Source organism: Sorex fumeus, unplaced genomic scaffold, assembly GCF_029834395.1.
Source record: "Sorex fumeus unplaced genomic scaffold, SorFum_2.1 ptg000054l, whole genome shotgun sequence".
Lineage (NCBI taxonomy): Eukaryota > Metazoa > Chordata > Mammalia > Eulipotyphla > Soricidae > Sorex > Sorex fumeus.
In genome coordinates, this window is record NW_026606111.1 from 2838212 (window position 1) to 2903783 (window position 65572).

Sequence of the window (65572 nt, forward strand, 5' to 3'; positions counted from 1 at the left end):
GCCCTGTCACCAGAGTTGCATCTTTCTGCCTTGATACACTTCTCCCTCCACCCCGAACCCAAACTCAGCTGAACCCTCTCCGGGTGTCTCAGCCCAGAGCACGTCCAAACTGACAGCTGTCACCCCCATCCCGGGCTGAGAGTTCCTCTCTGCTCATGGCCCCTTGCGGTAAGAGCTCCGCAAAGTGCTGGCGAGTGGCTCCCTGAGCTGGTCGTCAGGACCCGGGACAGCCGCCCCTGCACAGTGCGGGTATGAGGCATCGTCAGCTCTGGGCCAGGATGAGCTGAGCTGGGTGCCTGGCTGCTGGGCTGCACGGATTGGGGCACGGAGCCAGGAAGTGGGTTCTGGGTCTGAGAGCTGTCCACTGGGGTCTGTTGGCCCTGTCCCACCTGGCCCGTGTCCTGGAGTGGCCGGCTGAGTCCTGGACAGAAGCCAGGAAAGAGGTCTGGCCTGCGCCTGCCCAGGAAGGAGAGTGATGGCCCCGTGTGCAGGCTCCACATTCCCTACTGACAGGCTGTCTTTGTCGAGGGCAGTGGCTTCCCATGAACCTTCGAGAACAGCCCCACCTCACCAGGTGGGCTCTGGGCCTGCAGGAGCAGGTGCAGCCCCTCTGGGGTGGCCAGCGCCGCCATCCTTTGTCCTGCCCTGCCCTGCTCTCTCTGCCCTCCTATACACTGATCTCTGGTGCCATCACCAGGATGTGGAGCAGATGTGGCAGCTTCAAGGTGGCCTGTTGCCAGCCCTCCCCCTATCCCACCTCAGCCACATGTCCCGCAGGTGCCCAGCATGGCCCTGGGGAGTCTGTTCTCCACACCCTAGGGTGGGGTGCTATTGTACCTCTGCCCTTGAGAGTCCGGAACTGTGCACGCAGGCCTGAGTCCCTGAGTGTGGCGCAGCGACCTCTGCAGTGAGTTCTGCATGTGTTGAGCTATCGCTGCCCTCAAGGACAAGTTCCTTCTTCAGCTGTTGCCTGGTCAGGCCCCGGCGGCAAAGTGACACAGAGAGGAGAGGTTGGCAAAGGATGACTTGCACAAGCTCAGAGAAGCGGGGGGACATGACTGCCCCCCCCAGGGAAGGCCATCCACATCAGGTGCCTCGTCTGGAATAAAGCAGCTGAACCGCAGCCCACCCCACGGAGGGACCCCGCATTCAGGTCGCCACTTCCACAGCTGGATCTGAAAATGGGCAGTGGAGGCGCAATGGCCAGAGATGGGCAGGAAAGAGGCTAAAAGAGTTGAATCCACAGGGTCCCCACTCCAAATCCAGGGGCACTCCTGGGCATGGCCCCAAAACAAAAAAACAAAAAAAGCAAAGGGGCCCAGCAGAGAAAGGCCCAGATGCCCACTCAGCCCCTCTGAGGGTCAGAGTTCCCTTTCCATACCTGCTTCCATCTGCCCTGTGGGCAAGGGGGTGCTTCGAGCTTCTGGCCGCGGGCAGTAGAAAGCTCAGCTCCATCGGTGATCAGAGATTGTGGCTTCACTGCACACGGTGGTTGTCAGATACCGCTGGGCTCTCGTCAGCTCCTCTGCCACATTTCCGAGTCCAGGAGTGCTGGGCTGGCTGCCACCGGGACCCCTGAAGGCAAGCTGTGTACCAGGCCACACCCCAAACAGGGCAGGGCAGGGGCAGAGAGGAGGCAGGGATGAGGGTGTCTCGGGACCTCTGCCCAAGGGAGGGGGCAGGGAGGCCACTCCCACTCTCCAGCCCCCCACTGACAAAGCCCCTCTGGGCTTTCCATCTTTGGGCTGACATCCCTGGAACCGGTGGTGCCTGGAGGCACGGGCGGGGGGGGGGGGGGGCCTGCCACAGACCCCTCAGTCCCTCAGTTTACAGCACTGGCTTCTCACACAGTGGGTTGCTGGGCCTGGAGGCTTTGCAGCTCCTAAACATGATCACTTGGACCGCTGGCCGCCCTCAGCGGTGACTGCTCCGAGCCCTTGGCCGGATGCAGACCAGATACTGGCTGGCAGCTCCACTGCAGCAGGAATCTCTGGGGACAGCAGCAGAGGCCTCCCACCAGGGCAGTGACCCAGCAGTACCCAGAGCGAAGTGTCCAGAATGTGCCCCAGCAGGCTGGCACCAGACTGAGGCGGGATTCCTGCTGGAGGTGTCCAGGGCAGGCAGGCCTGCTCCCTCTCCGGCATGTGACACTGGCCAGGAGTCCCTGATGGTGCTTCCCGGGGATGGGTCAGGTCCTTCATTCATTCCGGGGAGTTTTCTTCTCTTTTCGGTGCACCCGGAGCCTCATCAGCGTGCCACATCCTGCCCCTGCACTGTCCTCCGTAACCCCTCAGTCTGCGTCTGACGCGCATTCTTGTGACATTGTCCTGGTATTGCTTCCCTGCCACCCCGCTCAGCTTCACCTTTGCTGACCTTCTCTGCCGGCCAAGAACATGCCCTCTCCGGCCACCCCCAGGCTGCTGTCCTGTTCTCCTGGATTTGGGGGCACATGGGTGGGACTCCTGCAGGCCTGGCGCTGATGCTTTGGTTTGCCAGCACACCTGGCTGTCATCAGGGACCGCTGCTCCTGGCCGGACTTGGGGGCCGTATGTGGTGCCAGGGACCGCTCTGTGTGTATGTGACTATCGGGGGTGTGCGCCAGTCAGCCTGGACAACCTTGGGGGTGGTCTCCAGTCACCACCATCAGCCCGGATTAGAGAAAGGGCCAGTGAGGCCAGAGGCTCAGGGCCAGGCGCTCCTACAGGTGCTCCCTCGGCCTGAGCAGTCCCTGGGCTCCCGGGAGGGGCCCCCCTCTACCTGCCGGGTCTCTGCCAGTTTGCGGGGTGCCAGGAGAGGAGCGGTGCAACCTGTAAGGCTGGGATCAAGCGGCCCTGCCACCGCATGGCCGGGTGCAGGAGCCGCCTCGCTTCTCCGCAGGACCCACCCGGGAGGACCAGGCGGCCACGGTGCTGCAGTGCGCGGTCCGCCGACACCTGGCACGGAAGGAGGCGGCACGGCGGCGGCTGGAGCGCGAGGCCTACCTGGAGCAGATGGAGAGGCTGCAGCGGGAGGTGGGCGCGGCACGGATGCGAAGCAGGGGAGAGGCCGCGGCGGACAGTGACGGCTCTAGCCCCCCGACCCCGGCCCCAGGCTTACCTGGAGATGGTGCGGCGCGAGCAGGCGGCGGCGCGGCGGCGGCGCGAGGAGGAGGAGGAGGCCGAGCGGCGGCGGCGGGAGGAGCAGCGGCGGCGCGTGCGTCTGCGCGAGGCGGCCTTCGACGGGAACCTGGCTGAGATCGACGCCGTGCTGCAGGAGGTGCGGGCGGGGTGAGGGGCGCGGGGTCGCACGGGGCGCGGGTGACGCGGGGCTCGGGGGGGTCGCGCGGGGCGGGGCTTGGGTGACGCGGGGCTTGGGTGACGCGGGCGCGGGGCTCGGAGGTCGCGCCGGGCGCGGGTGACTGGGGGCGCGGGGTTCGCGGGGTCGCGCGGTGCGTGGGTGACGAGGGGCGCAGGTGACGCGGGCGCGGGGCTCGGGGGTCGCGGGGGTCACGAGGGGCAGGGGTGACGCGGGGCGCGGTTGAAGCGGGCGCGGGCTCGGAGGTCGCGCGGGGCACGGGTGACGCGGGGTGCGGGTGGCGCGGGGTCGCGGGAGGTGGGGCGCGGCGCGGGTGACACGGCGTCCGCAGGTGGAGGTGGAGATGAGCCGCGAAGGCGTGGGCCGCGACGAGGCGGGCGCGGAGCGGCGACGGCAGCGGCGCGTGGCCACGGTGGAGAGCGAGGACGGCTACGGGAACACGCCGCTGTCCGAGGCGGCCGCGGGCGGGCAGCCACAGGCCATCCGGCTGCTGGCCGAGCTGGGCGCGAACCCCAACAGCAAGGTGGGCCGGGGACAGGCCCGTGGGGGCGCGGCGGGGCGCGGCGTGGGGAGGAGGGGCGCGAAACGCGGGGGCCAGGGGCGTGTCAGGGGCGCGGCGTGGGGGAGGGTGGGGCAGGGTCGTGGCGCGGGGGCGGGGTGCAGGGGCGTGTCGGGACGCGGCAGGGGCGGCGGCTGCGAGAGTCCGGCCTCCGCAGGGCGCGTTCGGGCGCACCCCGCTGTACCGCGCTGCCTTTGGCGGACACCTGGAGGCCGTGGAGGTGCTGCTGCAGCTGGGCGCTGACCCCCGCGTGTACGCCGAGGACGGGAACACGCCGGCCCAGGTGTGGGGTCGCGAGGGGCCGAGCCCGGGGCCTTCCCGCTAGTCTCCCTTCCCGGGTCGCAAGTCCTTCTCCCACCCTCCTCCACCCCGTGAGTGGGGTAACTGAGGAGGCAGCAGGTGCTTCCTGGGCCTCAGATAAGGAGCTCTGCAGGGTATCGGACCCCCTCCCCGCACAGCTCCCTCAGTTCCAGCCGCAGGGCCCTCCCTGTCCTGCTAGACGAACTCCCTGTGGTGGGCGGAGGGAGACGCGGGCGCCGGGGACATAGCTAGGACACCTGCGAACCCTCACAGGCACCCAGAGCATCCCCTGCGGTAAAGTGGGTGCTCGAGTCCCGCTTCCACACCCCCTGGTGATTCTGGGCTCTTCCTCCTTCAGTTAGGAAGACAGCCCCCTGCTCCCACCTGCTCTCCCAGGCTGTGGGTGCCAGGGAGGGGGTGGGGTGCAGGTGGCTCTTTAGGGGCGTTGATCTGGTGGTCCTGGGGCTGAGTCTCACCCTTCAGGCTGTCTGAAATGGGTGACAAGTCTCCAAGCACCCCGGGGTGGGGGAGAATGAACGAGACAATCTGGTGAGACCCTCCGAGTGAAACAGACTGAAATAGCCAGCCTGAGACTGAGTCTGGAAACTGGGTTGGGTGAACAGCCAACAGAAGAGAAGCAGAGTGTGGAAGGCTTAGGGGTTTGCAGGAGCCCAGCAGCCAGACAACTGGAGTTCCCACCGGGGAGAGAGAGGGGACAGGCTCCCCCAGGCCTGAGGTCAAGCCTGCCCGAGTCCCTGTGGGTCCAGGAGGATCAGGAAGGCTCCGTGGGTGGGCCCGGGGATGCAAGTGCTACAGGTGGCAGAGTGCCTCTCGGGAGGGGCCGCACACACCACACCGCCCCTGGCTAGAGTTCTGTCCCCTCAGGTGGCCTCTCTGGATGCCGTGGTCCACGTGCTGCAGTCGTGGGACCTGAGCCTCACGGATGCCATGCTTGAGAACATGGAGGCGGAGAGGCAGCGCCGCGCCCAGGAGGCCCAGCAGCACAAGGAGGCCGAGACCCAGCGGTGTGGCCAGCGGGAAGCAGGTGGGCGGGCGGGCCGTGGCAAGGAGGCTCCCTGACCCGTGTTTCCTCGCACCCAGCCTGACCAACAAGGTGCAGCAGCTGGCCAAGGGGCAGCAGCAGTGCCACAAGGAGGTGAGCCCTGCCGTGGGGTACCTGGGAGGAGGATAGTGAGGGGACCTGGTCTGGAGGCTAGTGAGTGTCCCCAGCTGCAGCAGGCCTACTGCGAACTGTACCGGAGGGTCACAGAGCACGACAAATGTGAGCAGCGGCACCAGGGCTTGTCCCAGATCACACTGCAGGTGGGCCCCACCCCGTCGGGCCCCGGGGGCAGGTGCTCTTCCCCCCCTCACCCCTGCTTCCCCCCCCCCCCCCGCAGGGAGGCTGTCAGGTGCTAAGGGGGATGTGGTGCCTCCTCCAGGCCATCAAGGACGCCGAGGACCGAGTGGACAGGCTCCGGCAGGAGGCCCAGAAGGCTGAGGAGACGCTGGCCCTGGCGAGGCTGGAACTGCGGGAGCAGACCCCGGAGGGTGGGTGGGCTCGCCAGGGCGGCAGGGTAGGAGTGTGCCAGTGGGGGACCCTGGCTGACACCAACCTCCCGTCCCTGCAGAGGAGGAGTTCCCCGGGCTGAAGTGCCAAGTCACCGAGCTGCATGACGTCCTAATGAAGGACGTGGGCGACCGCATCTATATGGATGGCCGGTCAGTGGCCAGGGCTGGGGACAATGGAAGAGGGACATCCGAGGCTTCTGGCCCACCCTTTTGACTTGTGCTGCCACAGGTGGCCCCTCGTAATCGACCCTTCGGGGCAGGCGGCCACCTTCCTGCGCTACCAGGACACCAACTACGTGGACACAGTGAACCCAGACCACATGAGGCCAGAGACCATTCGCCTGGCTTTGCTGGGGGCGCTCAGGTACGCAGGCCACGCAGCCCCAGGTCAGACACCCAACGCCCGGCCCCAGCCCCAGCCCCAGCCCCACTGCCTGGTCAAGTCCCATCAGCCCCGCCCCCTCCTCACTGCCTGGTCCAGCCCCATGGGCCCACCCCACCCCACCCCGCCCAGGTTCGGGAAACCGCTGGTGTTCGACCTGCGCGAGGTGGACCTGTTCCCCGTGGTGCAGCGGCAGCTGGACGCGGTGCAGCCGGGCCTGGCGCAGGAGCTGCTGGACCGCGCCCTGCTGGAGCAGGACCGGTACCTGTCACTGCTGCGAGCAGGCGACGGGCCCGAGTACAGCGCCAGCCAGTTCCAGGAGGCACGGCTGGGCCACTTCCGGCTCTTCTTCGTCACTAGGCTGCGGTGGCCTCCGGCCGAGCAGCTGCAGGTCCTGCTCCCGGTACGCGTGGAGCCGCCGCGGGGCCCCTAGGCCCCAACCCCGTGACGGTGTGCGGGGAGGGGGCAGCGCAACCCAAGGCCCGAGTAAAACGTAGTCAATTTTATTCTCCTTAAACCACAAAATAGAGTCTTTGGTTGTACAAACATCACTAGTTACAGTCTTGCCGAGAGGTCCTGGAGGGGAGGGGCAGTTAGTGGCTCCTGAGGGGTCTTTATTCCAAACGCTAACACCCATGTTAGAGGACTCTGGGGGAGGCACTGCCGCCGCCGGCTGCTCTGCCCCAGGCCAGGGAGGCTCTAGGAGGGCACTGGGCCCAGGCCGCGGCGCCCTGGCCGCACGGGCCGGCGGCTGCTGCACAGGGCCACCTCCTCAGAGGGCCTGCCCAGAAGCACCATGGCCACTTCTCCATCCTCCGGCTGCAGGCCTGTGGGCGGGGGGTGGGTCACAGTGAGCAGCGGGCCTGGGCACGGGAACTCCCTGGGGCCGGGCTGCCCACTCACCGGGACTGGGAGATGGTTCCAAGGACCTCATGTCCTCTGTCAGACCTGGGGACTGAGGACAGGGATGTTCCATCAGGATCTGCCCCGCCCCAGCCCTGCCCACCCCAAGCCAGAGGGAGCTGGAGGAGACAGGCCGGGCACTGCAGGCAGGTACCTGGATGCCACAGAGAGGCCTGGAGGAAGGGAGGGCGGCAAAGACCCTGTAGTCAAACCTCCTCCCAGACAAGGCCTGGGCAGGACGGCATGGAGGAGAGAGGCAGAGTGAGCGAACGAGCAGAGCAGAGCAGCCCCCCGACAGCCAGCCCCCCCAAGGCCCTTACCAGTCGGCCTGGGGAGCTGCTGGTCTGAGAGCTGAGATCTGGGGGACAAACAGGGCGTGGCTGTGGGGAGGGGTCCCTGCTGCGGGCTGAGCCCCGCCTCCCCCTAGACAAACGCACCTTCCAAGGGAGTGGGTGACGGGGTGGGCGCAGGGGAGGGGGACTCCGCCAGACGCTCCAGGGGCCCACGCTTGCCCCTGCCGTCCTGGGACTTGCTGAGGACCATCTGGGCGCGGAGCGCGTCCTGCTCCAGGGACTTCATCCTTCGGGAGGGGAGTGGGCAGCTGGAGGCGCAGTTCTGAGTGTGGGGCGACCCTGCCCCACCCGAGCCGGCCCTCACCTGGCCGCCCTCCACAGGGCCCGCTTCTCGGCCTCCAGGGCACGGCGCTCCGCCGGGGACAGAGCCCGCTCAGGCTCCGGGGGTGCTGGAGGTTCTGGGCTCTGCACGCGCAGCCGTTCCTGGTGGCGGCGCTCGGCTTTGGCGGTCCTGACAGGAGCGCTGCCTCCGGGCAGGGGAGGGGACCCGGGGCCAGGCCTGCGTGAGGGAGAAAGAGGCTGAGAGGGCTGGCCTAGGCCGCAGGCGCGGGGGGGCTTGAGGGGGACGACGGGGCGGGTCTCACCCTGCAGGGAGGCCTGGGCCGGCCCAGGGGGGCTCCTCGGGTTCGAGCTCTCCGTTGTCATCGGGGTCCGGCGTGCGCCCCACCTGGGCTGCATCCCGCAGCATCTGCGCCCTCTTCTGCTGCAGCTTGCGGGCTGGCAGAGGCAGCAGACAGCTCTGAGTCCCTCCTCCCTCCCAGCCACCGGCTGCCGGCCCGCATGCCTGCCCCCTGCTCACCTTCCTCCTCCTGCATCTTCCGCAGGTCATCGGCGCCCACCAGGGACACACGCTTGGGGGGCCCCTCCGCCGGAGGTGCCCGGACCTCCAGCTCAAAGTACTTCTGCCGCTCGCGGAAGGACAGCTGCTCTGGGGGGGCTGCAGGCCCTGGCGTGAGGGGCTGAGAGGGGAGTCCACAGACTGAGCAGGGGCTCAGTCGGGGTTTAGCAGCCCGGGAGAGGGCAAGTCCACCCGCCAGTACCTGGACAAGGTCATCCTGGGGCAGGGCTGGGCCGGGCACGGCAGCAAACGTCCTGTACGCTTGCTTGACGCTGGCAGGCAGCTCATCCGGGGAGGGTGGGGAGGGGAGCTGCGGGCGGGTGATCCAGGCTGGGATGCACCCCCAGAGGTGGCACCCAGTGCCTTCAGCTCCGGCTAAAAGCCAGAGGGGAATACCCCACCCTCCTGTCTGCAAAGGGCTGAGGCCAGGGGCTCAGAGGTGGGGGACCGCGAGGGAGGGGCTGACGGGGTGCTCACCGGAGGCTGGCCAGGCAGGCAGGGGGCTTCGGCAGTCTTCCCAGATGGAGCGAGCTGGGGGAGGGGGGCGGCAGGGTGAGGGGCAGGCGGGCCACGTGAAGCCTGCCCCAGCCCACGTCTCTGCTGGCACCCCTCCGGGTGCCCCCCAGTCTGGGACCGAGCAGGGACAGGTCACAGTGCACAGGGCACTTGAGAGGGGGGGCAGCCGGGGGACTGGCTGCTCCCTCAGGCTGTGCTTCTGAGTGCCCCACTCACCACAGTGTCCAGCCCCCACGGCGGGGGCGTCTGCAATGGCAGATCGTCCTGTGGGGGAAACACAGGCCTCAGGAGGGCGGTCCCTGTCCCGCTGCCCCCTAAGCCTCAGGAGAACAGTCCCCGCCCCGCTGCTCCCCACTGCCCCCCCCAAGTCTCAGGACAGTTCCCTCCCTGCTGCCCTGGCCCCACCTTGCCCTCTGGGCTCGTCTCGCGGTCCACAGAAGACAGGCTCTCCAAGCTGTGCCGGCGGCTCAGGCTGGCCACCAAGGGGTTGGCGATGGTGCCCGGGGACACCTGGGGAGGGAAAGGGCCGCGCTCAGGACGGAGCAGAGGAGAACTTCGGGAACTTGCGGGAGTCCGGGGCAGAGCCAGCCCACGTACCTCGGGAGGGCCGGGGGTGCTGGCGTCGAAGCCGTCGCAGACCAGCACCGTGAGGCTGTCAGCCACGCTGCGTAGCAGCTGCACAGCCTCCGCATGCGTCAGGCCCAGCAGGCTCTGCTGGTTCACCTCCAGCAGCCGCTGCCCCACGCGCAGGCGTCCATCGCGGCCAGCCGCTCCCGTGGGGCTGACCTAGGGAGGGTGAGGCGGGCTCAGACCCGGCCCCACGGCGCCCTGGGCCCGGCCTGTGCCCGGCAGCCCACCTTGGAGATGAAGATGCCCTCGTCGGTGGGGTCCCAGGGGTTGCCTGCGTGGCCCTTGGCCCCCCCGCGGATGCTGATGCCCAGCTTCTCCCCGGGCGCCTTGTGGATGCGGAGCTCGCGCATGCCGGGCGGCGGCGGGTCCCTGCGCACCAGCAGCACCAGCTCCAGGCACGGCCGCAGCAGCGCGCCCACCGCCTCCTGGTGCGTGGCCCCACGCACATCCTGCCCGTTCACCGCCAGGATGCGGTCCCCCACTCGCAGGCCGCTGCGCGCCGCCAGGCCCCGCGGCAGCACCTGCGGAGGCCAGAGGTCAGCGTGGCTCCGGGCAGGACCCTGGGCCCGGGGCTGGCCCTGGCCTACCTTGGAGATGAACACTCCTGGCTCCTGCACCCCAAAGGGGTGGCTCGAGTGGTCGGAGCCCCCCACGATGCTGAGCCCCAGCGGGCCCCCGGCTCTCGGCAGGCAGATCTCCTGGGGACAGGGGCCCGGCTTGAGAATGGTTTCCGAGGGACAGGTGCCCTCCCCGCCCGGGGACCGCGGGAGCCCAGGGCACTCACCTCCACCGGGTACGGGCCCTCCAGGGCCACAGCCAGCAGGCTGGGGGTGAGGCGCAGGGGCCCGCACTCAGCAGGGCTGGCAGTGAGCGCGGGCGTGGCAGCAGCGGTGTGGGGGGAGGGGGGCTGTGGAGGGGGGCTGGGGGGCGGGGAGCCCCCCGCCTCCCGCTCCAGCAGCAGCGCAATGGTGGGGGTGGCAGCGGTCAGCAGGGACACGGCGTGCTCGTGCCTGGCCTCCGTCATGTCCACGCCGTTGATCTGCAGGAGCGCCAGGGTCAGGGGCGGGGGTGCGAGGGGGGCGGGGCTGGCAGGCAGCGAGTGTGTGCGTGGCACTCACCGAGAGGACTCGGTCTCCAACCTGCAGGGTGCCCGCCCGGTGGGCGGCGCCGCCCTCCGCGATGCGCGAGATGAAGATGCCCTGCGGGGGAGGGTCGTGGGTGGCGTCCAGACACCCGGCCCCGCTGCCCCCCTGCCTGCCACCCCCCGCCCTGGCCTTACCCCATCTCCTGCCCGGTATGGCGTGGAACCCTTCCCGCCCGCGATGCTGAAGCCCAGGCCCCGCTCGCTGCGTGCCAGGCAGGCCACGTGGCGGTGCCGGGGGGGCTCGGCTGGCAGCAGGGGCAGGCGCAGGCCGGCCGGCCGCCGCTCCCGTGGGCTGGAGTCGTCCTCAGGCCGCAGGGGCGTGACGGTGACGGCGTTCTCAGGCTCCACCATGCGCTCCCTCCACAACCGCATCTGCACCGTGGTGCCGGCCCCCCGCAGCGCGTCCACGGCCTGGTGGTGCTCCGCATCATGCAGATCCACGCCGTTCACCTGTGGCCGGCCGAGAGCGGGCTCAGGCCAGCTGGCCCCGCCCCACCCCCGCCAGGCCTTGTCCCTGCCAGGCCCCGCCCCCACTCACCTCCAGGAGTTTGTCCCCGACTCGGACACCAGCGCGGGCAGCAGGCCCCTCCTCGGACACGCGGGAGATGAAGATGCCCTGGACAGGGGCTGGAGCTGAGCCCGGGGCCCTGCGTGGGGTGGGGGGCGGGGGGCAGGGCAGCACAGGGGGGCGGGGGTGGGGGCTCACCTCATCCTCACCCTTGTAGGGGGTGGAGCCTTTGCCGCCCGCAATGCTGATGCCCAGGCCGCCTGTCTGCCGCACGATGGTGAGAGTCAGCTGCAAACAGAACAGACATGGGGACCGGGTCCCAGGCGGCCCAGCAGCACCGGCCCGCACAGGCTGCGGGCTGAAGCAGCAGGTGTGTGAGCGTACAGTGGCCCCGAGCCCGGGAAGCAAGCACAGAGCGAGAGTACAGACCTCTTCCTCCTCAATGCGAGCGGGCTCTATCAGCAGGTTATTGGCCTGGTCAAACGACACGCCCTGTCAGGACGGAGCAGCGGGCATGCCGTGAGCTGCGCCCGCCACCACGAGCGCCAAGCAGAACGCCACCCAGTCCCTCAGCCAGGCCTGCGCTGCCCCGGCGGGGCCCACATGGGGCAGGGGTGGCTTTGATCACCAGGCCCCTCGGTGTCCTGGGGTCGTGGCCGTGCAGCACAAGCCACGAGAGTCAGAGCCCGGGGCAGCCACCAGGGTCCAGAAGGCCCGCAAGAGAGCAAGGGCAAGCGTGGACACAGGCCTGGGCCCAGGGCCGTGCTGGGGACGGCTTCAGCGGCCCTCAGGGGGCCCACGCCAGCAGGAGTCGGAATCTGGGCCCAGCGCCGCCTTGGGGCGGTGGACAGGAAACCCACCTTGACAGATGGCGTGGGGGCCACTGCCTCTTTCTCCTTGGTCATTGTCTCCTCCTCCTCCTCCGCATTATCTTCCTCCTTCTCCTCCTCCTCAGCTCGAGGCGCCCAGGGCGTGTGGGGGCCATTGCGCCAGCCCCCGGGCCCGGCCAAGCCCTCGGTCTCCGGTGCGGCGCCCTGCAGCAGGGCGGCCACGGCCTCGGGCTGGGGCAGCTTGGAGATCTTGAAGTGCTTCTTGTAGTGCGGCGTGTCCTTGCGGATGAGCCGCTGCCTCCCGCCGGGCAGGGGCCACGGTGCCTCCAGAGGGCCCCCCTCGCCCTCCTCACCTGCACTGGGCAGCGGCACATCCTCTGCGAAGTGCACTGTGGGCTGTGGCGGGCAGGCATGAGCGTTGAGGGAGCCCCCCACGCCCTCCCAGGGCCAGGCAGGGGCACTGACAGTCTCACCTCCTCAAAGCTCTCCTCCAGGGAGTCCTCCGGGTCGGCTTCCTGCTGGCCCGGCGCCGCCACCTCAGTCGCAGGGGCCTCGGGCTCCCCCTGGGAAGCCGTGCTTGTGGACACGGCCGAGCCTTCACTTGGGCCGGACCCCACACTCAGCCTCCTCTCCTGGGGACAGAGGCGGGGCACTCAGCCTCTGCGGGACAGGACAGGCGGCCCAGCTTGGGTCATCTGCTGCCCCCCAGCTCTGCAAGAGGTGGACACAGCGACTGGCCGGACAGGCCTCCCCAGACCCTGCCCCATCCCCAGCACCCCCAGCGGGACAGTGTCACCCAGAACGGGCACCTCCACGGGGGGTGAGGGGGCGCTGGGGCCTGGCCTGCAGGCAGGAGCTTCTCCCCGGCGCTCTTCCACGCCTCTCTTCATCACCTTCAGCTCGCTGGGGTGAGGAGTGGCCCGACGCTGCAGGCCCTACAGACAACGGCCAAAGGTTGGGCAGGGCCAGGCCCGGAGGCCCCAAGGGAGGCAGAAACCCGCTGCCCGGGCCCGTCCCTACCCGCTTCTCTGCGGCTTCCTCAGGGTCCTCGTCGCCCGTGGGGGTCTCCAGGAAGTGGATGACGCTGACCCGGCTAAGCGGGGCGTCACTCCAGCTCTCCGGGGGGCTGTCCCGCAGCGGCTGGTCCTCTGTGGGAAACCAGTGTGATGCAGTCAGTGCCCTGCCGGCCAGCGCCTGCCCTCACTGGTGCCTCACCCCATGGCCCAGCACCCACCGAGGCTGGGTGGGGGCTGCTGGGGCAGCAGGTAGCAAGTGAGGACCTTCTCCCCCGTCCGCGCGTCATCTTCTGTCTGGAAGCGGAGCATAGGCTGTGCCTGGTTCTCCGCCAGCCACAGGGCCTTGAGGTTGAGGTGGGTGAGGGCCAACGGCAGGCTCTGCAGCCTGGGAATGGGAACGGAGGGGCCGGGGTCAGTGTGGGGGTTAGCAGGGAACAGGCTGGCAGGTGGGTGGTGGGATAGGTGGGTGGGTGGACAGGTGGGCAGACGGACAGGGGGCGGTAGGGGCGCACCGGTTCCCAGCCACGTCAAGCACGTGCAGCTCGGCAGTGTGGGCGAGCTCGGGTGGCAGTGACACCAGGCGGTTGTCCCTCAAGGAGAGCACGCTGAGGGCCAGGCAGCCTCCAATCTCGGGTGGCAGCACCTCCAGGCGGTTCCGGTCCACATTGAGGTTGGTCAGCTTGGTCAGCTTGCCCAGGGAGTGTGGCAGGGCCTGGGGTGGGGTGGAGCAGGTCAGCAACCGGGCCCACACCCCACCCAGGTAGGGGTGCCCAGTGCCAGGCGCACCGTCAGTAGGTTTTCTGTGAGGACCAGCTCCGACAGATTCTCGCAGCCCCCGATGGCCTCGGTCACCTCACAGAGGCGGTTCTGGTCCACCTTCAGGATGGACAGCTGCTTCAGCTGGCCTGGGGTGGGGCACATCACGACACGCTCAGCAGAGGGGAGGGGGTTTCACACATCCCGTCCTCCCGCGGGCGGCCAGCCCGCCTGCTGACCGATGCCATCAGGCAGCCGCTGCAGCGAGTTCTGCGAGAGCAGCAGGTCCGTGAGCAGCGCCAGCCCGCCCAGCTCAGCCGGGAGCTCCTCCAGCCGGTTCTCGGACACGTCCAGGCACACCAGGCGCCGCAGGCTCCCCAGCTCCTGGGGGCGGGAGGAGGCGGTGAGCCGGCGCCGCGAAGGGGGGGGGGTGGGCCACGGGGCACCCACTCGGCACACCCACTCACCGGGGGCAGCGCGGACAGCTGGTTCCTGTCCAGCCACAGCTCCCGAAGGTTGGGCAGAGCCCCCAGAGTGTCAGGCTGCAAACGGGCAGGCCGAGGGCAGTGAGGAGGCATGCGCGCCCCTGCGGGACCCCGCCCCCTGCACCCTGCCTCCGGTACTCCGTCACTCTGTGCTCCGCCCCTCCCGCACCCCAGCTCTCTTCCGACTCCATCCATCTTCAGACACCATTCCTCCTGCATCCCGCCTCTCGGGGTGGTCCCCTGCACCCCGCCCCTCCGAGTCAGCCCCCCTGCGCCCGCCCTTTGGCCCGCCTCGGAGCACCAGCACTTCCAGGTCGTTGCCGCCCAGATCCAGCTGCTCCAGCTTGACCAGGAAAGACAGGGACCTGCGGGGGAGAAGGGTCGTGGGGGCGGGGCGGGCAGGCGGGTGGGGTAGGACGGGGCGGGGCGGGGGCGAGCCACCGGGCCGAAGCGCGGACTCACGCGGGCAAGGACTTGAGCAGGTTCTCCCGCAGCTCCAGGGTCACCAGGTTGGCCAGGCTACGAGAGAGCACGGGGTGTGAGGGGGCGGGGCGGGGCGCTGCGGGCCGGCGGAGCCCCCCGCGCCCGCGGGCACTCACTTGCCCACGTCCCCGGGCAGTGCCTGCAGGGACACGTCATTCAGGGCGAGGTGGGCCAGGCTGCGGAGCTGGGTGAAGCCTTCAGGGAGCCTGTGCGGAAGGTGGCGGGGCCTCAGTTGGGGGCGCAGGGCCGCGGGGGCCTCCCTGCCCGCGAACGCGCCCAACGCACCTGGACAGGGGGTTCCCGCTGAAGTCGGCGATCTCCAGGGCCTTGCAGAACCTGATGCTCTCGGGGATCTCGGGGATGTCTGCGACGACCAGGGCCGCCGGCGGGTCACCCCCACAACCGGCGCCCGGTGCCCCCGCCCCGCCCGTCCCTCCCGCCCACCCGGCCCCGCGGCGCGCACCATTTCGGGACACGTCCAGTTCCACCAACTGCATGAAGTTGGCCACCTCGGGGGGCAACCGCTGGATCTCGTTGTCGCTCAGGCCCAGCTTGCGCAGGTTCAGCAGCCGGAAGAAGGGCTGCGGGGCGGCAGGGCCGGTCCGGCGCACGGCTCCGGGCGCGCGCCCCGCCCTCCCGGGGCCTCTCGAGGCGCGCGGCCGCGGAGCGCGCTGCCCCGCACGGGCGCCGCGGTCGGGGAGCCCGGAGGAAACCCCTTTGTGCCCTGCTTCCTCGACAACCGCCACCCCCCACCCCCGGCTGCCTCGGGGGCAGCGAAGCCGCTGACCGGAAGGGGCCGCGGCGAGGAGCCGCGCGCGGGGCGGACGCGGCCGCCGGGCCGGGCCGGGTCGGGCCGCGCGGGCGGCAGGTGCGGGCCGCTCACCTTGGGCAGCTCGCGCAGCTGGTTGGCGTCGAGCAGCAGCTCCTCCAGGCTGCGGCTGTAGCGATAGATCTCCTCGGGTACGGCCTGCAGCGAGCAGTGCCGCCGGTCCACGGACTCCACGTGCCGGTTGCAGCGCCAGAGCGGGATGCACTTGAGCATGGTGCGGGGCGCGGCGGGGCTCGGCCCGCATGGGCGCCGGGCAGGGGCGGGGCGCGGCTCGATCCCAGAACGCTCGGCACGGTCGGGCCGCGGCGGCGGGGCGGGGGGCGCGGCCGGCGGCGCTCACGCTCTCAGGGCCGGCGGCCCCACATGCCGCCCGCGGGTCGCCCGCTGCCCGCCGCCGCCGCCGCCCGCCGGACTGCCCCGCCGACAACCGCCGGCCGCCGCGCAGCCCGCCGGGAAGCGAGGCCCGCCCAGGGCCGGCGGGAACTACAACCCCCAGAAGGCCCCGCGCGCCGCCCGCCCGCGCGCACAGCCTGCCGGGAAGTCGGAACCCCGCCCCCGCAGGCCACCACCAGAGTTGCAGCTGGCGCGCGCGGCCCCGGCCGAAGCCGCCCCGCCCCGCCCCCCCACCAGCGGCGGTGGCGACGGCCACCAAGAAACACAGGACAGGCTGACAGGAGGGGATGGGGAGCGGCAGCAAGCCGCCTTTATCCACACGCCAGGCCGGCTGGCCTCGACACCACAAGGGCTTGACTACCCATTGGAAACACGGGGAACAAGTACGAGTCCGGGCATCGTGCCAGGGTCACGCGGAGAGGTCGCTGTTATCGAAACGCTCCTGGTCGTACACTTCAGCCACCACCTTGCGGCCAGCAAACCAGCGCCCGTTGAGGGCCTGGATGGCCTTGTGAGTCTCTGAGGCTACGGAAAACTCCACGAAGATCTTGACAATGATCTCCGCGTCCTCCTCCTCGCCCTGCTTCTCCTGGTAGATGATAACTCGGTTGACGGCACCGAACTTGCCGCACTCCTCCGTCACCTCTCCCTCCAGGTCGTCGTCGATGTCCTTGGGGTCCACCATGTTGCGGAGAACCATCACTGTGGACTGTGGGGCACAACAAAGCCTGAGGCGGGCTGCCCTCCCACTGCCCCTCCCCACCCCGTGCCCCGGGTCCCCCGCTCACCTCCTGCTTGCGAAGCAGCTTCTGCATCACCATGTGGCGGGCGCTGCTGCCAGAAATGCTCATGTGCTCCTGCTCGCTCAGCATCTCAGGCCGCTCGGACTCGGGGAACAGCTCCTCCTCCTCCTTCTCCTTCTTGGGCTCCAGAAGACCCAGAGTCGGGGGACTGGCCAGGATGGGGTTCACCACTCCCACAGAGGGAATGGTCACCGGGATGGGAGGGCGGGCCGGGGTCACACCTGCAGCAAAGCCACCAGGTCCAAGGGTCATTCCCACACTCCCCATCTCGGGCAGCAGGGGGTGCCGGGAGCCTCTTGTCCAGCCCCGAGCAGGCTCACCTGTGATGACTCCTGGGGCCTGTGCAGCCATGACAGCCTGGGGCAGAGCCCCCAGGGGCTGAGCCAGGGTCAGTGCAGGGGACACCAATCCAGGAGTGGCCAGGGTACCCAGCACAGCCGCTCCAGCCACAGCTTCCTGCAACCCAAAGTCCATCAGCCTTACTTCCAGTCCAGCCACCTCCACTCAGGGCCCCCGCACCCAGAGCCAGTCCCCAACGATCACACTCACCTGAGCTGTGATCTTGGCTGTGGCCGCCGCCGCTGCCACAGCAGCAGCAGGTGGGAGGCCTCCGGGTGTGGCAGGCGTGAGCAGGGGCATGGGGGGAGTGACAGCTTTGCCCACCCTCAAGTACTGGCCCCCCAGATCAAAGAGGTTCATGGAAGACACGGCATCCTGGGAGGACTGGGCCTTCTCGTACTCTGCAGGGCGGGAGCAGCGGTGAGGGGCAGCGTGCAGAGGGGCCCAGCCTGCCCGCCCTGGCCACCCCCGCTCACCGATGAAACCGTAACCCTTGTGTTTGCCGGTCGTGGGGTCTCGGGCCAGCGTGCAAGATTTGATCTTGCCGAAAGCCTCGAACACGCTCTTTATGTCATCGTCAGAGAGGTCCTGGTGCACGGAGGCTACGTAGATGCGGTTGAAGGCGCGGGCCTCCTCAGCCAGCTGATCGATGATGGGCTGGGCCTGTCCAATGTTGCTGGGCCTGCCCACCTGGGGGAGAGGCGGGGGTCAGCACGCCCCGTCAGCCCCGCTGGCTTCCTGAGGGGCCGTGAGGTGTCCCGTGGGCAAGATGCCCTCACCTTGATGTTCCTGCCTCCTAGCATCACCGAGTTCATCTGCTCCAATGCCAGCTGGGCCGCTTCTGGAACCTCATATTCCACAAAGGCGAAGCCCTGGACGCAGGCACCACTGTCAAGGCCAGCAGAGCCCAGGGAAGGGCAGGGGAGGGAGGGCAGGCGCTGAGCACCTCACCTTGTGCTTCATGGTAACAGAATCCCAGGACATGTCAATGCTCTTGATGGGCCCAAAGGGGGCGAAGGCCTGGCGAATCGTGTCCTCCCCCAGCTCATAGTAGATGGAGCCGACGTAGACGCGACACATGATGGCCAGCGCCCGCTGCCGCTGAGCTGCCATCTGCACGGGACAGAGGGAGACACAGCCGCTGGCTTGTAAGGGAGCGGCAGGAGGCTGTCCGGCCCAGCCCGCTCGCCACACGGCAGCACAGGCTCGTCCCTGCACTCTGCGGGACCCTCCCCCTGAGGGCGGGCCGGGTCCAAAGGCAGGTCCCGGATGCACCCCAGCCCCGGGTGCATGGGGAGGGCAGGGTCCAAGAGAGGGGGCAGCAGGTACGGTGGCTACTCCCAGAAATGACCCCGGGGGAGGGAGCCCAGCAGAGGCTCCCAGAGAGAGAAGAGCAGTGGCGGGGTGGGTGTGTGGGCCTCGGCGGGCTGAACCCTGCACCCATTGTGCTACCACCCTGAGGGGCTTTGCCCCAGGAGTCAGGGGGTGGAGTTGGGGGTGTGTGTGTGTGTGTGTGTGTCTGAGGCCTGGGCCTCTCCTGGGGCCGCCCAGTGCCTGCCATCTCAGAGCTGACATTCATGCAGGGGTGGGGGTGGGTTTTGCGCCTCCGGGAGGAGCTGGGCCCCAAGGGGTGCCTACAGGCTAGAGCGGACCCAGCTCGGGCTCCGCCCGCCACCAAGAGCTCCTCGGCCCCTTCCCTGGACACCAGCAGGCCCAGTACAGGGGCTCCCCTCCTCCGACAGGCCACAGGGTCGGCCAAGGAGCCCAGAGGGAGCCCCGGGCCTCACACCAGGTGTTTCAGACATGAAGCCACCTGCCCTGAGAAAAGAGCCCTCCCAGGTTTCCTCAATGCAGCGGCCCGACAGGAGGAGGCAGAGATGCTTGCTGAGCCCCCCAGACCCCCCCAAACACGCAAGTGTGCCCGGCCTCAAGGACAGGGGCTGGTCCACAGAGCAGCACTCAGGGGTGGCCCCAAGCTGGGCTCTGTACCCATAAATCCGGGCCCGGACTTCTGCCCAGCGTGGCCACAGCCTGACTGTGGCCCTGGCCTCCTCCCTGACCTGTCCTGCACTTGCTCCCTGGCTGACAGTCAGGCCTCAGGTCCGAGCCTTCCCTCTCCTGCGGGCTCAGGCACCCCCGGTCCCCACCCTGTCCAACCATCCTCCCTCCGGCATCTGTGGGGCCGCGAGATAGGCGCCTTCTCTCCTCGGGGCCTGACCCCCCACCCGAAGCCCAGACAGCCTGGAGACTGGCGGAGCTGGTGGCCTGGGCAGCTGCCCTCCTGGCCGGCTGCCCTCCGCGGTTACCTGCCGGTCAGCTCTAAGGCGGGCCCTCAGCAGACGCAGGCCTCCCGGGGCGCTCCCGGGTGGGTGCCCGCCCACACACTGGCCCCGTGCCTGGCGCTCTGCTGCGCTCGTCCGAGCTGGCGGGCAGGGCCGGCTAGGGGAGCAAGGTCCCCCACGGGCGGGCTGCGCTGCCCCCCTCTAGCCTGACTAAGGACATGAGCCCCGGAAGAAGTGAGCATGTCTATTGACCGATTGCAAAGGTGAGAGAGGATCTCCAAAGCCCATTGTCACTGCTGCCATCTGAAAGACAGTAAAGACAGAGTTCAGTCTGTTGGAGCCGAGCAGTCTCCGCTCACGTCACACCTCACGCAGACGGCGGCAAGGCCCGGAGTCCCCGCCCTGCCTGCCCAGGGGGGCCTCAGAGCCCCAGTGCCTGCCCGAAGCCCGGCTGGCCAGGGCAGAGGAAGGGGGAGGAGGAGGAGGAGGAGGAAGAGGAAGCGGACGAGGAGGCGGGACGGACGGACGGACGGAGTGCGGGGGGGGGGGGGAGCCGAGGCAGCCCCTGGCAGCGTGAATGTCTGAGGGCGAAGGGGCTCGAGGCCCAGGCTCCCGTCGGCCTTGCCCTGGCCTCTTCCCCACAGCCCTGCAGCCTCCGGCCCCAGGTCTAGAGCAGGGCCGAGTCCCCTGACCGGTCCCCTCGATCCTGGAGCGGCCCAGTGGTCCAGGCTGACAGCCCCCGGAATGGGAAGGAGCGCCGGCGGGCTGCACCAGCGGCTGTGCAGCCTAGGGGACAGACCCTGGGGTGGCCGCGTCAGGTCCAAGAAGAAGAACCAAGTGGGGGGCCGATGGGGGCCCCCCGCAGGGGCGGGGCGGGATGGGGCACGGCGCCCGGCTCACCTGCAGGTTGGTGAGCTGCTGCTGCTGGTGGGCGATTGTCTGCTTGACCAGCACGCTCTTGATGCTCTGCTCCATGGCGTACTTCTTGGCCTGGGAAAGGGGAAGGGGTGAGTGGGGGGGTGGGGCTAGGGGCAGGGCTGGCGCAGGGCGGGCATGGGGGACCCTCACCTTCTGCAGGGCCTCCTGCTGCTCAGGCGTCAGAGGGGGCAGACCCAGCTTTGCAGCCGTGCTCTGTCCGTTTTCCATCTTGATAGGGTCGGTCCCCTGCGAGGGATCAGGGACCCTTTAGCCCACCAACTTGAGACCATCGTTGCAGGGCCTGGTGCTGCCCTGGGGGTTGCAACGCCAACGGGCCACGCCTGATGTCCTCCCCGGAGCCGCCACACTTTTCTCCCCTCCGCGCTTAGGGGCAGGTGGCAGCAGGAACATGCAGGACCGGGGGCCTGGGCCAAGCCGCAGCGGAGTCAGGGCTGAGGCTCCGGTGGCCTCGTCAGCAGCTGCTCCCACACCCCTGCCAGGCTGTCCATGCTGCCCAGGCGGAGAAGCCAAAAGCAGCCAGTCCAACAGCAGGTGGGCTGAGGGCTCGCGCATGCCTTCCCTTGGCAGGCCAGGCGAGTCCCCCAGGCTGCAAGGCACCCCCACCAGCCTTTCGCGAGCACCATGGCCTCCACGTGGTTGGGGACAGTCAGTCTGGGTAGGTCCCAGGACAGGATGATGACCAGCAAGAGGCCAGCGGCCAGAGCCCCCAGAGGGCCATCCACTCGCCCTGAGCGGGGACCCCGTGTACCCCACGGCTGGCCCTGAGCCCAGCGTGTCCGAGTGCAGGGCTGTGACAGCAGCAGGCTGTCGCCATGGCAAGCACACCAGCCCTTTCCAGCCCCCAGAAACTTTTCAATCTCCTTTTTGTCTTGGTAACAAAAGATCCTTCTCCCACCCACCAATGGCTGGCTGGACTGGACAGGCGGGGGGGGGGGGGGGGGGGGGGCTGGCTAGTAGAATGCCCCAGGCCACCCTGTAAGGGACAGCCCGAATTTCCCAGCATCTGGGCTGCTGACACTCACCCCTCCCCCCCACGTGCTCTCAGGCACCCGGGTCCCCTGGGTGCAGGCCTCATGGGAACCTTCCAGGCAAACTCTTTGTGGAGAGCCAGCAACCAGGCCCAGCCCTGCCTCCGAGGGCCTCTGCCAGTGCCGTGGGCAGCGGGTCTCCCACCCAGACCAGGCCGGGCTAGTCCACTGCCGAGTACGCTCTGCTCCCGAGGCCCTGCCAGCCGATCACGTGGCCAAGGACTACGCTGAGGCTCAGGCCCGCCTGACCACTGAACCCAACTATCTGCGTGCCAGGAGACAGTATGCTGCACCCTAGAAGCAGGGATCAGGGGCAGGAGACAGGCACGGGCAGCTGGGGGGGGGGGGGGGTGCTCCTGAAATCCCACCCTGCCCTGCCCGGTCTCCTGGGCCCAGGACCGCGGAGCGGCGGCGGGCGGGCAGGCAGATGGGCGGCCGGCCTGCTTGAGGTCAGTACCTGTGGAGGTTTCCATTTGTCTCCCGCTGCCACCACTGCCGCCGCTGCCGCCGCCGCCACCGCTGCCGGCTCGGACCCCCCTCCTTGTTGGCCATTGACCTGCTGCGGCAGGAAGGAGATTCTGTCAGCGACCCCCAGGCCCTCTCCTCTCCCTTGCTCAGTCCCTCCAGCAGGCCCACTGGGGCCCAGACAAGGGGCAGGTGGGCAGAGGGCACGGCAGGTCTGGCGGGAATCCCCGAGTTGCCAGCAGGCTGCAGGGCAAGACAGAGGAGAAGGCTGAGTCCAGCTGGCTCCTGCCCGGCCCATGCAAAGCCGCCCTCTCTGCCTACATCCAGAGATGCCCGGGGCCTGGGGAAGTGCCCCTCTGGGTTCTCACCGGGACGCTGAGCCACAGCCCTGACCACAAAAGAGTCCCCAGCAGGCATGGCAGGGTGGACCACACCAGGGCCAGCGACAGAATGCACCCCCACTCCTACCTTCAGGCTGGGGGTGCCACTGGCCCTCAGACTCCAGAGCCTAAGGCAGTGCACGAGATGCAGACCCCAGGGACACGGACACACACACAGACACACACAACAGTGACTGTGCCCAGCCTGACGCTACCTGGCATCCCCTCCAGCACACCCCAATTGGAGAATTAACACAGGTCTGGTGCCTGCAAGCAGGGCACGACTGTCCCTTGTCCCCTGAATGACTTGTCACCGAGAACGGAGACACACACCCCCACAGGCCAGTGTCCATAGCTCCGCCAGCACCTGGGGCCCACCAACAGGGAACGGATCAGGAAGGGGGGAGCTGTCGGCCACGATGCTGCACAGCACCCAAGGCCTGAGCACCCGGGCCGGCCTGGCCTCTGCTCAGCTCTTCCCTGGGCTGGTAAAGGCAGCGGAAACCAGACAAGAGCTGCGCCCCCACTGCGCCCGCCCACAGCCGGCCAGCACTAAGGAGATCCCTGCAGGAAGAGGGGGGCGCCTGGCACTGGGTACGAGGTGCTTGCAGGAAGAGTGGGGGGGGGCGCCGGCACAGGCAGGAGGCCCCTGCAGGGGAGGGGAAGGGAGGAGACGCCGGCACGGACGAAAGGTCCTGCAAAGGAGAGGAGGGTGCCTGTGCAAAGGAGAGGAGGGTGCCTGCACCGGGCGGGAGGTCCCTGCAGGGGAGAGGAGGGGAGAGGACGCGGGGGGGGGGGGGGGGGGCTGCAGAAGAGGGGAGGGGGTGCTGGCACGGGGCGGGAGGTCCCTGCAGGGGAGAGGAGGGGAGGGGGAGCGGGCCCTGAAGAGGAGGGGAGAGGGTGCCGGCACGGGGCGGGAGGTCCTTGCAGGGGAGAGGAGAGGAGAGGAGGGGGCGGGAGGTCCCTGCAGGGGAGGGGACGGGAGGAAGCGCCGGCACGGTGCGAAAGGTCCCTGAACGAGAGAGGAGAGGAGGGGAGGGGAGGGGAGGGGAGGGGAGGGGGCCTCAGCCCTGCAGGAAGAGGGGAGGGGGCGCGAGCCCCGTAGGAGTGGAGGAGAGGGGCAGAGGGGGCGCCGGCACGGAGGGGAGGAGACCCCGCAGGGCAAGGCAGGGGAAGGGGCGCGGGCGCGCGCGGCAGATGCTGCGCTCGCGGCCTGTCGCGTCGCCCCCACGGGCCCGGCCCGGACAATGCCGCCCGCGGGGCCGTTAGCCGCCCGCGCCCGCCGGAAGCCGGGGTCGCCCCGACGCGGCCGGGCCGGGCGCCGGGGGTCGCGCGGGAGCAGCGGCACCCCGGGGGGTCCCCCGGTCCCGCCGCGGCCGCCCTGCCCCGCCCCGCCCCGCCGCGGCCCGCGCTCCCGGGCCCACTCACCAGCGCGATGGTCGCCGTCGCCATCTTGCGCCCGTCGCCGCCTCACGCCCCGCCCCGGCTCCGCCCGCGCTCTCGCGAGACCTGGCAGGGCCGCCGCGCCCGGGCCGGGCCGCAAATCTCGCGATGAGGCATCTCGGCCCAACGGGGAAGAGGAGCGGCGCGCGCTTCCGGGGCGGTGGGGCCGGGCACGCCCCCCCGCTCGGCGCCCGGGACCCCGCGGCCGCCCTCTGGGCGTAGGGCTCGCGGCTGGGGGCCTGAAGGAGGCCCCTATCCTTGGGGACCCTTCCCGCTCGCGGCAGGGCGACCTCGAGCCCCCTGCACTTGGGGGTTTTGTAGCCGCGGATTCAGGAATTATCCGACTGTCATTCAAGGACTGGCGACACGGACAGCGGAGCCCAGAGCCCCCAGGCCCCAGCCCCGAGTGGAGGCCCCCAGATCTCGGTTCTGTCCTGCCGTCGAGAATCTGAAAGAAAGGAGCGATTCCTGGCCCTGAAAAGCGCAGGGCAACAGGCGGAAGAAGGCGGCACCGGAGGAGAGACAAGGGGAGCTACTCCCCCCCATCCCTCCCACAGGGTCGAACGGCAGCGAGACCTGAACGTGGAGGAGATAATGAGGGGGGTTCCTGGCCTTTGCTGCAGCTGCCCCTGTCTGACACAGTTGCTCCTTTCCTTAACCTCAGACAGCAGAATCCTCACAGCTGCAGCTCTGAGCTCAGAAGAAAAGATAGGAGCTGGGGCGCTGAGGGGCTCAAGGCCAGCACCTGCCCCGTGATCAGCGAGCGGCAAGCGCCAGTGCGTCTCAACTATTAGTGCAGCTCAACAGCCCAGGCTCAGCAGGCGCGAGGAAGAAAACTCCGGAACTTGGACGAGGAGCCATAGGAGGAGGAGGAGGAGAAGTTTTAAGAATACCCTCAGAGATGTGCTTGCATCTGAGCCAAGAAGATGCTGTCAAGAAAGGAAAAAGAAAGGACATTTGACTGAGGGGATAACTGGGAGGGCTGGCATGGGTGCTCGAAGAACCAGGCCTCTGATCTCTCCACAGCACCTAATGCTCCCCCAAGCATTGCTGGGGATAGCTCTGATGTTACCCGGCACCACCTGGCTGAGCACCAAATCTTCAGGCCCTCATTACCAGACCAGCATAGCTGGGAGGTGCCCTAGGCTTCCCTGAGCACTGCTTGGGAGGTCCCTAAAATAAATAACATCAAGGAAACTAGAGAAAGAACATTTACAAATGAAAAAATGAGAGGAAAATAAACAGTCAATCCAATACAGCTGTTGGATAACATTAGGTTGTCCTTGCTCCTCCCACAGGGAGTTTAGGTTTATTGAGTTACTCCCACAACAGTGCCCCAGAGGCACACCCAATTCCATCAAGCACTAATAATCCTAAAAGTACTTTTCTCTTTCATGTCATTTGCATGGTTTAGCAATGTGCTTTTTTGTGTAGACACAGGAAGATGGTGCTATGTTTTGCAACATGGGAGTTACTCGACTCCAAAATAATATTTACTCCTGGGCATCCATATTTACTTGACTTAAGCCTCAGTTGCCCTTAGTTCCTAGCACTCCAAGAGCAGGGTCGTGACAAAGGGACTGGATGGACCCAGGGCAAGCTGTAAGCTACCGTGGCATTGAAAGAAGACCAGCTAAGCGCCATAAGTATAATTTAAGAGCACGGTCATGGAACAAATTCTGTCATGACCCAAAAAGAAGTAACTGAATAAGGACCCTGCTGGGATTAGGAAAGACTAACCTAGCTTAAGGACTGTGGTCTGGAATATATAGGGAGATGTCCCCAGAAAGAGCCAACCTTTAAGCTTAATATATCTCTTACTGTGTTTATACAAAATGACATTGCTAGAAATATTATGAGAAGTAAACTTACTATGATTGTTTGAATGGATTAATAGCTGAGGAAAGGAGAAAGCAATACACCCTGGATGAAATCCCATGCTTGAGGGAATCTCCTAGTAATCTTCTGAACCCTCAGATGAGATCTTGTACTTGAGTTAATCTCCTGAAGGAGTGGTTTTACTTCTGTTTGTTGTTATGACAATGTTCAGCCCCACCTTTCATGATTTCTATAGAAAATGTTTGTTGTTATGACAATGTTCAACCCCACCCTTCATGATTTCTATAGAACTATGCTGTAAGGAGACTAGAGGTTGAGGACTAGAATGTCAATGACTAGACCTTGAAGACTAGGAGATGAGACTTTGAGACTTTGGGACTTTGAAGTCTTTGAGAACTAGAACGTTGACTACTAGAAGGAGGATGAGAACTGAAACTTTGGGACTTTGAGGAGTAGGAGGACTAGATGACAACGATGACTGGAAGTAGAAGACTCTGAGACTACAAGATGAGAAAGAAGAGATCAAGAAAGAGAGGTCTATGAGAGACTAGGATGATTGAACTCTGCTTTGGACAACCTGGCAGGCTACCGAATGTAATCTGCCCACATGGCAGAATCCGGCAAACTCCCCGTGGCATACCCAATATGCCAAATACCAGTAACAATGATGGGTCTCATTCTCCTAACCTTGAATATGGCACTTTAAAATCTCAGGGCTAGGATGAAGGAGACGTTACTGGTGCCTGCTTGAGGCAATCAACGAACAGGATGATCATGATCATGAATGAGCCTGGGGTTCAAGTTCCTGTTTCTCTGTTCCCCAGGCCTTCATCCATCCATTGCCATTGACTGACCTGGGGAGGTGGATTTTGGCCACTGAATGCTCGAGCCCCACGTGTGCCCACGTTTTTCTCCTGGAAACTCAAACACAGACAAGCTGAGAGGCGGAAACAGAAAGCAAGGAGGTGAGAGCCTGGGGGTGCGCTGGCCTTTGCACCACCCCCATCTAGGTGGGAAACTGAACTGTCACCTTGGTGGACGGTGCAGTATCCAGAGAGCTTTGTGGTAGGCACAATCCTCTTTTCTCTGCACTTTCTTCTCTGTAGTTTAGCCCTTCTGTATTGTGGTCCCTACCACATTTCCATGGAGGGGGCACAGCTTAGCCCTTCTTTGCTGAGGAAGATATGGAGACACAGACCAATACCAACCAGAGGGGTCCAGCAACATGACCCCTGGGCCCTTGACCCATAACCACAATTGACTGCCCCTCTCAAAAGATAAGCCCAATTACTTGTCCCAAAGTGGGCAGCAGTCAACTACCAGGAACGATGAAGGGACAGGAAATTGCCTAAAACTGAGGCTCTGGAGCACTGAAGAATCAGTGATAAAATAGGTACCTCTCAGTGCATTGTGGAGAGACCAGAAAGATGGGACAAAGGGATAGCACTGAGCCACTGAGCACATGTCCCCCAAGTAACCCTACTGACTCCCAAGCAGTTCTGTATCCTGAGGCCTGAGCCCCTAACCATTAGTCCCAGCACTACCAGGACAAGTACTGCGGGCAATGGCCCTGGACTCCCTAGCACTACTAGGGATCTTCCCCGTACACAAAAAGACACAGTCTTGAGTATTTCCAAAATTCTGAGATGATCAAGAGATCACAGCTCAGAATTCAGAAAGCAGTGGGAGTTCTTAGGTCTAGAAAATAATGTTTTCCGCTGATCTTAGGATCACGAGGAGAAACTGCCAACCTGGCCATGCTTTGTACTTACTCACACTAACAGGCAGGTGTGAGGAGCATAAGTGCGGGCCAAACTCCATTGCTTCCCACACATCCTTTCTCAGGAAACTTGGAAGAGGTTTGTTGTGAGGTCAATAGAGCGTGAGTGAAGAACACAGAAAGGAGAAAAGGGTTCAAGAATGTGGGTCCAGCTTTTTCCAGGAAGATGTGAAGATGGCAGATGTTCAGACAGAATGCTCCAACCAAAAGCAGCTGACCATCTTCCAAAATAAGAGGATCCTGATGGGAAAAATCAGCTAGGAGACACTGTCATTACAAGAACATCGGTCTGGGCTTCCAGACCTCAAAGGAGTAGCCACTGAGGGCATCTACCTTTTCATGGGTAATGTCTCCATCTCAGCAGATCCTGTCTGGCACGGTGACCAAGATGAAGATGCAGAAGACCACTGCTGTCTGCCAGGACTACCTCCACCACATCTTGAAGTATATCTAGAAGTATAACTGGTTCAAGAAGTGCCTCAAGCCCTGGCAGCTGAAAATCTCCACACTCCACAATCACTGTCATGTTCTCTGCCAGACTCCTCTGCTCAGGAGGAGCCTCATCCAGAAATTAATCTGTTGAAAAGCTCAGGTATGCGGGTGTGTCACTGAAATCTCCAGGCTTTTATGGAGTTAGGGATGGGCTACCTCCCCACTATTTCCCTGAACTTCTAGAAGTCCTGGCAATCATACACATGCCCCAAAGCCATCATCGTTAAAAAATTAACTCCAGGGGCTGGAGCAATAGCACAGCGGGTAGGGCGTTTGCCCTGCACGCAGCCAACCAGGGTTCAATTCCCAGCATCCCATATGGTCCCCTGAGCACCGCCAGGAGTAATTCCTGAGTGCAAAGCCAGGAGTAACCCCTGTGCATTTCTGGGTGTGACCCAAAAAAAACAAAAAAAAATTAACTCCAGCTGTATCACCCCTTTAAAATTTTGGGGTTGGGACTGGAGTGATAGTACATCGAGTAGGGCATTTGCCTTGCATGCAGCCAACCCAGGTTCAATCCCCAGAATCCCATATGTTCCACTGAGTACTGTCAGGAGTAATTTCTGAATGCAAAGCCAAGAGTAACACCTGAGGTTGCCAGGTGTGACCCAAAAAGAAAAAATAATTGGGGAACTTCCTGTTGCATTAGTGGCCGCACGGTATCTCACACAACACCGATAAACCAGGAATAGCACACCTGATTGGATGAGATGTAATGTAGAAGGCTACCAATCTCAACAAAATACAAACACAGAAGGCTTAACCTATAACAACATCTTAGCAATCTCTTCTAAAAGGGTTTAATGGCTCCATGGTGAACAGAACAATCTTCACTTTCTTCGAAGGAAGTATTTTCTGATCATTCTTTTAGATAATTTTTTTTCTTTTTTGGTCATACCTGGCGATACACAGGGGTTACTCCTGGCTCTGCACTCAGGAATCACTCTGGCGGTGCTTGGGGGACCCTATGGGATGCTGGGAATTGAACCTGGATCAGCCATGTGCAAGGCAAACTCCCTACCCGCTGTGCTATTGCTCCAGCCCCCTTAGTAAATTTTTTATAACAAGCAATATAAAATAAATTATTGAGGGCTTGCTATGGGGGCAGGCTTAAGGGGTGGATGAAAAAATTGGAAATAATGGTGGTGGGATTGGTGTCGGAATATTGAATGTCTGTAATAAATCATCATGAACAACTTTGTAAACTACGGTGCTTATATAAAGTGTAAGATGGGAAGTAAAAGAAGTGGTTCAAGAACATGCCTGTGCACCAGTTCTGCTTCGGTGATGTGCACATTGGCAACCTTGTCGCTCTGGGCAACTATTGGCCACTCAGCGAGACTGTGCCATTCAATGTGCTCCAGGTGACCAAGGCCGCAGGCACCATGGGCAGTTCCAGAAGTTCTGAGTCCACGTGACCCTGACAGAATAAAGATCTTTTCTATTCATGTAAAAAAAAATGGGTCTATGTTGACAGTAGGGCGAAAGACTCCAAAACAAGCAAAGGTAGGCAGTGAGAGCTAGCACAGTGGGCTCCTGGGAAAGAGGGGGTCAGCGGTCAGCACAATGAACCCAAGCATGGCAGGGGAGCTCGCGCAGGACAAAGCAATGAGACCTTCAGGGGCAATGGAAGAAACAACAAACAAAAGGCAATTATTAACTCCAGGGCAAATAAACAGATGATCTGAGGGCACCTCATTCTGTGCTGAGCCCAGTGCTGGTGAACTTTTAATTCTGTGCATCACTGGCAGTAATATTTCTGCCACACAGAGGACAGAGGCTGAGAATTGAGGTCACCATCAGGAAACATCTAAAGACAACAACAACAACAACAAAGAAACAACAAAAAACCATGACCAAAACCAAACAATAAACCAGTACAGATGTGTGTGGTTTTGTGAAATGGATTTTTCAAAGCCTGGAGAAACGCTAAGAGAATTGAATTTGAGAACGAGAGCAGGCTGCATGCATTATTCATTTATTATTGGCTTCAAAAGCACATTCCACTGTTTTTTTCCTTCACAGTGGTGAAGGTTTGAACCAACACAGTGGTGTTAGGGCTACCTGTTTCCGTGCCCAGCCGTTGCTTCTGGCAGTGCTCAAGGGACCATGGAAGTCAGCCTCTGCTCTCCCACACATCAAGTGTATTCTAGCCCTTTGAGCTGTCTCTCTACACCCCCCTCCCATTCCATTTTTCAGGGAGCTATGCCTGGCTGTGCTCAGACCTTACTCCTGGCTCTGTGCTCAGGGATCACTGCTGGTGGGGATTGGGGGACCACATGCGGTGCCAAGGATCAAACCCAGGTTGAACAAGTGCAAGGCAAGCAACTTCACTCCAGTACTTTCTCTATGCCTCCTTCCGCTCTTTAAGTAGTATGCATATGTATAAAGCAAATACATTTATATACTGAACTTTGCAGAGATCCAAGTTAAAACCTCAACAGAGGCAAGACTAAATGAAGCTGCGGGAGGACTGACACGTTCAAGTTCAGTTTAATCACAACCTCTGGTGCATTTTCCACTCGAACCGTTTCAGATGAAGCAGACATCTGAGCAAAAGGACTTCCAGCTGGAATGTGTGCGTTCCTCCAGACTTGTAATCTTACTCGGAAGGCGTGAGCACTGGAGTCAGGCCGTAGTGTTGGAAGTATAAGGTAACAGGCATTACAGGAAGTCTGCATGTTAAAGTGATTTGATAGGCCTTGCTTGTTTGTTCTGGTGAGGTGAGAAGTGGAGCGATGTCTGTGTCCCCAAATCTGTCACTGTCACTTTACATGGCAAAAGTGTTTTGCAGATGGTTAAGGAGCTCGAGAAGAGATTTTCCTGATAGTCAGCCTGACCCCAGGATGCTATCTGGGCACACAAAACCACACAGACATTCAGGAGGGAGACTCAACCTATTGATGCAGGTCTTGAGGGCTGTGAGCCAAGACTGAGAACAGCCTTAGAAAATGGGGCTCCTGCCCGCCTACCACAACATATGTACCAAATCTGTCGGCCTCTCCAAAGAGGAACAAAGCCCCCCCACCAGCAGGATTTTTGGTCTGGTGAGGCCTGTGCCAGACTCGCTAAAGTGTGAGAATGAGTTGATGTCGTCAGAGCTTGAAGTACACCTCTTCAGAGAAACAGACAAACTAAAGCGCCAAGAGCTTTGCTGGACGTGCTCACAAAGAAACCCAAATGCTCTAAATTTACACATGCAACTAAAAAGGCTTGGAAGTGTTCAGCGATTTTGCAAACGAAGTGGAGGTGGTTGAGGAGAACCACTGGGGATAGGCAGCTCAGAGTGGCCAGCCCCAGTGGGGAGCCTGAGCCCAGGCCAGACTGGGGTGCAGGAGAGGAGGCAGCTCCTGAAGGGGACTGAGCCCAGGGCCCAGTCCCAGGACTGGGAAAAGTCAGAGAGGGGCTCACGGCCAACGGTGACGGGGGTGCAGGAGTCACGTGGGCTGACACTCGAACTTCATGGGTTTCTGCACATCTGGTCTGTGGCTTCGGCTGGCCAAACCCTGCTCAGCACTGTGGGCACTTCACCACTGGCTTGCAGGGGATGGGGATGGGGTTTGTGGTACCAACTGGGGACGGAGCACCTCCTGGGGGCTGACATCTGTCCAAGCAGAGGCTCCTTAGGGGGAGGCGCCCAGCAGGGCAGCCCCTCACTCAGGGATCAGTCGCCGTCCGAACCGTTTGAGGTGGGTGGGGAAGGTCTCGCCTGGGAAGTAGAGGCCCTGGGAGGGGTCCAAGCTGGCCCGAAACCCCGTACTAGGACAGGGGGTGTCTAAAGTGATTTTACAGGCTTACTTGTTTTGTCTGCCCGCCCCCATAGCCCTCCCTGGCTCTCCTCCCTGGAAGCTTCAGAAGGCAGAGCTCCCTCACTAGCTTATCCCAGGCTTGCAGGCAGAAGGCAGCCCCTGTCCCCCCAACCCTGCCCTGTGCCAAAACAAAGCATCCCAGTGGGTGGCTAGGACTGCCCACTAGGGGTGGGGAGGTGTGGTCAGGGCTGAGCACCCCGGTACTTGAGGAAGGTGCTCTCCAGGAAAGTGGCCAACTTTGTCCGGTCGTCCTGCAAAGGGGTGGGGAGAGGTGTGAAAGGCCAGCAGAATGAGGTCCACCTGCCCCCTGCTCCCTGGGCCTGCTCACACACCTCATGGAGGAAGCCGTAGTGGACGAGCTCAGCAGCCAGGTCCGGGGCGCTGTCCGCTGAGACAAGGACGAGGAGACTAGGGCCAAGTGGCAGAATCCCTGCCCAGGGCCACTGGGCACACCTCCTAGGGCTGGGCCCACCACACCCAGGACCACGCCCACTCTGCCCAGGGCCAGTCCATCACCGCGAGAGCCCCACCTACCATGCGGCGGGGGGGGGGGGGGGGGGGTGGTGGTGGGGGGGAGGATTGGGGGGGGCAGGGGGACTCTCCATCTAGACCCTCCCCCTCCCCCACCCCTCCCCCCACCCCTCCTGCCTACTTGGAAGCAGATCGTAAGTGAGCTGTCGGTGCAGCCGGTCCTCCAGCACTAGGAGCAGAGTGAGCTGGGTGGGCAGAAGGCGAGGTCAGCTCTGAAGCCCACGGTAGTGGGGGACACCTCCCGTCTCCCCGGCCCCGCCCCACTCACATGCCAGCGCGCCTTGTCCTCGCTTCTCTCCAGGTTACACTGCATGTGGATCACCTGTGGTAGGGGTGGAGTGGCAGCAGGCTGAGGCCACCCCCAAAGGCTGGGACTCGGCCACTAGGCAGATGCCGCCTCCAAGGGCCAGAGAGACAGGGGGAACTGGGAAACTGGCAGCTCTCCAGGGGAGCCGAGAATGTAAGCCAGGGATGCTTCCCAGGGCACTGATCAACCTAGACAGAGAGGGGCTGTGGGAAGGGGAATGGCAGGGATGTGATAGGGCAGAAGGATGGGGGGGCAGGGGGCAGAGCGTCCTGGGGGAGCTTCCCTGTGGGTAACAGCCTCCGGCTGCCCTGTGGAAGGGGGCAGGAGGAAGGAGGCCAGCGGGTAGCTCCCGGTGCTGAGGGGCAGAGCGGGAAGGAAATGGAGCCCTGCCAGGACGTTGCCTGATGCCCAAGGGATACCAGGGCAGGAGCCCAATCCCGGTGTGTGGGAAACAGGCTTCCCACTGTCCTGCTGAGGACCCACACAGAGACCCAGCGGCTGGCAGCTGGAGGACGCGAGCCGAGCAGCGCACTGGGAGGGAGCAGCTGGGGTGCAGCTCGCACTGCGGGTATGGGGCTCACCTTCCTGGTCTCTGAGTCAAAGGGCTCCGGTGTCGGGGTTTTGGCTTTCTGGGCCTCCTCTGGCGGTGGGGCCAGCACCCGGGGCAGCCCCAGGGGCCGAGCGTCAGCAAAGTTCATCAGGGGGTAGATCCCGTTTCTAGGGACACACCAGGGGTGGCTGGGGGCTCAGGTGTGCTGCTGCCCACTCCCCACGCTCACGCCATGCTCACCTGACATCCTCCAGGAACTTGTCCAGCTCTAGGAAGGACACCTCCGAGTACCTGACCCAGGAAAGCAGAGAGGTGAGGGGAGCCCCGGCAGGAAGGACGGGCCCCGGGGAGGCCGGAAGGGCTACTCACCGCCACTGCAGCGGGGGCCGTGGGGGCCGTGGGATCTCTGCCAGGACGGCATGCAGGTCCATGGCCTTGGTCTTCTCCTCCACCACGTTCTCGGGCATGAGGTCTGTGGGCCATGAGGAGGTCAGGGGAAGGACGTGGGGGTGGCAGCCCTCCACAGCCGTCCCGCCGTTGCCCTTACACTGGTGCTGGATGAAGCAGTGGGCGGCCAGAAGCTTCAGCGAATGCACCTCAAACAGCACCCGGTGGAACAGGAGGTTGTGGGCAGAGGGTCGGTGTGCGGGATCCCGGGCCAGGCAGGACAGGATGAACTCCTGGGGTCAGAGGGCAGAGGCGCGGGGGGTCTTTGCTCTGACCCCGCAGTGTGAGGAGTCTGACCCTGCTCCTCATGGGACAGGCAGGCCCTAGGCCCAGAACTCCTCTCTCAAAAGCCCCAAGGAGCACAGGGGGCACCTGCCAGCCTGAACCCCAGGCCCACTCTGCATGCTGAGGCCGCATCCCAGACTACTGCCCCTCTGCCGACTGTGGAGGAGCCGGGGGTCCTGGGCCGGCTCTCCCTCCACTTACCCGCCACCCTGACACTGGCCCACCCCTGGAATGCAGCCTGGCGGCACGGGTCCAGCACAGCTGCCACGGCTCCCTCCAAGCCCTACCAAAGTCCAAAGTAGCTGGCACCTCGGAGCCTCAGTTTCTTTGTCCATGAGATGGGCTGGATAGTGGTGCCTGGATGGACCGGGCACCTCCCTGGGAGCACTTTGGCAGGGAGGAATGGGGGAAGCCAGGGCCAGCGCACGTGCTCACCCTCATATTGGCATCACTCAGCGAGTGCCTGGCTCGAGCGATGGCCTCTTCAGTGACTCGCGTGTCCCCGTTAGCTTGGATCTCCAGGACGGCCATCTGGGCAGCAGGACAGGGTCAGGTGGAAAGAGCTAGAAGTGCAGGGGTACCCCCTGGGGTGCAGGCCCTGGGGCCCTACCTCCAGAGCACACATTCCAAAGGAGAAGATGTCCACGGCGGTCCTGTCAGCCACCTCTGAAAGAGAGGAGTGTGTGGGAAGGTGCATGGGGGTAGGGATGGGTGGGAGGGCAAGGCCTGGGCCACCCCTACTCACCGCCGTATTCTGGAGGGAAGAAGTGCAGGTTCCGCTGCTCCTCCTGCTCTGCCAGGATGGGGCTCCGGAGGTCGTCGGGAAGTGCTGTGGAGACAACCTGCTGAGTGCTGAGCGGGCTGAGGGGAACCCCTGCCCCGCCCCCCCCCATGGCACCTACGTACCATTGGAGAAGATGCGGTGCCACACTGCGGGAGGAAGAGCTTAGTCAGGCGAGGGCCTGGGGCTCCCCAGCAGGGCTCCAGTGTCCCTCCCAGCCCCCCCCGACCCCCCAGCACCAGAGCCGATCTTGATGAGGCCGTTGTGTTGGATAAAGATGGTGTCACTGGTCAGGTTCCCGTGGATGATGGGGGGGCTGCAGGCGTGCAGAAAGCTGAAGGCAGAAGTCTGGGTCAGGGCTTGGGAAGGTGGGTGCAAGGAGGCAGGAGCCGGGGTGTAGGGAGGCAGGGTGCAGGGAGGCAGGTGGGCAGGGGCATGGGAATGGGCACAGAAAGCTGGGCGCAGGGAGGGGGCGTGGGGAGGTGGGGCACAGGGAGCTGGGGCTCAGGAAGGGTGGCATAGGGAGGGGGTGCAGGGAAGGGGCTCCAGGAGGGGGCACGGGGAGGGGGTGTGGGCAGGCAGGAGCCAGGAGCAGGGGGTGGGGGCACAGTGAGGGGCTGTGGGATGCGGGGCATGCCCCCGGGCGCAGTCCTCACCTGAGCGCAGACAGGATCTGCGTGCACCAGCGCTTCCAGGCCTGGCAGCACATAGGGGCAGCGGGTGAGAGGGGGCAGGAGGCCTGCCGTGCCAACCCTGCGCCCCGTACTGCAATCTGGGTTCTGTCCCAAGCTGCCTGGGTGCTCGCGCAGCATCTCTATCCCACTCCCCAGCCCCGAGCCCCGTACCCGGGCATTCATGGCCTTGTGGTTTTTCTTAGTCTTTTTGAGGAACTGCTTGAGGCTCCCTGAGGACACGTACTCGGTGATGAAGATGACCTGTGGGCAGCTGGGTTGGAGACCTGACCCGTGGCAAGGGACACCTCCCTGCCCACCCTGGCCTCTGCCTCCTCTGCCCAGCTCACCCGGGCGCGTGCCTCTGAGGCGTCCAGCCAGTACTTGTGCAGCTTGACAATGTTGGGGTGATCCACCAGCACCAGCTGCTCGAACATGGTCTGGATCTTCTCCTGCAGGGGGGTGGCAGGTCAAGAGGGAACGGAGGGGACGGAACAGCAGGGTGGGGCAGCGGCTGGCCTCACCTCATGGGCAGCGAAGGCCTTCCTGTCTCCGAAGTGCAGCTCGTTCCACACTACCTCCACCCCCTCCTCCGTGTCCATGGCCAGGAAGGTGCTCTGGACCCCCGGCATGTTGCCCTGGTTCACCTGGCCGGGGGAGTTGCAGGTGCCTGTTGGCTCATGCGTGCAGAGGGTGGGGCTTTCTTGCCCAGCAGGCCCCGGCTCGCCGGCTCGCCGTGGGCCGCGGCGGGATGCAGGGGGGCCAGGGAGGGCGTCGGGGCGAGGGCTCAGGGGCTCAGGCTCAGGTTTCAGGGGCTGCCCGGGGCCGGCCACTGCGCCCAGAGGCCCGAGGCGCGGCCCACGGAGGGCGCGTGTCTCGCCCGGGAGAGGGGCCGCGCACAGGCCCCGGGAGCCCCGGGCCTGGCCTCCCCGCCCCGCGGCCCGCGCCCACCTGCTCGCGCCGCTTCTGCCAGCGGCCGCACGGGCTCTCTTCCAGGATGTCGCTCTCGTCCTCGCTCTCGTCCTCCCGCTCCCGCTCCCGGCCGCGCCTCGGCGCCGGCTCCGGGGCCGCCATCGCGCGGTTGACACAGCCGCCGCCTCCGCAGCGCCGCCCGCACCCGGGAACCCGCCGCGCCGCCGGGCCGCCGCCGGGATCTGCTCGGGCCGCGGGGTCGGCGGCGCGGGCGCAGCGCGGGGGTGGAGCCGGCCCGCCCCCAGGAGCCGCCTCCCGGGACCCGAGCCCGAACGGCGCTTCGCCGGGGTGGGCCGAGCCCGCGCCCGCGCCCGCGCCCGCGCCCCGCACGCCGGCCGCGCCCCGGCCCCGCCCCACCCCGGCTCCGCCCCACCCGGCTCTGCCCCGGCCCCGCCCCAGCCCTGCCCTGTCCCCGCCCCGCTCGGCTCCGCCCCCGCCCCGGCCCCGCCTCTGACACGGCCCCGGCCGTCCCGTCGCTCCCTGGGCCCGCGCCCTGGCCCCGTCCCGGATACCCTGACTCCGTCCCACCCCGCCCCGCCCGGCCCGGCCCGCCCGGCTCCGCCGCCGCCCCTACCCGCTCCCGGTCAGGCTCCGCCCCACGCCTCGGCCCCGCCCCGGACACCCGAGCTTTGCCCCGCCCCCGTCTCACCCCCGCGCCCCGCTTTCCCCCCACCCCCCTCGGACCCGCGCCCCGCCTCAGGCCCCGCCCCGCCCCGCCCACCGGGCTGTGCCCCGCTCACTCCCGCCCCAGCGGGTCCGCTGCTGGCCCTGGCTGCGGTCCCAGCTCGGGCTACACCCATGCCGGCCTCCCAACGCCGCCAGGACGTGCCTATCCCGCCCGGGCCCCACCCAGGGGCGCGGGCAGACGGGGCGGCTCCTGGTGGCGGCTGGGTTCCCAGAGAGGGCTACCGGGAAACAGCCCTGCCCAGCTCCTGGCGCCCGCCACACTCGCGCCAACCCCCCACCCCGAAGCGCTCGGGAACCGTGGTTCGGTCTCGGGGGTCCTGCCGAACCCGCGGCCGCATTTGGGGCTCCAACCTTCCCTCCCACCCAGCCGCCTCAAGAAAGATGTGGAGTGTAGGGGAGGCAGGACAGCTGGTAGGGCCGTCCCACAGGCTCCCTGAGCAGCGCCGTGAGACTTCCTGAGCGTGGAACCAGGAGGAACCTCTGAGCTTGGGGTGGGCCCCTTCCCCCAAAGGAAAGATAGGGAGCATCACCACCAAGGGTCCCAGAAGGACACGAACAGGCCAACTGCCCCTTAATCCGCCGCCAGCCTGGGGCTTCCTTTGACCCCCCTGCATGCTTCCCGCGGGCCGCCACCTCCTCTCTGGGCAGTGACTCCCTGCAGCATGGCCTTATCAGGAGGGAGCCCCCAACCCCTCCAGGGGCCATCCCTCGCTGCCCGTCTGAGCCAGGGGCTCCCTCCACTGGCCCGGCCACCTTTCCTGCTCTCTGCTCTCACTGCTGCTGGTTCCTCAACCATCTTTCATTTCAAGCACTGCTTAGGGCTTACTCTGGGTGGTGCTCGGGGGACCTGGTGGAATGCTGGGGAGTAAACTTGCATGCAAAGCAAGTGCCCGTCCCACTGTATTGAGTCCGCTGCCCTTCATTTCTAGGGAGAAAAGCCGGAGTGGGTCAACTTTCTCTCCTGACCTCCTGCCTGTCCATCTCCCTCCCAGGCCTTCAGTTTCCCCCAAAGAATCCTGGACGTTCCCTGCTGCCCCACTGCTCCCTGCCTCCCTCCTCCACCCTCACAGTGAACCCCACAGGAGAGCAGCCCCCAGCCCAGCACCACCTGTGCTGCCATGCCCACAGGGCAGCTTGGCGCATTCAAATTCCACACTCGCCCTTCACCAGTGGGCCCGGGCCCTGGGCAGCTTGGCGAGTCCTGCCTACCCAGGCACTGGGGTCAGCAAAGGTGTCCTGTGCTGATGATGGCTTAAGGTGGGGCCTTGTGGTGTCAGCCTGAATTCCCCAAAGGGCTGAATACTGAGGTCAGCCACACTGTGGTCAGCCATGCCCAAGGGAGGGGCAAGGAAAGCCTGATCTGGGCCTGTGAGGGAGGGGGGAGGGAGGCCGGGGCTCCAGGGGAGAGGCTGCTCTTTTCTGCTCTGTCCTGGGGCCTTTCCAGAGTGGAGTCCTTAGAGCCACGGGATGACTCCCACAAACTGTGAGCACAGAGGCTCTCCGAGGTGTGGGGGATACTGGATCTGAGTGTGGTATTGGGGTCCTCTGGGGGTTTCTCTCTGACGTGAAGGCTGAGCTCTGCCCTCCTCGGAGGTGGCCACATGCTGTTTGCTGTTCACGCACACAGGCACAGCCCTGGGTGGCATGTGCTCCGCCCCGTGTCCTTGCGGTTCACTTCTCTCAGTGACTTAGCTCAAATGTCATCTCTCCTCTAGGCTGTCCCGTCCCCTGCCTACCTGCCTTTATCTTGGCCTTTCTCACTTTATTTATCGTCTTCACATTTGAAACTTGAGCTCCAGAAAGGCAGCCAGCTTCTCTGTGGTGCCGCAGCTGCCACCTGCCACTGGGCAGGCCCTTCACAGACAGACGTCATGTGGGCCTGTGGCAGCAGGGGCACAGTCTGGGGAAATTCAGGAGGGAACATTCGAGTGGAATTCAGGATCAATTCCCCCACTTTCTTTGCTTCCAGGACCAGGTGAACATATTCTGTCATCAGTGGCTTGGCACTGTAGCACTGTTCTCCCATTGTGCATCGATTTGCTTGAGCAAGCCCAGTAACGTCTCCATTTTGAGACTTGTTGTTACTGTGTTTGGCATATCGAATCCGATCCGGTAGCTTGCCGGGCTCTCCAAGAGGGGCGGAGGATTTGAACCTGGCTCGGTCGGGCCAGCTGCCTGCAAGGCAAACACCCTACCACTGTGCTAGCCCTCCAAATACTCCAAATGTCCAAATCCTCCAAATCCTTTTTATGTCATTATTCCCTCCTGGAGAGTGGAGTTCTCAGTAAATTTAAGTTGAACTGCTTACAATTTGGAGGATTTGGAGGATTTGGAGGCTGGAGCGATAGCACAGTGGTAGGGTGTTTGCCTTGCACGCAGCCGGCATGGCCGAGCTGGGTTCAATTCCTCCGCCCCTCTCGGAGAGCCCGGCAAGCTGCTGAGAGTATCTCACTCGCACGGCAAAGCCTGGCAAGCTAATTGTGACGTATTTGGTATGCCAAACACAGGAACAACAAGTCTCAAAATGGAGATGTTACTGGGCCCGCTCGAGCAAATCAATGAACAACAGGAGGACAGTGCAGTACTAAAGCAACAGGAATCACGAAGTCATTCATAGTGTGACTTTTGATGTCCAATATTCCATCCCCAATCCCTCCACCAGTGCTTCCGGATTCTCCCTCCTGCCTGTCCCCCATTCCCGCCTGTCATCTTGACAGACACCTTTAAAATCTCGTTTTTTGGCTTTTTTTTTTTTTTGCTTTTTGGGTCACACCCGGCGATGCTCAGGGGTCACTCCTGACTCCTCATGCACTCAGGAATTACTCCTGGCGGTGCTTGGGGGACCATATGGGATGCTGGGAATCGAACCTGTGTTGGCCATGTTGGCTGCACGCAAGGCAAACGCCCTACCCGCTGTGCTATCGCTCCAGCCCCTAAAATCTTGTTTTTAAAGTTTGAGTCTTGGAATTTCACTGTTATTGACTCTGTGGTTTGTATATTTAGCTCTATCATTCCTTAATCCCACTGGTGTACTTGAGTTCTCTTAACTTCTGCCCCCATTTCTTCTCATCTATCTTTTTTCCTGGACTCATTCACCTATACCTGGCTTGGTACCCTGCCCAAATAAAAGACACCTCCATATCCTGATTTTGGTAGCTGTGACTGTGCCCTTATTGGGGGTAGATCTTATGACTAAGATATAACTAAACTAAGGATCTCAAAAGAGGTCATCTGGGGTGGGGAGGGATTTGGCCTCTGACATCCTCAGGAAGGGGAAGGGGCCACGGGAAGAGACCTGAGCAGAAGCCTGTGAGGATGGGCTGAGACTGGGAGTAACCCAAGAGCCCCTGCCCACATGCTTTCTGGGGACGGCCACCCACTGACACCCTGATGTGGCCCTCTCTCGGTTGCCCTGGCCCCATGGAGACAAAGGCTTTCTTCCCCGATGTTCTGGTCCTCTCCTACGCTCCATGTGCTACGGATCGTTTTCTGGCATCTGCTCCTCAGGCCTGTCTACCAATTCCCATTGTCCAGAGGCTGCTGGTGACACTTCTATCTTACCTGCTGTGCATGTGGGTCTCCGGTGCCCTCATCGTGTACTTTTATCAATAGAAATTCACGTAGGGGCCGGGGAGAGTATAGTGGGTAGGTAGGTGCTTGCCTTGCAGTCCTGGGTTTGATCCCTGGTATCCATATGGTCCTCTGAGCACTACCAGGAGTAATTCCCAAGTGCAGAGTCAGGAGTAACCCCTGAGCATCGCCAGGTGCAGCCCATAAACCAAAGAAAGAAAAGAGGGGCTGGAACAATAGCACAGTGGGTAAGGCCAACCTGGGTTTGACTTACAGCATTCCATGTGGTCCCCTGAGTACCTCCAGGGGTAATTCCTGAGTGCAGAACCAGGAGTAACCCCTGTGCATCGCCGGGTATGACTCAGAAAGAAGAAAAATTAAGAAAAGAATTAGAGGAAGGAAGGATGGGAGATAGGAACTCACTCAAGCTGTCAAAGATGTGGGGGTCCTCAGGGTCCGAAAGCCTGCCCCAGAGCCAATCCCAACCGGATGTGACGTGCCAGTAAAAGCCTATCCAATGCCTTTACATTCACAGCAGTCCCCTCCCCTTTATAAGGGCACTTCCGTTTTGGGGAGTGTGCACAGCTCAACTGGGACCTTGCCTTCACAACTGTTTGCTTCTTGTCACCTAGTGGCACATTTTTGCTGGTCACACAGTGTTTATGTGGATGCATACGAGGACTGGGAGGACAGGAGGTAGACCCTCTAAATCCCTGCCACTTTGGGGCTATCTCATTGCTTGGGAGCCTGACTTGCAGAGGAGGCCAGCATCAAGGCCTCGTGACCAGATAGGCCAATGTTTCTATGACTGCCCCTCCCAGCCTCTCACCCTAATGCCACCTTTGCCTCCTTCTGTCAGATCAGCCCTGGGGAGCCCAGGAGTGAGTTGTGGTTCCCCCTCCCTGCTACCATTGACCACCCAAGACATGGTGATCTAGGAGAGGATGTGAATCGGTTATGAGGGGACAATGCCTCATGGCCTGGGGCTGTGGAGGTAGGGCCTGGCAGTGGCAGGCAGCCTGCAAGAACTGAGGTGTGCTCTTGCTGGAAGCTGTCTTGGAAGGTTCTGGGGACCAGCTGAGAGCTCCTCCAATGTGACAGATCTGTAAGGGAGGATATATACGTTTTTGAGAGAAGAAATGTTCTCTTCTAGAAAAATAGTGAAAACAAGCACTGTGTGAGGAATGGTTTTGCATTGCAGTGAGGACCTGAGGCCAGCCTGCAGGGGGTGGGAAAGCTTGGAAACAAGAGAGACAGGGATAAAGAGAAAGAAATTGGAAGACCTCCTTGGCAATCAGTAAGTGTGGAAAGTTTCCAAAAGAACACTGGGAAGGTTGTACTGTATTATTCATCAACAAACCCCAGGAAGAAAAAGCCTTGCAGAGACACATGTAAGAGGGTGAGCGACCATTCTCAATGCAAAAGGCCCCAAGTTATGTAATCTGGGTACTATACTGGAATAATTAAAACCTTTGGTAGTTTTGTGTCTTTCTCTTTACCCCAAGAAAAGTTACACAGACTGTGATAAGAGGGCAAGACCAGACTGGGCTGTGCTGGAGACAGTACCAGGGTGAATGCTTTGCATTTGGTCAACCCTGGCTCCATCAGTTGGCAGGAAATGATCACTCTCTCTGGGAGAAGCCACTTGTTATATTCTTTTGGCTTTAAGTGATCCAAAGCAGCCTTGCAACCCCTAGCTTTGGGGACAGGAACCCCGAGCCCTGGCTGGTTGGTACAGGTCAGGGGACATGGTGCAGTGGCAGCCCTCCTCACCACCATGCTAGAAATTGCCTGCCATGACCTTTGTCTGCCACTTTCCACCCTGACATGCATCCCTTGAATGTGCAGTGTTTGTTCCTCTGTGGCACGTGCCCATATTGCCCATCAGAAATGCACGGACATTGCCCTGAAATTACAGTCCATTCAGACTGTTAGGGCCTGTTCAAATTTGTTTGCTGGCCAGTGAAGCCTCTGGTTCCTGTTTAGTTCTTCTGAAGTCCTTGGCTGACAGCAAATATATCAAGTTGGCATTTGTTAAGACATTCCATTTCATTTTACTTTATTTTAAAGGCTTTTTGGGTCACAGCTGGCGGTGCACAGGGATTACTCCTGGCTGTTCACTCAGAATAGCACAGTGGTAGGGCGTTTGCCTTGTACACAGCCAGCACAGCTGAGCCGGGTTTGATTCTTCTGCCCCTCTTGGAGAGCCTGGCAAGCTACCAAGAGTATCTCACCCGCACGGCAAAGCCTGGCAAGTTACCCGTGACGTATTCAATATGCCAAACACAGTAACAACAAGTCTCAAGCAAATTGATGAACAATGGGAGGACAGTGCTACAGTGCTACATTCACTCAGGAATCAGTCCTGTGGTGCTCAGGGGACGATATGGGTGCTGGTAATCCAACCTGGGTCGGCCGCGTGCAAGGCAAATGCCCTCCCTGCTGTAATTATCACTCCACCCCCAGACATTCCATTTTATTCCATTCAAAACTTGTAAAAAGGTCAAATCGTAGTTTGTCAAGAGCAACAGAAATGTGGACCGGCAGAAGGTGGCAGACACTGCACGTTGGGAAGAGGACAAGGCACTGGGGGCTGGGGAAGCCTGGTGCTTTGTCATGGAGGTTATGGCCTCTCTGGCCAACTAAGCCAGGCAAAGAAAGTATCCAGCCGTCAGGCTGCAACAGCTGAAACCGGGAGAAAACATTTGTTTTGTGGAGATGATTTACACTCACTACTATGGGAGACTGTTTGTTATTTTTATTTATTTTTGTTTTTTTGGGGGGTCACACTCAGCAGTGCTCAGGGGCTATTCCTGGCTCTGTGCTCTAGAGTGTCTCTTTGAGGTACCCAGGGACTCGCACTGTGTGGTGCCAAGGATTTGAACAGGAGTTGAAGGAATGGGAGGCAAGCACTGTAATCAGCAGTATCTCTTCGGCCTTGGGAAGCTGCTTTTGATTTTGATTGGTTTACCGTTGCTTCTCTGCTTGCCTGTCAGTCCTCCAGGTGGCTAGAATCTATTTTTCATACACATTTGCTTCTAACTACAGTTCAGGGATCTGAAATCTTTGGAATCCCCTGGGAATACAGGGGACAAAGATATCTATTGTGGGGTAGCTTGGAAGTACTGGAGGCAGGTGGGTGCCAGGAAGACTGGCACAGTGGCTGGAGGCATGGAACTCTCATCTCACAACCACATAACGGTGCCTGACTTTGCCACCCATGTGACCGGGCTTGGGCAGTGCCCAGGCAAGACTGGTGCCTAGAGAGGCACAGATACTTCCTGCTACCTGTCTTCTGCTGCATATCTCCTCCTCCAGCTGCCTCCAGTTCTGCCTTCTGTATTTGGTGATTTTTCATGGCATAGGCTCCCTGGGGTGGGGAGTGGGGGGTGGGGTGGGGGTGGGGCATGTCTCAGCACAAAGGCCTGACCTTGGACATACTCCCCAGAAAGTTCACCACAGCCCTGCACGGCTGGACAAGTTTCTCTGGCTCATGGCTTAGGGTCCTGAGCCTTGGAAGACACCTGTCAGGATCTGTGGCAGCAAGGCTGACTTACAGCGCCCCCTAACAGCTCTTGGAAGCTTGGAAAGGTCTGACCTTCCTCAGCTCAAGAAGCTTCTGTCACCAGCAAGGGCAGGAGAGTATATTCTGGGAGCTGGGCTTGTCCTGGAAATGGCCAGCAGGCGGGCCTTGAGCATTTACATGGGTGTGACCTGAGGAAGGGGGTGAGGTGCTCACTGGACAGGCACCGAGGATGCAAGGGACCCAGAATAAGATCCACACATTCTGCCTGGGAAGACCAGAGGCACAGGACAGGAATAGCGCTTAAAGGGGAAGGGGTGATGAGGGTCCACAAGGGTGTCCAGACATGGCCCCAGGCCCCCGAACCTGGGTCAGCACTCCAGGGGGGGAGGTCAGGCTCAGATGGATCTGGGCTCTATGTCCCTGAGCTCAGACTATGTGACTATCCCTCAGTTCCTGTTTGCAACAAGTCAGCTGCCATGGCCCTTTGGCATCCATATACATTTACCAGCATGTTCTAAGGGTGTCCATGTGATGACTATGACCATCAGGCAAACTGGAATGAAGGGGATGGAGAGGCACATCCACTCTGACTCGCGAGGGTTTGCAGAAAAGCTTACACATGCCCAGTGGGGCAAGGACTCCCCAAAAGGATCTGAGGGTGTCCTGAGATCCTGCAGAGTATTGTCAGAAGAAACACAGCCCCAAGGGATGCCCAGCACACAGCCAGCACGCTTGTTGCTGAAAGAATGGAGACCAAGAGACTGGACATGTCTGTAGACAGGCAGTGTCGGGAAACGGCTAACACGAAAAAAAGAAAGGAGAGCATGGAATCAACAAAGCAGCCTAAAACATGGACAGAAATGTCTATGCGGTCTGGACTGAAGCCAAGCAGTAGTCTCAGGAAACAGCTCTATAAATGTATGGTGACCATGACATAGGAATCGGAAATACCTATAAAAATGGAGGTTGGATGGAGTACTCAGAAATCACCACTATAAACACGGGGTAATCACAGATAAAGAACTCAGGAATCACCATTATAAATGCAGGTTGAGAGGAGACGAGGAATCAGGAATAACTATAAATTCAGGGTGACCATAGAAATATGACTAAGAAAACACCACTATAAATGCACAGTAGAACTAGAAGTATGAGCCAGAGACCACGACGAGAAACCAAAGAGCTGGGAGGACATCAAACCACACTGGACACAAAAAAGCCAGACATGAAGAAATCAAATGAAAACTAAAAGTGGATTTATGTAAGTTAGGACAGAGACAAAAAGAGAAGCCCCGAGTCGGGGTCGCGCACGCAGCGCTCCATCAGTTGCAGGTACGTGAGGTTCTCGTGCGTGTTGGGGTCGAAGAAGCCCTTGGTGTCGTCGCCCGGGTCCGCCAGCACGCGGCTCATCTCCTCGTCGAAGTAGCCGCGTTGGTAGGCCACGTCCACGGGCACGCGGTGGCTGTGCACGGGGTCCACGATGCCGCCCGTGGCGATCTGGGCCTCCAGCAGGCGGATGCCGTGGTCGTGCACGATCAGCTCCTTCTTCATGGCCTGGAAGAGGGAGATCTGCTCGCCGGTGTAGGGGTCGGTGTAGCCGGTGACGGCGCGCTCGGCCGACAGCAGCTTGTCTCGGATCTCGCCGCCCACCACGCCCGCGGCCACGGCCTCCTCCACCGACAGCCGGCGGTCGTGCACGGGGTCGATGATGAAGCCGGTGGCGGCCTGGGCCTCCAGCAGCACCAGGGCCGTGCCCGGCCGCAGGACGCCCTTCCACATGGCCTGGTAGATGCTCATCTTCTCCTGCTGCCCGGGCCGGTCCCTGGAGGGCACCAGCACGCCCGCGATGCAGCTCTCGCCCTCCAGGTAGCGCCGCACCGAGTCCATCTCGGTCACCTCCCGCAGGCTCTTGGTGCCCTGGGCCAGGCCGCGCAGGGTGTCCGCGTCCAGGATGCCCGACTTGCCCAGCTGGCTGGCGGACACCTGGTGCCGCAGGCCGCGGAAGCGCACCTGGCTCAGCCTCTCCTCGGCCTCCTCGATGAGCTGCGTGAGGACGGCTTCCAGGGCGGGCAGGGCCAGGGCTCCGGCCGCGTGCTGGGCCAGCAGCTCTTCGCGGCGCGCCTGGCTCACATAGGAGGACCACAGGACGTCCCACAGCGCCACCGCCTGCCCCTGGAACTGCCCGACGCTCACTTGCATGGTGGCGGCACGCAGGGCCTGCTCCTGTTGGCGCCGGGCGGCATTAGCGTCACTGGCATCGGCACCGGCATCACCGCCGCTGTCGGCCCGGGAGGCGTCCGGGTCGCCGTTGGTGTGTGCCTCGGGACCGCGGGGGGCCACTTCGGGCCGGAGGTGGTCCCCGGCCGCCTCCTCCGCGCACCGGGCCCGGGCCCGCTCCTCGGCCTCCTCGGCCTCCTCGATGATGGTGGTCAGCCGGCGCGTGAGCGCGGACAGGCCCAGGCTCCCCGCCCCGAACTGGGCCAGCAGCTGCTCCCGCGTGGGCCCGCTCAGGTAGCCGGACGCCAGCACATCCCACACGGGCACCACCGGCCCGCGCAGCCGGCCCACCCTCACCTCCATGGTGGCGGCGCGAAGCGACTCGCGGAGGTCCGCCGGGGCCGGGCGCCCCTCCTCGGCCCGGGCCAGCTGCGAGACCAGGGAGGCCCCCACGTCCTGCACGCTGAGGCTGCCCGCTCCCAAGCCCCGGAGCAGTTCCTGCCGCAGGTCCTCGGACACCTCTCGGTAGAAGAGGAGCTCCCACACCGACAGGCTCTGGCCCCGCAGGGAGCCCGCGCCCACGGCCACGCGCGCCTGGCGCAGGGCGGCGCGCAGCTCCTCGCTCAGCTGGTGCAGGGCCGAGCGCGGGCCGGCCAGCTGCAGCATGTACAGCCCCGTGTCGGGGTCGCGCACGCAGCGCCGCAGCAGCTGCAGGTACGTGAGGTTCTCGTGCGTGTTGGGGTCGAAGAAGCCCTTGGTGTCGTCGCCCGGGTCCGCCAGCACGCGGCTCATCTCCTCGTCGAAGTAGCCGCGCTGGTAGGCCACGTCCACGGGCACGCGGTGGCTGTGCACGGGGTCCACGATGCCGCCCGTGGCGATCTGGGCCTCCAGCAGGCGGATGCCGTGGTCGTGCACGATCAGCTCCTTCTTCATGGCCTGGAAGAGGGAGATCTGCTCGCCGGTGTAGGGGTCGGTGTAGCCGGTGACGGCGCGCTCGGCCGACAGCAGCTTGTCTCGGATCTCGCCGCCCACCACGCCCGCGGCCACGGCCTCCTCCACCGACAGCCGGCGGTCGTGCACGGGGTCGATGATGAAGCCGGTGGCGGCCTGGGCCTCCAGCAGCACCAGGGCCGTGCCCGGCCGCAGGACGCCCTTCCACATGGCCTGGTAGATGCTCATCTTCTCCTGCTGCCCGGGCCGGTCCCTGGAGGGCACCAGCACGCCCGCGATGCAGCTCTCGCCCTCCAGGTAGCGCCGCACCGAGTCCATCTCGGTCACCTCCCGCAGGCTCTTGGTGCCCTGGGCCAGGCCGCGCAGGGTGTCCGCGTCCAGGATGCCCGACTTGCCCAGCTGGCTGGCGGACACCTGGTGCCGCAGGCCGCGGAAGCGCACCTGGCTCAGCCTCTCCTCGGCCTCCTCGATGAGCTGCGTGAGGACGGCTTCCAGGGCGGGCAGGGCCAGGGCTCCGGCCGCGTGCTGGGCCAGCAGCTCTTCGCGGCGCGCCGGGCTCACATAGGAGGACCACAGGACGTCCCACAGCGCCACCGCCTGCCCCTGGAACTGCCCGACGCTCACTTGCATGGTGGCGGCACGCAGGGCCTGCTCCTGTTGGCGCCGGGCGGCATTAGCGTCACTGGCATCGGCACCGGCATCACCGCCGCTGTCGGCCCGGGAGGCGTCCGGGTCGCCGTTGGTGTGTGCCTCGGGACCGCGGGGGGCCACTTCGGGCCGGAGGTGGTCCCCGGCCGCCTCCTCCGCGCACCGGGCCCGGGCCCGCTCCTCGGCCTCCTCGGCCTCCTCGATGATGGTGGTCAGCCGGCGCGTGAGCGCGGACAGGCCCAGGCTCCCCGCCCCGAACTGGGCCAGCAGCTGCTCCCGCGTGGGCCCGCTCAGGTAGCCGGACGCCAGCACGTCCCACACGGGCACCACCGGCCCGCGCAGCCGGCCCACCCTCACCTCCATGGTGGCGGCGCGAAGCGACTCGCGGAGGTCCGCCGGGGCCGGGCGCCCCTCCTCGGCCCGGGCCAGCTGCGAGACCAGGGAGGCCCCCACGTCCTGCACGCTGAGGCTGCCCGCTCCCAAGCCCCGGAGCAGTTCCTGCCGCAGGTCCTCGGACACCTCTCGGTAGAAGAGGAGCTCCCACACCGACAGGCTCTGGCCCCGCAGGGAGCCCGCGCCCACGGCCACGCGCGCCTGGCGCAGGGCGGCGCGCAGCTCCTCGCTCAGCTGGTGCAGGGCCGAGCGCGGGCCGGCCAGCTGCAGCATGTACAGCCCCGTGTCGGGGTCGCGCACGCAGCGCCGCAGCAGCTGCAGGTACGTGAGGTTCTCGTGCGTGTTGGGGTCGAAGAAGCCCTTGGTGTCGTCGCCCGGGTCCGCCAGCACGCGGCTCATCTCCTCGTCGAAGTAGCCGCGCTGGTAGGCCACGTCCACGGGCACGCGGTGGCTGTGCACGGGGTCCACGATGCCGCCCGTGGCGATCTGGGCCTCCAGCAGGCGGATGCCGTGGTCGTGCACGATCAGCTCCTTCTTCATGGCCTGGAAGAGGGAGATCTGCTCGCCGGTGTAGGGGTCGGTGTAGCCGGTGACGGCGCGCTCGGCCGACAGCAGCTTGTCTCGGATCTCGCCGCCCACCACGCCCGCGGCCACGGCCTCCTCCACCGACAGCCGGCGGTCGTGCACGGGGTCGATGATGAAGCCGGTGGCGGCCTGGGCCTCCAGCAGCACCAGGGCCGTGCCCGGCCGCAGGACGCCCTTCCACATGGCCTGGTAGATGCTCATCTTCTCCTGCTGCCCGGGCCGGTCCCTGGAGGGCACCAGCACGCCCGCGATGCAGCTCTCGCCCTCCAGGTAGCGCCGCACCGAGTCCATCTCGGTCACCTCCCGCAGGCTCTTGGTGCCCTGGGCCAGGCCGCGCAGGGTGTCCGCGTCCAGGATGCCCGACTTGCCCAGCTGGCTGGCGGACACCTGGTGCCGCAGGCCGCGGAAGCGCACCTGGCTCAGCCTCTCCTCGGCCTCCTCGATGAGCTGCGTGAGGACGGCTTCCAGGGCGGGCAGGGCCAGGGCTCCGGCCGCGTGCTGGGCCAGCAGCTCTTCGCGGCGCGCCGGGCTCACATAGGAGGACCACAGGACGTCCCACAGCGCCACCGCCTGCCCCTGGAACTGCCCGACGCTCACTTGCATGGTGGCGGCACGCAGGGCCTGCTCCTGTTGGCGCCGGGCGGCATTAGCGTCACTGGCATCGGCACCGGCATCACCGCCGCTGTCGGCCCGGGAGGCGTCCGGGTCGCCGTTGGTGTGTGCCTCGGGACCGCGGGGGGCCACTTCGGGCCGGAGGTGGTCCCCGGCCGCCTCCTCCGCGCACCGGGCCCGGGCCCGCTCCTCGGCCTCCTCGGCCTCCTCGATGATGGTGGTCAGCCGGCGCGTGAGCGCGGACAGGCCCAGGCTCCCCGCCCCGAACTGGGCCAGCAGCTGCTCCCGCGTGGGCCCGCTCAGGTAGCCGGACGCCAGCACGTCCCACACGGGCACCACCGGCCCGCGCAGCCGGCCCACCCTCACCTCCATGGTGGCGGCGCGAAGCGACTCGCGGAGGTCCGCCGGGGCCGGGCGCCCCTCCTCGGCCCGGGCCAGCTGCGAGACCAGGGAGGCCCCCACGTCCTGCACGCTGAGGCTGCCCGCTCCCAAGCCCCGGAGCAGTTCCTGCCGCAGGTCCTCGGACACCTCTCGGTAGAAGAGGAGCTCCCACACCGACAGGCTCTGGCCCCGCAGGGAGCCCGCGCCCACGGCCACGCGCGCCTGGCGCAGGGCGGCGCGCAGCTCCTCGCTCAGCTGGTGCAGGGCCGAGCGCGGGCCGGCCAGCTGCAGCATGTACAGCCCCGTGTCGGGGTCGCGCACGCAGCGCCGCAGCAGCTGCAGGTACGTGAGGTTCTCGTGCGTGTTGGGGTCGAAGAAGCCCTTGGTGTCGTCGCCCGGGTCCGCCAGCACGCGGCTCATCTCCTCGTCGAAGTAGCCGCGCTGGTAGGCCACGTCCACGGGCACGCGGTGGCTGTGCACGGGGTCCACGATGCCGCCCGTGGCGATCTGGGCCTCCAGCAGGCGGATGCCGTGGTCGTGCACGATCAGCTCCTTCTTCATGGCCTGGAAGAGGGAGATCTGCTCGCCGGTGTAGGGGTCGGTGTAGCCGGTGACGGCGCGCTCGGCCGACAGCAGCTTGTCTCGGATCTCGCCGCCCACCACGCCCGCGGCCACGGCCTCCTCCACCGACAGCCGGCGGTCGTGCACGGGGTCGATGATGAAGCCGGTGGCGGCCTGGGCCTCCAGCAGCACCAGGGCCGTGCCCGGCCGCAGGACGCCCTTCCACATGGCCTGGTAGATGCTCATCTTCTCCTGCTGCCCGGGCCGGTCCCTGGAGGGCACCAGCACGCCCGCGATGCAGCTCTCGCCCTCCAGGTAGCGCCGCACCGAGTCCATCTCGGTCACCTCCCGCAGGCTCTTGGTGCCCTGGGCCAGGCCGCGCAGGGTGTCCGCGTCCAGGATGCCCGACTTGCCCAGCTGGCTGGCGGACACCTGGTGCCGCAGGCCGCGGAAGCGCACCTGGCTCAGCCTCTCCTCGGCCTCCTCGATGAGCTGCGTGAGGACGGCTTCCAGGGCGGGCAGGGCCAGGGCTCCGGCCGCGTGCTGGGCCAGCAGCTCTTCGCGGCGCGCCGGGCTCACATAGGAGGACCACAGGACGTCCCACAGCGCCACCGCCTGCCCCTGGAACTGCCCGACGCTCACTTGCATGGTGGCGGCACGCAGGGCCTGCTCCTGTTGGCGCCGGGCGGCATTAGCGTCACTGGCATCGGCACCGGCATCACCGCCGCTGTCGGCCCGGGAGGCGTCCGGGTCGCCGTTGGTGTGTGCCTCGGGACCGCGGGGGGCCACTTCGGGCCGGAGGTGGTCCCCGGCCGCCTCCTCCGCGCACCGGGCCCGGGCCCGCTCCTCGGCCTCCTCGGCCTCCTCGATGATGGTGGTCAGCCGGCGCGTGAGCGCGGACAGGCCCAGGCTCCCCGCCCCGAACTGGGCCAGCAGCTGCTCCCGCGTGGGCCCGCTCAGGTAGCCGGACGCCAGCACGTCCCACACGGGCACCACCGGCCCGCGCAGCCGGCCCACCCTCACCTCCATGGTGGCGGCGCGAAGCGACTCGCGGAGGTCCGCCGGGGCCGGGCGCCCCTCCTCGGCCCGGGCCAGCTGCGAGACCAGGGAGGCCCCCACGTCCTGCACGCTGAGGCTGCCCGCTCCCAAGCCCCGGAGCAGTTCCTGCCGCAGATCCTCGGACACCTCTCGGTAGAAGAGGAGCTCCCACACCGACAGGCTCTGGCCCCGCAGGGAGCCCGCGCCCACGGCCACGCGCGCCTGGCGCAGGGCGGCGCGCAGCTCCTCGCTCAGCTGGTGCAGGGCCGAGCGCGGGCCGGCCAGCTGCAGCATGTACAGCCCCGTGTCGGGGTCGCGCACGCAGCGCCGCAGCAGCTGCAGGTACGTGAGGTTCTCGTGCGTGTTGGGGTCGAAGAAGCCCTTGGTGTCGTCGCCCGGGTCCGCCAGCACGCGGCTCATCTCCTCGTCGAAGTAGCCGCGCTGGTAGGCCACGTCCACGGGCACGCGGTGGCTGTGCACGGGGTCCACGATGCCGCCCGTGGCGATCTGGGCCTCCAGCAGGCGGATGCCGTGGTCGTGCACGATCAGCTCCTTCTTCATGGCCTGGAAGAGGGAGATCTGCTCGCCGGTGTAGGGGTCGGTGTAGCCGGTGACGGCGCGCTCGGCCGACAGCAGCTTGTCTCGGATCTCGCCGCCCACCACGCCCGCGGCCACGGCCTCCTCCACCGACAGCCGGCGGTCGTGCACGGGGTCGATGATGAAGCCGGTGGCGGCCTGGGCCTCCAGCAGCACCAGGGCCGTGCCCGGCCGCAGGACGCCCTTCCACATGGCCTGGTAGATGCTCATCTTCTCCTGCTGCCCGGGCCGGTCCCTGGAGGGCACCAGCACGCCCGCGATGCAGCTCTCGCCCTCCAGGTAGCGCCGCACCGAGTCCATCTCGGTCACCTCCCGCAGGCTCTTGGTGCCCTGGGCCAGGCCGCGCAGGGTGTCCGCGTCCAGGATGCCCGACTTGCCCAGCTGGCTGGCGGACACCTGGTGCCGCAGGCCGCGGAAGCGCACCTGGCTCAGCCTCTCCTCGGCCTCCTCGATGAGCTGCGTGAGGACGGCTTCCAGGGCGGGCAGGGCCAGGGCTCCGGCCGCGTGCTGGGCCAGCAGCTCTTCGCGGCGCGCCGGGCTCACATAGGAGGACCACAGGACGTCCCACAGCGCCACCGCCTGCCCCTGGAACTGCCCGACGCTCACTTGCATGGTGGCGGCACGCAGGGCCTGCTCCTGTTGGCGCCGGGCGGCATTAGCGTCACTGGCATCGGCACCGGCATCACCGCCGCTGTCGGCCCGGGAGGCGTCCGGGTCGCCGTTGGTGTGTGCCTCGGGACCGCGGGGGGCCACTTCGGGCCGGAGGTGGTCCCCGGCCGCCTCCTCCGCGCACCGGGCCCGGGCCCGCTCCTCGGCCTCCTCGGCCTCCTCGATGATGGTGGTCAGCCGGCGCGTGAGCGCGGACAGGCCCAGGCTCCCCGCCCCGAACTGGGCCAGCAGCTGCTCCCGCGTGGGCCCGCTCAGGTAGCCGGACGCCAGCACGTCCCACACGGGCACCACCGGCCCGCGCAGCCGGCCCACCCTCACCTCCATGGTGGCGGCGCGAAGCGACTCGCGGAGGTCCGCCGGGGCCGGGCGCCCCTCCTCGGCCCGGGCCAGCTGCGAGACCAGGGAGGCCCCCACGTCCTGCACGCTGAGGCTGCCCGCTCCCAAGCCCCGGAGCAGTTCCTGCCGCAGATCCTCGGACACCTCTCGGTAGAAGAGGAGCTCCCACACCGACAGGCTCTGGCCCCGCAGGGAGCCCGCGCCCACGGCCACGCGCGCCTGGCGCAGGGCGGCGCGCAGCTCCTCGCTCAGCTGGTGCAGGGCCGAGCGCGGGCCGGCCAGCTGCAGCATGTACAGCCCCGTGTCGGGGTCGCGCACGCAGCGCCGCAGCAGCTGCAGGTACGTGAGGTTCTCGTGCGTGTTGGGGTCGAAGAAGCCCTTGGTGTCGTCGCCCGGGTCCGCCAGCACGCGGCTCATCTCCTCGTCGAAGTAGCCGCGCTGGTAGGCCACGTCCACGGGCACGCGGTGGCTGTGCACGGGGTCCACGATGCCGCCCGTGGCGATCTGGGCCTCCAGCAGGCGGATGCCGTGGTCGTGCACGATCAGCTCCTTCTTCATGGCCTGGAAGAGGGAGATCTGCTCGCCGGTGTAGGGGTCGGTGTAGCCGGTGACGGCGCGCTCGGCCGACAGCAGCTTGTCTCGGATCTCGCCGCCCACCACGCCCGCGGCCACGGCCTCCTCCACCGACAGCCGGCGGTCGTGCACGGGGTCGATGATGAAGCCGGTGGCGGCCTGGGCCTCCAGCAGCACCAGGGCCGTGCCCGGCCGCAGGACGCCCTTCCACATGGCCTGGTAGATGCTCATCTTCTCCTGCTGCCCGGGCCGGTCCCTGGAGGGCACCAGCACGCCCGCGATGCAGCTCTCGCCCTCCAGGTAGCGCCGCACCGAGTCCATCTCGGTCACCTCCCGCAGGCTCTTGGTGCCCTGGGCCAGGCCGCGCAGGGTGTCCGCGTCCAGGATGCCCGACTTGCCCAGCTGGCTGGCGGACACCTGGTGCCGCAGGCCGCGGAAGCGCACCTGGCTCAGCCTCTCCTCGGCCTCCTCGATGAGCTGCGTGAGGACGGCTTCCAGGGCGGGCAGGGCCAGGGCTCCGGCCGCGTGCTGGGCCAGCAGCTCTTCGCGGCGCGCCGGGCTCACATAGGAGGACCACAGGACGTCCCACAGCGCCACCGCCTGCCCCTGGAACTGCCCGACGCTCACTTGCATGGTGGCGGCACGCAGGGCCTGCTCCTGTTGGCGCCGGGCGGCATTAGCGTCACTGGCATCGGCACCGGCATCACCGCCGCTGTCGGCCCGGGAGGCGTCCGGGTCGCCGTTGGTGTGTGCCTCGGGACCGCGGGGGGCCACTTCGGGCCGGAGGTGGTCCCCGGCCGCCTCCTCCGCGCACCGGGACCGGGCCCGCTCCTCGGCCTCCTCGGCCTCCTCGATGATGGTGGTCAGCCGGCGCGTGAGCGCGGACAGGCCCAGGCTCCCCGCCCCGAACTGGGCCAGCAGCTGCTCCCGCGTGGGCCCGCTCAGGTAGCCGGACGCCAGCACGTCCCACACGGGCACCACCGGCCCGCGCAGCCGGCCCACCCTCACCTCCATGGTGGCGGCGCGAAGCGACTCGCGGAGGTCCGCCGGGGCCGGGCGCCCCTCCTCGGCCCGGGCCAGCTGCGAGACCAGGGAGGCCCCCACGTCCTGCACGCTGAGGCTGCCCGCTCCCAAGCCCCGGAGCAGTTCCTGCCGCAGGTCCTCGGACACCTCTCGGTAGAAGAGGAGCTCCCACACCGACAGGCTCTGGCCCCGCAGGGAGCCCGCGCCCACGGCCACGCGCGCCTGGCGCAGGGCGGCGCGCAGCTCCTCGCTCAGCTGGTGCAGGGCCGAGCGCGGGCCGGCCAGCTGCAGCATGTACAGCCCCGTGTCGGGGTCGCGCACGCAGCGCCGCAGCAGCTGCAGGTACGTGAGGTTCTCGTGCGTGTTGGGGTCGAAGAAGCCCTTGGTGTCGTCGCCCGGGTCCGCCAGCACGCGGCTCATCTCCTCGTCGAAGTAGCCGCGCTGGTAGGCCACGTCCACGGGCACGCGGTGGCTGTGCACGGGGTCCACGATGCCGCCCGTGGCGATCTGGGCCTCCAGCAGGCGGATGCCGTGGTCGTGCACGATCAGCTCCTTCTTCATGGCCTGGAAGAGGGAGATCTGCTCGCCGGTGTAGGGGTCGGTGTAGCCGGTGACGGCGCGCTCGGCCGACAGCAGCTTGTCTCGGATCTCGCCGCCCACCACGCCCGCGGCCACGGCCTCCTCCACCGACAGCCGGCGGTCGTGCACGGGGTCGATGATGAAGCCGGTGGCGGCCTGGGCCTCCAGCAGCACCAGGGCCGTGCCCGGCCGCAGGACGCCCTTCCACATGGCCTGGTAGATGCTCATCTTCTCCTGCTGCCCGGGCCGGTCCCTGGAGGGCACCAGCACGCCCGCGATGCAGCTCTCGCCCTCCAGGTAGCGCCGCACCGAGTCCATCTCGGTCACCTCCCGCAGGCTCTTGGTGCCCTGGGCCAGGCCGCGCAGGGTGTCCGCGTCCAGGATGCCCGACTTGCCCAGCTGGCTGGCGGACACCTGGTGCCGCAGGCCGCGGAAGCGCACCTGGCTCAGCCTCTCCTCGGCCTCCTCGATGAGCTGCGTGAGGACGGCTTCCAGGGCGGGCAGGGCCAGGGCTCCGGCCGCGTGCTGGGCCAGCAGCTCTTCGCGGCGCGCCGGGCTCACATAGGAGGACCACAGGACGTCCCACAGCGCCACCGCCTGCCCCTGGAACTGCCCGACGCTCACTTGCATGGTGGCGGCACGCAGGGCCTGCTCCTGTTGGCGCCGGGCGGCATTAGCGTCACTGGCATCGGCACCGGCATCACCGCCGCTGTCGGCCCGGGAGGCGTCCGGGTCGCCGTTGGTGTGTGCCTCGGGACCGCGGGGGGCCACTTCGGGCCGGAGGTGGTCCCCGGCCGCCTCCTCCGCGCACCGGGCCCGGGCCCGCTCCTCGGCCTCCTCGGCCTCCTCGATGATGGTGGTCAGCCGGCGCGTGAGCGCGGACAGGCCCAGGCTCCCCGCCCCGAACTGGGCCAGCAGCTGCTCCCGCGTGGGCCCGCTCAGGTAGCCGGACGCCAGCACGTCCCACACGGGCACCACCGGCCCGCGCAGCCGGCCCACCCTCACCTCCATGGTGGCGGCGCGAAGCGACTCGCGGAGGTCCGCCGGGGCCGGGCGCCCCTCCTCGGCCCGGGCCAGCTGCGAGACCAGGGAGGCCCCCACGTCCTGCACGCTGAGGCTGCCCGCTCCCAAGCCCCGGAGCAGTTCCTGCCGCAGGTCCTCGGACACCTCTCGGTAGAAGAGGAGCTCCCACACCGACAGGCTCTGGCCCCGCAGGGAGCCCGCGCCCACGGCCACGCGCGCCTGGCGCAGGGCGGCGCGCAGCTCCTCGCTCAGCTGGTGCAGGGCCGAGCGCGGGCCGGCCAGCTGCAGCATGTACAGCCCCGTGTCGGGGTCGCGCACGCAGCGCCGCAGCAGCTGCAGGTACGTGAGGTTCTCGTGCGTGTTGGGGTCGAAGAAGCCCTTGGTGTCGTCGCCCGGGTCCGCCAGCACGCGGCTCATCTCCTCGTCGAAGTAGCCGCGCTGGTAGGCCACGTCCACGGGCACGCGGTGGCTGTGCACGGGGTCCACGATGCCGCCCGTGGCGATCTGGGCCTCCAGCAGGCGGATGCCGTGGTCGTGCACGATCAGCTCCTTCTTCATGGCCTGGAAGAGGGAGATCTGCTCGCCGGTGTAGGGGTCGGTGTAGCCGGTGACGGCGCGCTCGGCCGACAGCAGCTTGTCTCGGATCTCGCCGCCCACCACGCCCGCGGCCACGGCCTCCTCCACCGACAGCCGGCGGTCGTGCACGGGGTCGATGATGAAGCCGGTGGCGGCCTGGGCCTCCAGCAGCACCAGGGCCGTGCCCGGCCGCAGGACGCCCTTCCACATGGCCTGGTAGATGCTCATCTTCTCCTGCTGCCCGGGCCGGTCCCTGGAGGGCACCAGCACGCCCGCGATGCAGCTCTCGCCCTCCAGGTAGCGCCGCACCGAGTCCATCTCGGTCACCTCCCGCAGGCTCTTGGTGCCCTGGGCCAGGCCGCGCAGGGTGTCCGCGTCCAGGATGCCCGACTTGCCCAGCTGGCTGGCGGACACCTGGTGCCGCAGGCCGCGGAAGCGCACCTGGCTCAGCCTCTCCTCGGCCTCCTCGATGAGCTGCGTGAGGACGGCTTCCAGGGCGGGCAGGGCCAGGGCTCCGGCCGCGTGCTGGGCCAGCAGCTCTTCGCGGCGCGCCTGGCTCACATAGGAGGACCACAGGACGTCCCACAGCGCCACCGCCTGCCCCTGGAACTGCCCGACGCTCACTTGCATGGTGGCGGCACGCAGGGCCTGCTCCTGTTGGCGCCGGGCGGCATTAGCGTCACTGGCATCGGCACCGGCATCACCGCCGCTGTCGGCCCGGGAGGCGTCCGGGTCGCCGTTGGTGTGTGCCTCGGGACCGCGGGGGGCCACTTCGGGCCGGAGGTGGTCCCCGGCCGCCTCCTCCGCGCACCGGGCCCGGGCCCGCTCCTCGGCCTCCTCGGCCTCCTCGATGATGGTGGTCAGCCGGCGCGTGAGCGCGGACAGGCCCAGGCTCCCCGCCCCGAACTGGGCCAGCAGCTGCTCCCGCGTGGGCCCGCTCAGGTAGCCGGACGCCAGCACGTCCCACACGGGCACCACCGGCCCGCGCAGCCGGCCCACCCTCACCTCCATGGTGGCGGCGCGAAGCGACTCGCGGAGGTCCGCCGGGGCCGGGCGCCCCTCCTCGGCCCGGGCCAGCTGCGAGACCAGGGAGGCCCCCACGTCCTGCACGCTGAGGCTGCCCGCTCCCAAGCCCCGGAGCAGTTCCTGCCGCAGGTCCTCGGACACCTCTCGGTAGAAGAGGAGCTCCCACACCGACAGGCTCTGGCCCCGCAGGGAGCCCGCGCCCACGGCCACGCGCGCCTGGCGCAGGGCGGCGCGCAGCTCCTCGCTCAGCTGGTGCAGGGCCGAGCGCGGGCCGGCCAGCTGCAGCATGTACAGCCCCGTGTCGGGGTCGCGCACGCAGCGCCGCAGCAGCTGCAGGTACGTGAGGTTCTCGTGCGTGTTGGGGTCGAAGAAGCCCTTGGTGTCGTCGCCCGGGTCCGCCAGCACGCGGCTCATCTCCTCGTCGAAGTAGCCGCGTTGGTAGGCCACGTCCACGGGCACGCGGTGGCTGTGCACGGGGTCCACGATGCCGCCCGTGGCGATCTGGGCCTCCAGCAGGCGGATGCCGTGGTCGTGCACGATCAGCTCCTTCTTCATGGCCTGGAAGAGGGAGATCTGCTCGCCGGTGTAGGGGTCGGTGTAGCCGGTGACGGCGCGCTCGGCCGACAGCAGCTTGTCTCGGATCTCGCCGCCCACCACGCCCGCGGCCACGGCCTCCTCCACCGACAGCCGGCGGTCGTGCACGGGGTCGATGATGAAGCCGGTGGCGGCCTGGGCCTCCAGCAGCACCAGGGCCGTGCCCGGCCGCAGGACGCCCTTCCACATGGCCTGGTAGATGCTCATCTTCTCCTGCTGCCCGGGCCGGTCCCTGGAGGGCACCAGCACGCCCGCGATGCAGCTCTCGCCCTCCAGGTAGCGTTGAACTCCTTTCTCTTTCTGTACATCCTGCACCGTACAGCTGCCTTGGTCCAGTGCCTGGAGCACATCTTTGGAGATGATTCCTGACTGGCAGAGTTCTGCGGCGGTGACCTGCTTGCGGAGACCTCGGAACCACGGTGTCTTGTTCCTCTTCTCCCTGTCTTCAATCATCGTATATATTACCTGCACCACTTTTGTTAGGGCGTTTTTCGTGTCTTCTTTGTACTGCCTCACCAGCTCAATCTTTTCCTTCTCCGTCACATACTCTGAGTTCAGCAGCTCCCACACAGACGGCCTCTGGCCCCGGTACCTCCCCACCTGCACATCCACATGCTCAGCCTCCAGTGCCCTTCTGGTCGCCTCATCAATGTACATGCTGTCCTCCGCCCCTGGGTCGAGTGGCAGCAGTATCCATCCTGTTTTCTCATCCCGGTGGCACTTCTCTTGCATCTCCTGATAGGTGACCTTCTGCTGCGTGTTGGGGTCTAGAAAGCGTTTCTTCATGTGTCTTTTATCAGCCACCAGCATGTACGTGTCCTGGCTCAGACAGCCACGTCTGTAGGCCGTATCCAGTGGTAGCCGGTGGTGGTTCCAGGGGTCCAGTGCACCCCCCGTGGCCACCTGCACCTCCAGCAGCCTGAGTGCATCCTCCCTCTTGATCAGCTTCTTTTGCATGGCCTGCAGCAGGGAAAGCCTGTCTCCTGTGGCTGGGTCCTCAAAGCCCTGGGCCGCTTTTCCTGCATTCAGGAGTCTCTCTCGCAGCTCCTCATCCACCAGGCCCTTCGCCACAGCCTCATCCACAGACAGTTTCTGTTGGCTGTGGGGGTCCAGCAGGAAGCCTGTGGCTGCCTGAGCCTCCAGCATCTGGACCGCCAGCCCTGCGGGGATGAGTCCTTTCCTGCAGGCCTCACAGAAGCTTAACACCTCCTGGGTGGAGGGGACCATCACCCCAGCAATGCAGCCGCTGCCTTCCAGATAGGTCTTCACCTGGGCCTGCTGGCTGAGGTCCTGCTGCTCATTGGTCCCCGCATGCAGGGCATCCAGGGCCTTCTTATCGATGATCCCTGAGTTGAAGAGCTGGGCAGCAGTCACCTCCCCACCTGTGCCTGCCACCTTGATGACACTGCTCTTCCTTTCTGTTTCCTCTATGGTCGCCACGATGGTCTCGAGCAGCTGCTCCAGGCTCAGTCTCTGGGCTCTGTAGTCCCAAGCGAGCCCTCGCTTCCGCTCCTCGGTGAAGTACGGAGAGGACAGCAGTTCCCAGATGGACACTGTCTGCTGGGCGAACCTGCCCACATGGACTGTTGTGTGTGCCGCCTGCAGCGCCTGCCTGGTGGCGTCATCAATATATATGTATTCTTCTCCCTTCTTCACCACCTGCAGCAGGAACAGCCCTGTGTCGGGGTCGCGCACACAGCGCTCCAGCAGCTGCAGGTACGTGAGGTTCTCGTGCGTGTTGGGGTCGAAGAAGCCCTTGGTGTCGTCGCCCGGGTCCGCCAGCACGCGGCTCATCTCCTCGTCGAAGTAACCGCGCTGGTAGGCCACGTCCACGGGCACACGGTGGCTGTGCACGGGGTCAATGATGCCGCCCGTGGCGATCTGGGCCTCCAGCAGGCGGATGCCATGGTCACGCACAATCAGCTCCTTCTTCATGGCCTGGAAGAGGGAGATCTGCTCGCCGGTGTAGGGGTCAGTGTAGCCGGTGACGGCGCGCTCGGCCGACAGCAGCTTCTGGTAGGTCTCCTTCCCAAACAGCCCTTGGGCAAAGGCATCCTGCACGGTGAGCCTGCGGTTGTGCACAGGGTCAATGAGAAAACCAGTGGCGGCTTGGGCCTCCAGCAGCACCAGGGCTGTGCCCGGCCGCAGGAGGTGCCTCTGCAGGGCCTCTGAGATGCTCATCTTCTCCTGGGTGCTCTGCACAATGACGCCAGCGATGAAATTGCAGCCCTCCAGGAAGCGCTTCACACTGTCCATCTCTGTCACCTCCTGCACGGTTTTCATCCCTCGACTCAGCTCGTCTAGCGTCTTCTTGTCAATCAGCTGAGACTGAAAAAGGTCATGGGCTGACACCTGCTTCCGGAGGCCTTTGAAGGTGGTCTGCACTGGGTGGCTGTCAGCTGCCTCCACCAGGGCTATGAGGGCATTGCCAGCCTGCCGCAGCGCTGTAGCCCTGCCTGACTGGCAGAGCGCTGCCAGCTCCCGCCGCTTACTGGGCGCCACATACTCTGAGTGCAGCAGGTCCCAGAGAGATACACTGTGCCCCTGGAACCGGCCTGCGCTGACCGGCACCTTCATTGCCCTCAGCGCCACTGCTGTGTGCTCATCCACCTCCAGGGCCGTGTCCTCCGCCAGCGACAGCAGTCTCAGACCTGTGGTGTTGTCCAGGACACAACGCTCCCTGAGCTGCTGGTACGTCAGCATGTCCCGGGTGTTGGGGTCGAAGAAGAACTTGCTGTCTTCTTTCCCCGAGGTCAGAGTCTGGCTCGTGGGCCCATCCAGGAAGCCAAGTCTGCAGGCTGCCTCCTGGGTCAATCGTACCCCGTGGATGGGGTCCATCACTCCCCCGGTGGCCAGCTGCACCTGCAGGAGGGGGAGGCCCTCGCTCCGGGACACAAGCCCCTTCTCCACAGCCTGCCACAGCGAGAGGGGGGCCCCTGAAATAGGGTCCACATACCCAGACACAGCTCTCTCAGTCTGCTGGAGCTGCTCGCCAAGCTGTCCGCTCACCAGGCCAGCCCTGACTGCACCTTCCACAGAGAGCCTCTGGTTGGTCAGAGGATTAACAAGGGCACCTGCTGCCACCTGGGCCTCCAGCAGTCTGCGGCCGAGGCCCTCGGGCAAGAGACCATTCCTTATGGCCTGGGCGATGGTCACTTTGGTCCCCGAGGGCTGTAGCAGCACCCCTGCCACGCAGCCCGTGCCCAACAGACTCGCCTTCACCTCGGGCAGCTCAGCAACCTCCTCAGGGGCCTGCCTGCCCTCTGCCAGCCCTGCCAGAGTGTCCTGGGTGATGATGCCAGCATCCAGCAGCCAGACAGCAGGCACCGGGCCCCGTGGGCCAGGCACTGTGACACGGGCCCGTGCCAGGAGCTCTGCTGCCTGTACCCACTTGCGCACAGTGTCCTGTAGCTGCTCCACGCTGCTCTTGCCCACCCTAAACTCCTCCAGAAATGCCCTGCGCTGCTCCTCAGTGAAGTGTCCAGAGCTCAGCAGCTCCCAGAGCGATGTACCATCCTCAGCGGCTGGTGTGGCCTGCAGGGCGGCCTGCACCTGCTGGTCCGTGGGCAGTGTGGGTGTGGCCTCTGACACAGGCAGGAGCTGCAGGCCCGAGGTCTCATCCCTCACACACTGTTGCAAGAGGTGAGCGTAGCTGGTATAACCCCGACCATCCAGCGTGGGGAAGGTCTCAGCAGAGCTGCGCAGAGCCACGTCCATCTCTGGGTCAATGTAGCCCCTCTGGATAGCCAGGGGTGTGGGGAGGTGGTGGTGGCCAGTAGGGTCAATGACCCCGCCTGTGGCCACCTGGGCCTCCAGGAGGCGGGCAGCCTGCTCCTTGGGGATAAGACCCTTCTTCATGGCCTGAAACAGGGACACCTGCTTCTCTGAGAAGGGGTCTCTGAGTCCCGTAACGGCATCTTCAGCCCACTGCAGCTGGCCATACAGTTCAGGCCCCACCAGCTCCCTGCGCACTGCCTCCTGCACAGACAGGCCATTGGGACTGTGGGGGTCCAGCAGACCCCCGGTGGCTGCCTGGGCCTCCAAGAGTGCCAGGGCGACACTGGGACCCAGAACCTTCTGCTTCATAGCCTGGTACAGGTTAAGCTGCCGGTTGGAGGGCTGCAGGAGTACCCCCGCCACAGCACCCAATCCCCGCAGGTACCTGCGGACAGTCTCCTTGTGCATCAGGGCTTCGGGGCTGACCGCCCCAGCCAGGACCTGCTCCAGGAGCTCCTGGTCGATGATGTGGGCCTCTAATAGCTGGTAGACAGTGACCTGGCCCCGCAGTGTAGGGATCCTGATGTCCGCCCACCTGCCCATCTCTCTCTCCAGCTGCTGTGCCAGCTGTTGTAGTGAGATCTGGTGCCGCCGGAAACTCTGCAGCAGCTGCCGGCGTCGGCTCTCACTAAAGTACTCTGAGTTGACCAGCTCCCACGCGGATACCCGCTGGTTCCGGAACCGCCCATGCTTCACTTGCACCAGCAGGTTCTGGAAGGCCTGACGGGTAGCACTGTCCACCAGCTGGGGCTGGGCAGTACCTAGAGGGAGCAGGAACAGCCCCGTGTCAGGGTCCTGCACGCAGCGCTCCAGCAGCTGCAGGTATGTGAGGTTCTCATGCGTGTTGGGGTCGAAGAAGCCCTTGGTGTCGTCGCCCGGGTCCGCCAGCACGCGGCTCATCTCTTCATCAAAGTAGCCACGCTGGTAGGCCACGTCCACGGGCACGCGGTGGCTGTGCACGGGGTCCACGATGCCGCCCGTGGCGATCTGGGCCTCCAGCAGGCGGATGCCGTGGTCGTGCACGATCAGCTCCTTCTTCATGGCCTGGAAGAGGGAGATCTGCTCACCGGTGTAGGGGTCGGTATAGCCAGTGACGGCGCGCTCAGCTGACAGTAGCTTCGAGAACACATCAGGCCCGACCACGCCTGCCCGTAGCGCCTCATCCACAGAGAAACGCCTGTTTGCTTTTGGGTCGATGATGAAGCCGGTGGCGGCCTGGGCCTCCAGCAGAATAAGGGCAGTTCCTGGCCGCAGGATGCCCTTCTTGCGGGCCTCATAGATGCTGAGGCGCTCCTGGGAGCCAGGTAACAGCAGGCCAGCGATGCAGCCCGTGCCCTGCAGGTACCTGTGCACTGAGTCCAGGCTGCCTATGTCCTGTGCTGTGGCCTGGCCACGTTCCAGCTGCTCATACATGTCTTGGCCAATGATCTCCGCCTGCAGCAGCTCTTTGGGGGTCACTGCCACCCGCAGTCCGGGGAAGGTGACTCTCGTGGTGGCAGCAGCCTGTTCTATGGTGGTCCTGAGTGTGGTGGCCAGCCCCTCCATGGACAGAATCCCTTCCTTGTATTGCTGGGCCAGCACTGCCCTCTGTGGCGTTGGGATGGCCTCAAAGAAGAGCAGCTCCCAGAGTGACACACACTGTCCCTGGAACTTGCCTGCGGGGATGGTGGCCTTGGCTGAAAGCAAGGCCTGCCGGGTGCTGTGCTCAATGAATGGAGGTCCCGGGGGCTCATTTCCCAGGGTCCCCCCTGAGAGGGGCAGGAAGGCCAGGCCCGTCTCGGGGTCAGTGACACTGTGGGTCAGGAGCTGCCTGTAGCTCAGGCTCTCTTGGGTGCTGGGGTCCAGAAAGCCGGAAGCCTGAGAGAGAAGCTCACGTGTCTCCTCATCCAGGCAGCCGAAGCGCATGGCGGCCTTCAGGGGCAGCCGGAGCCTGCGGTCAGGGCACATCAGACCGCCCGTGGCCAGCTGCGCATCCAGAAGCCGCAGCGCCAGGGGCTTGGCCACTAGCTCCTTCTTCATGGCCTGAAAAAGCGGAACACGAGCGCCACTGAAGGGGTCATGGTATCCAGTCACTGCCTCCTCTGCCACCAGGAGCTGCCTGTGGAGCTCTGGGCCAACCAGGCCTGCTCGCACGGCCTCCGCCACACTCAGTCGCTGGCCGCTGGCCGGGTCCACCAGTGTACAGGTGGCCGCCTGGGCCTCCAGGAGCCAGAGAGCTGCACCTGTGGGGAGCAGGCGCTCAGCCACTGCCTGGGAGAAGCTTTTCTTCTGGCCAGCAGGCAGCAGCACAACCCCTGCCAAGCCCCCAGATCCCTGCAGGAAGCACCGGACCTCGGCTCGGTTGCCCACCTCTGTTGCGGTCAACCTGCCCTCCTGCAGGCCCCGGGCTATCTCCTCATCTATGACTTCGGCCTCCAGAAGCTCAGTCAGGCTCACTGACCCACTCAGGGTGCGGAAAGTGATCTTGAGGGGCAGCAGGGCCAGCCCTGAGCGGGAGTCCCGCACGCACCTGCCCAGGAGCTCAGGGTAGGGCAGCGGCTCCAGGCTGTTGGGGTCAAGGAAGCCTGGAGCCTCCTGGCCAGGCTTACCCGACAGCAGACCCTGCCACGTGCCCTGGTCCAGAAGGCCCTGTTGGCAGGCCAGCTCTGGGACTACACGGATGCTCTGGACGGGGTCCACCAGGCCCCCAGTGGCCAGTTGGGCCTGCAGCCAACCCTTCCCCAGAGCAGGGTCCACCACCTCCTTCCCAATGGCCTGGAACAGGGCCAGCTTCTCGCCTCCGTAGGGGTCAGGGTAGCCAGTGACGGCACGCTCAGCAACTAGCAGCTTCTCCTTCAGCTCCAGGCCCACCAGACCCTGCCTCAGAGCCTCAGCCACGGTGAGCAGCCGGCCCTGGGTGGGCTCCACCAGGCCCCCGGTAGCTGCCTGGGCCTCCAGCAGAGCCAGCCCCAGCCCAGCAGGCAAGAGGTTCTGCTTCATGGCGGCATAGACGCCCAGGACCTGGCCGGAAGCCTCCACATACACCCCTGCAATGCTCCTGGCATGCTCCGCCACAGCCCGGGGCTCTGCTCCTGGCACAGTCTTCGTGGCTGGGGGGATGAGGGCTGGCTCCGTGCTGCTGCAGACAGGTGAGTCCAGAGGAGAGGCTGTGTGGCCGTTCATGGTAGCAGGCACCCGAAGATCCTCGCTCTGCGCACTTCCTACAGGGCACAGGAGGCTACAATCAGGGACCCCCAAGGCCAGACTCTGTCCCGTCTCCAGGCCACTGGCTCCTGAGACCCTAGCTGCCCAACAGGATGCAGGAGCAGCCCAGGGCAGCAAGGCGCTTCTTGTGGAATGGGGGCAGCTCTTTCCTCCTGCACCCGACGCAGTCTGGAATTCTCAAACTGCACCAGGAGCCTGGGCCCTGGAGCGCCAACCTTGGATCTCTCCCGCTCCTTAAAGCTCCCGGTATGCGGTCCCGTCCACATGGCTGCATGGCCCCAGGCCTCCCACTGCTCCACACACCCTAAGGTCCCTTACCCTGGGACCTGTGTCCAGCTCCACTGGCTCAGGTGCTCTCTGTGCCCACACCCTCTTAGCCCAGACACCAAACGGGCGCTAGGGGGGTCCCAGCAGGGCCAGCCCCCATTCAGCTGTCTTAGAGTCTCACAAAACCCCTACCCCTTGACCACTGCGCAAACCCACTGACCCCTA

At 64.9% G+C, this 65572-nt stretch overlaps 5 protein-coding genes and 1 pseudogene across 11 annotated transcripts; 2 read left to right on the forward strand and 4 right to left on the reverse strand.

Moving 5' to 3' along the window:
- Positions 1 to 698: 698 nt before the first annotated feature.
- On the forward strand, positions 699 to 6540 carry IQANK1 (IQ motif and ankyrin repeat containing 1). The gene is made up of 12 exons (XM_056125418.1): positions 699 to 777; positions 2878 to 3011; positions 3091 to 3255; positions 3626 to 3817; positions 4011 to 4136; positions 5039 to 5187; positions 5255 to 5309; positions 5384 to 5476; positions 5596 to 5704; positions 5785 to 5875; positions 5955 to 6089; positions 6240 to 6540. Exons 1-12 carry the CDS (start codon positions 699 to 701, stop codon positions 6538 to 6540), a joined length of 1629 nt encoding a protein of 542 aa, XP_055981393.1.
- Positions 6541 to 6591: 51 nt separating this feature from the next.
- Positions 6592 to 15843, reverse strand: SCRIB (scribble planar cell polarity protein). The gene is made up of 36 exons (XM_056125024.1): positions 15453 to 15843; positions 15033 to 15150; positions 14855 to 14933; positions 14686 to 14775; positions 14549 to 14605; positions 14388 to 14451; positions 14069 to 14143; positions 13841 to 13985; positions 13632 to 13750; positions 13358 to 13557; positions 13064 to 13230; positions 12850 to 12977; positions 12639 to 12764; positions 12303 to 12461; positions 11860 to 12225; positions 11429 to 11491; positions 11198 to 11287; positions 11030 to 11107; positions 10627 to 10941; positions 10466 to 10546; positions 10132 to 10386; positions 9935 to 10045; positions 9575 to 9868; positions 9315 to 9503; positions 9123 to 9227; positions 8934 to 8981; positions 8679 to 8732; positions 8404 to 8511; positions 8163 to 8322; positions 7948 to 8080; positions 7668 to 7862; positions 7448 to 7590; positions 7331 to 7368; positions 7165 to 7239; positions 7011 to 7062; positions 6592 to 6934 (listed from the first exon to the last, which is right to left on the reverse strand). Exons 1-36 carry the CDS (start codon positions 15609 to 15611, stop codon positions 6807 to 6809), a joined length of 4767 nt encoding a protein of 1588 aa, XP_055980999.1. The 5' UTR covers positions 15612 to 15843; the 3' UTR covers positions 6592 to 6806.
- A 257-nt stretch (positions 15844 to 16100) lies between these two features.
- PUF60 (poly(U) binding splicing factor 60) lies at positions 16101 to 23531 on the reverse strand. 6 transcript variants are annotated; one of them, XM_056125033.1, is made up of 12 exons: positions 23456 to 23531; positions 21640 to 21741; positions 20284 to 20379; positions 20116 to 20205; positions 19468 to 19518; positions 17885 to 18046; positions 17713 to 17805; positions 17410 to 17623; positions 17144 to 17334; positions 16915 to 17050; positions 16580 to 16815; positions 16101 to 16500 (listed from the first exon to the last, which is right to left on the reverse strand). In XM_056125033.1, the coding sequence occupies exons 1-12, from the start codon at positions 23477 to 23479 to the stop codon at positions 16201 to 16203; spliced, it is 1695 nt and encodes a 564-aa protein (XP_055981008.1). In that variant the 5' UTR covers positions 23480 to 23531; the 3' UTR covers positions 16101 to 16200. The 6 variants fall into 6 exon arrangements, with proteins under 6 accessions (XP_055981008.1, XP_055981009.1, XP_055981012.1 ...); XM_056125034.1 differs by having other exon boundaries at positions 21640 to 21738; positions 23456 to 23514; XM_056125037.1 differs by lacking the exon at positions 21640 to 21741 and having other exon boundaries at positions 23456 to 23519.
- A 3732-nt stretch (positions 23532 to 27263) lies between these two features.
- Positions 27264 to 28989, forward strand: LOC130033617 (40S ribosomal protein S11-like; annotated as a pseudogene).
- A 554-nt stretch (positions 28990 to 29543) lies between these two features.
- Positions 29544 to 36119, reverse strand: NRBP2 (nuclear receptor binding protein 2). Of its 2 annotated transcripts, none has more exons than XM_056125197.1 (18): positions 35914 to 36119; positions 35487 to 35609; positions 35313 to 35414; positions 35137 to 35226; positions 34948 to 34988; positions 34531 to 34625; positions 34417 to 34440; positions 34256 to 34339; positions 34121 to 34176; positions 33946 to 34041; positions 33326 to 33458; positions 33148 to 33250; positions 33019 to 33069; positions 32810 to 32966; positions 32190 to 32243; positions 32043 to 32106; positions 31723 to 31778; positions 29544 to 31641 (listed from the first exon to the last, which is right to left on the reverse strand). In XM_056125197.1, the coding sequence occupies exons 1-18, from the start codon at positions 36034 to 36036 to the stop codon at positions 31573 to 31575; spliced, it is 1521 nt and encodes a 506-aa protein (XP_055981172.1). In that variant the 5' UTR covers positions 36037 to 36119; the 3' UTR covers positions 29544 to 31572. The 2 variants fall into 2 exon arrangements, with proteins under 2 accessions (XP_055981172.1, XP_055981173.1); XM_056125198.1 differs by having other exon boundaries at positions 32810 to 32945; positions 35914 to 36118.
- Positions 36120 to 44962: 8843 nt separating this feature from the next.
- On the reverse strand, positions 44963 to 65038 carry EPPK1 (epiplakin 1). The gene has a single exon (XM_056125419.1). The coding sequence runs from the start codon at positions 65036 to 65038 to the stop codon at positions 44984 to 44986; it is 20055 nt and encodes a 6684-aa protein (XP_055981394.1). The 3' UTR covers positions 44963 to 44983.
- Between the last annotated feature and the right edge of the window lie 534 nt (positions 65039 to 65572).

Excerpts from the sequence above, each read along its gene's own strand:
- PUF60 (XM_056125033.1), bottom strand. The coding sequence starts at position 23,479 with ATGGCGACGGCGACCATCGCGCTG. Across the intron at positions 19,519-20,115 it reads AGCAGCTCACCAACCTGCAG|ATGGCAGCAGTGACAATGGG; the intron begins GTGAGCCGGGCG and ends ACTGTCTTTCAG. Across the intron at positions 18,047-19,467 it reads CTCTCTCACCTTTGCAATCG|ATGGCAGCTCAGCGGCAGCG; the intron begins GTCAATAGACAT and ends TGTCCCGTGCAG.
- IQANK1 (XM_056125418.1), top strand. The coding sequence starts at position 699 with ATGTGGAGCAGATGTGGCAGCTTCAAGGTGGCCTGTTGCCAGCCCTCC. Across the intron at positions 3,012-3,090 it reads TGGAGAGGCTGCAGCGGGAG|GCTTACCTGGAGATGGTGCG; the intron begins GTGGGCGCGGCA and ends CCCCGGCCCCAG. Across the intron at positions 3,256-3,625 it reads TCGACGCCGTGCTGCAGGAG|GTGGAGGTGGAGATGAGCCG; the intron begins GTGCGGGCGGGG and ends CGGCGTCCGCAG.
- NRBP2 (XM_056125197.1), bottom strand. The coding sequence starts at position 36,036 with ATGGCGGCCCCGGAGCCGGCGCCGAGGCGCGGCCGGGAGCGGGAGCGG. Across the intron at positions 35,610-35,913 it reads GGCAGAAGCGGCGCGAGCAG|GTGAACCAGGGCAACATGCC; the intron begins GTGGGCGCGGGC and ends TCCCCCGGCCAG. Across the intron at positions 33,251-33,325 it reads CTGCTTCATCCAGCACCAGT|ACCTCATGCCCGAGAACGTG; the intron begins GTAAGGGCAACG and ends CATGGCCCACAG.
- EPPK1 (XM_056125419.1), bottom strand. The coding sequence starts at position 65,038 with ATGAACGGCCACACAGCCTCTCCTCTGGACTCACCTGTCTGCAGCAGC.
- SCRIB (XM_056125024.1), bottom strand. The coding sequence starts at position 15,611 with ATGCTCAAGTGCATCCCGCTCTGGCGCTGCAACCGGCACGTGGAGTCC. Across the intron at positions 9,228-9,314 it reads GCACCCCCGGCCCTCCCGAG|GTGTCCCCGGGCACCATCGC; the intron begins GTACGTGGGCTG and ends TTCCCTCCCCAG. Across the intron at positions 8,323-8,403 it reads CCCAGGATGACCTTGTCCAG|CCCCTCACGCCAGGGCCTGC; the intron begins GTACTGGCGGGT and ends CTCCCCTCTCAG.